The 63,261-nt window shown below is 44.0% G+C and overlaps 4 protein-coding genes across 6 annotated transcripts; all 4 read left to right on the top strand.

The window, feature by feature from the left end:
• Positions 1 to 7,446: 7,446 nt before the first annotated feature.
• Positions 7,447 to 26,170, top strand: LOC148339401 (collagen alpha-1(XVIII) chain-like). The gene is made up of 40 exons (XM_088291460.1): positions 7,447 to 8,338; positions 12,866 to 13,407; positions 14,095 to 14,178; positions 14,248 to 14,307; positions 14,403 to 14,478; positions 15,087 to 15,217; positions 15,299 to 15,316; positions 15,405 to 15,584; positions 15,660 to 15,686; positions 15,771 to 15,833; positions 15,903 to 15,986; positions 16,052 to 16,102; positions 16,878 to 17,009; positions 17,089 to 17,142; positions 17,217 to 17,261; positions 17,597 to 17,728; positions 17,903 to 17,959; positions 18,054 to 18,080; positions 18,167 to 18,265; positions 19,041 to 19,076; positions 19,160 to 19,243; positions 19,346 to 19,381; positions 19,472 to 19,531; positions 19,754 to 19,831; positions 19,920 to 19,955; positions 20,036 to 20,089; positions 20,400 to 20,471; positions 20,550 to 20,609; positions 20,753 to 20,783; positions 20,862 to 20,915; positions 21,003 to 21,037; positions 21,128 to 21,253; positions 21,901 to 22,051; positions 22,129 to 22,196; positions 22,607 to 22,735; positions 22,843 to 22,875; positions 23,209 to 23,613; positions 23,690 to 23,887; positions 24,007 to 24,116; positions 25,273 to 26,170. Exons 1-40 carry the CDS (start codon positions 7,507 to 7,509, stop codon positions 25,484 to 25,486), a joined length of 4,764 nt encoding a protein of 1,587 aa, XP_088147586.1. The 5' UTR covers positions 7,447 to 7,506; the 3' UTR covers positions 25,487 to 26,170.
• Positions 26,171 to 27,477: 1,307 nt separating this feature from the next.
• LOC148339400 (four and a half LIM domains protein 2-like) lies at positions 27,478 to 29,744 on the top strand. Its single transcript, XM_088290307.1, has 5 exons — positions 27,478 to 27,633; positions 27,701 to 27,878; positions 28,631 to 28,800; positions 29,140 to 29,326; positions 29,593 to 29,744. Exons 1-5 carry the CDS (start codon positions 27,478 to 27,480, stop codon positions 29,742 to 29,744), a joined length of 843 nt encoding a protein of 280 aa, XP_088146433.1.
• Positions 29,745 to 31,361: 1,617 nt separating this feature from the next.
• Positions 31,362 to 36,393, top strand: c3h7orf57 (chromosome 3 C7orf57 homolog). Its single transcript, XM_088292045.1, has 8 exons — positions 31,362 to 31,470; positions 32,362 to 32,416; positions 32,505 to 32,678; positions 32,758 to 32,845; positions 33,205 to 33,334; positions 33,603 to 33,667; positions 33,751 to 33,851; positions 34,804 to 36,393. Exons 2-8 carry the CDS (start codon positions 32,374 to 32,376, stop codon positions 34,860 to 34,862), a joined length of 660 nt encoding a protein of 219 aa, XP_088148171.1. The 5' UTR covers positions 31,362 to 31,470; positions 32,362 to 32,373; the 3' UTR covers positions 34,863 to 36,393.
• Positions 36,394 to 37,961: 1,568 nt separating this feature from the next.
• Positions 37,962 to 62,446, top strand: LOC148339398 (plakophilin-4-like). Of its 3 annotated transcripts, none has more exons than XM_088290708.1 (22): positions 37,962 to 38,268; positions 38,995 to 39,207; positions 43,984 to 44,096; positions 44,182 to 44,216; positions 44,538 to 44,645; positions 46,067 to 46,221; positions 47,631 to 48,087; positions 50,903 to 51,073; positions 51,828 to 52,029; positions 53,172 to 53,304; positions 54,300 to 54,513; positions 56,242 to 56,425; positions 57,241 to 57,358; positions 57,692 to 57,886; positions 58,035 to 58,211; positions 58,339 to 58,489; positions 58,978 to 59,170; positions 59,253 to 59,337; positions 59,769 to 59,886; positions 59,956 to 60,087; positions 60,408 to 60,481; positions 61,434 to 62,446. In XM_088290708.1, the coding sequence occupies exons 2-22, from the start codon at positions 39,049 to 39,051 to the stop codon at positions 61,683 to 61,685; spliced, it is 3,426 nt and encodes a 1,141-aa protein (XP_088146834.1). In that variant the 5' UTR covers positions 37,962 to 38,268; positions 38,995 to 39,048; the 3' UTR covers positions 61,686 to 62,446. The 3 variants fall into 3 exon arrangements, with proteins under 3 accessions (XP_088146834.1, XP_088146836.1, XP_088146835.1); XM_088290710.1 differs by having other exon boundaries at positions 37,963 to 38,268; positions 44,538 to 44,639; XM_088290709.1 differs by having other exon boundaries at positions 37,963 to 38,268; positions 58,038 to 58,211.
• The last annotated feature ends 815 nt before the right edge of the window (positions 62,447 to 63,261 follow it).

Raw genomic sequence — 63,261 nt, 5'->3', positions numbered from 1 at the left:
TATCAGATTTAATTTTATTTATGAGGGGGGGGGTTAAAGTAGCATTTTCAAGAAAATCACTTTTCAATCTTAAATTCAGCAAAATGTGATGGTGCCTGCCTTAGTTGAAAATGCGCAAAAAAAGATTCTTATTAGACAACAGCAAGTTGTGCAAAAGTAAAAAAAAAAAAAAAGAAACATTTCACCGTTGGACACGGAATTCAAAATTTAAGAAAGTAAAAAAAAAAAAAAACAGTTCATGGTGTACACTTGCTAATCCTCAAAGCTCTCTCACCTTTTGTGAGGTGTGTCAAGCAAAAGGTTCTGCTTATCAGCCACCCGCTTGCAAAACACAAAGTCGACATTCCTTTGAGTTTGAGTTTGACGAGCAGCGCTGGCAAGTGCACATTTACTTTGAAAAACATCGCAAAGGAAGTTGTCATCCGACTCCACCTTGACACTGGCGTGTCGTTGCTGTGAGCTCAACCTGCATCTGTGGACGCAGGGGTCGTTGCAAAGTTGTCCTCTCTCTCTCTTGTGATTTATTTCTTCCCAGAAAGTGCTCAACAGTCAGCCGGGGATGACCTGGCGTCCTCCCGCAACTTTGTGACAGGGAAAATCCTTTTTCTTTTGTTGTTCTCACTGGGGTGGGGTGGGGGGCTTAAAGTGGCTGCAATAATGTGTGGACGCAGCAGGTGGTTGACCCTGCAGACCTGCTTCAGCATCATCATCATCATCCTGCTATGGAGGCTCCAGAGGATACACGCCCAGTACTCAGGTAACATTCACTTGCATGCACGAGATGACCGAACCTGTGATGAAAACGTGATTTTTTTTTTAACGTTCAAAATAAAAGCAAAATCCTGTCGAGAATGAAGTTATGATTTTTGCTTTTACAATTATCCCGATTACATCATAAGAAATTTTACCGACAAACGGTGATTAAATGCCGAAATTGGGTAGAAATTGGCCTTCTGAAGAGCTTTTCTGCATTAGTTTTAAATTTCACTTTTGGAATTAAACTACTAAAAGAAACTATCGTATAGATTAGTGTGTGTGCGCGCGCGTGCGTGTGAAGAATGTGGATGTACCTTATGTATATATACATGTACAGTACATATGTATTTAATTAATGTGTCTATCTAATTGATCTATCTTGTAGGTATGTGTGTACGCGCGCGCGTGCCCGCGTGTGAAGTATATGCATGTACCGTGCATGTACTGTACATATGTCTTTAATTCATGTGTCTAATTGATCTATCTTGTAGATATGTGTGCGTGTGTGAGCGTGTGAGCGTGTGCGCGTGTTTTTGCCTCCTGAGTGTCTCCAAGCATCCATTTTAACGTTTGAGTCGTGCCTTGTTTGCTTTGTTGAAATGCTATCCAAACAGGATCGTCATCTAATCCAGCACTCATCTGCAATGCTTTGGTACCTGCGCATGTGCGTGCACGCGTGTGCCCACGTGCAAGTTCGTGTGTTCTTGTTCCAGATGTTCTCTGCATCATCACTTAGGATTTCAGTAAAGATCTAATACAGCTGGAAGGTTCAAAGGGACTTTTTGCTGTTTGGGATCTGCGGTTTGCTTCGTTTTTCCCCTCTCGGGGGCTTGTTTATTCCTCGCAGAAGGAATACAGATGCACATGCACACACGCTGACACGCACAGAGTTGGTGTGCATGTTTGGTTTGTCTTTGAAAAGCATTCTGGGACATGTGGGAGCTTGAAGGGCGGCGGTAAATTTGAGGCTAGCGAGGTCAACGTTGGAGGAAATTGTCTGCACTCTTCTGTTGCGCAATCACCAACTTTATTGATACAGTACTTTGCTTTGTGGTACCGGCATCCATCAATTTGCCACCGGCCGGGTTGGCGAGATATGCAGGCATTGTACAGGATTATATTTGAGCAGACAAGAAATTTGCCTCATAAGAAAGCATTTTAGGGCGCATGACATTCTCGCATATGAATTAAATTGTTCTCCAAGATGATAAAAATGCCGCGATCTTGTCTTCTGCCATTTGAGCATGACAGCAAAAGAGCGACAGGAAGCCGAGTGAAAGGGTTGTTTTGTTCTCCATCTTCCATCTCATGCTATCACATCTGCCATCTCAACCGGCTGCTCGCAAGGTGTTCTGTGCGACTTGCCATGTTTTGTTTTCCAGCTGTAGTGCTGGGAAAGATTGTGCTGGCCTCTTTAAAATCTTTCTTACTTGGTGTCCGATCTGTCGACTGGCATGGCGGACAGCAACCGAGGTCCTCCTCCGTTCTGGTCAGTTCTGAGCTGTTCTCCACATCTGGTTCCTACGTTTCATTGCCTCCTCTCCGCTGTGACATCAGACGGTCTTGGGTCATTCTCGCTTGAGGTGTGTCCAGTGAGAGACAACACTGGAGTTTGTTCAATTTGGATGAATTGATGGCTTCTCACTTTTAAAGCGATGATGTTCACCAAGCTTCTTCTTGGTTTGCCAATTCCAATATGATCCACTTGCCTTAGAAAATTCACGAGCAAATGAAAAAGTCGTTTGATATACATTTTATTTTTCATATGGATTCCTTTCAGGCTACAATATAACATTAGAATTAGAATTAGAAATCCCTTTATTGTCATTGTACTCAAGTGTGCAACGAGATTAGAGGGCTCCCCTCTCCAGTGCAATACAACAATAATACAGACAAATATATAAATTAGATAAATAAATAAGAGAGTGCAACGGAATTTAGTACTGAATAGGGTATATAAAAACACATCACAATGCTGTTCTGCAAGGTAGGGGTGTTCTCGTGTGTGTGTGTGTGAGAGTTCAGAATGGAGATGGCTCTCGGAAAGAAACAGTTTCTCAGTCTATTGGTCCTCGATTTGATGCATCTGTAGCGCCTGCCAGAGGGCATCAGGTCGAACAGGTGGGAGTTCGGGTGGGTATTGTCTTTGACGATGTTGAGAGCCCTTCTGAGGCACCGGGCGGTGTAGATGTCCGACAGTGAGGGGAGAGGGCAGCCAATAATCCTTTGCGCTGTTTTGACTGTCCTCTGGAGCCTCACTCTGTCCGCCTCAGTGCAGCCGCCGTACCAGGTGGAGACACAGTACGTCAACAGGCTCTCGATGGACGAGTAGTAGAAGGCTAATCGCACCAAGCCGTCAGTCTCTTTACCTCCTCTCTGTAGGCTGTCTCGTCACCTTCCGAGATCAGACCGACCACTGTCGTGTCGTCAGCAAACTTGACGATGGTGTTGTTGCCGTGGGCCGGGCTGCAGTCGTAGGTGTAGAGGGCGTACAGGAGAGGGCTCAGCATGCATCCTTGAGGGGAACCGGTGCATGCGGGTGGAGGACGTGTAGGGGCCGAGCAACACAGTCTGGGGTCTGTTGGTCAGAAAGTCCTTAATCCAGATGCGTGTGAGGGCAGGGAGGCCGAGAATGTCCAGTTTGGCGACGAGGATGTCTGGGATGATCGTGTTGAATGCCGAGCTGTAGTCCACAAAGAGCATCCTTGCATAGCTCTGCTGTTGTTCCAGGTGGCCCAGCATGATTGACTTTTGTATAATAACACACTGATGTTGTATAAGAAACCCGATATGTGAAGTGTATGAAATAAGACAAAATTGAATTCCTCAGCCATCGACTCAGTCACTGTGTCGGTTATTCAGAGTGTGCGCCCGATCATGAAACGGGGAGGAATGTTAGCGGTTTTGATTTCTGCTGAGCTACCCAACGGCATCCACTTCACGTCTTTGTTGCGGGGAATTCCTGGCACGTGACTCAAGCGAGTCTCACCTCCATGCGAGTTTTGTGTTTGGATGAGCGTTGCTCTTCATTTGAAAATGATAAACTTCACCAGCAGAATTGAATCGAAAATTTCTTTTCATACTCCGACGGGGGTCAGAGGGACCTTGACCGTGTCAGTCATTATGATCTTTAGAGTTTGTGCACTTACTCAACATCCTTTAGGCTACTACATTACAAGCAAGACACAGTTGTTCCGCTCGCGCACCCAAGTTATTCGACTAGTGAGGACATTAACCTGCTTCAGCATTTATTAAAAATGTTTAATGAGAAGGGTACTAGTGTGTGACACTGATGTGTCTTCTAGTTTGGCCTGGTAATTATAGTAGTGCAGCACAGTAGTAGTCCTATTCTCAGCGTAAGAATGGAACCTGTATTGAAAAAAAGTGTCTAGCGACAAATAGTCATTAAGTGTGCCAGTAGTTGTACAAGTGTGCTGAAATTGAATTGTCTTTCCACAGTGAACAAAGTGAACACTAGTACATGTAAATAAGTGATCAAACAGCTTTCAATGGGTCCAGCAACATCTTGACTAACTGGAAGTTACAAACTGAAATGAAAGGAAAGGACACAAGTCGTTTCCTCTCCAGTATTTTGAATGGTTCAATATGAGTTGGCTATTTATAGTTACACGATGTACTGCTGCCCCCTCGTGGCCAACGGGTGTACCGCTGCCGAAGTCATGGCCTTGGTATTTTGCACAAAATTAAACACTGTTTCCATTCTAAAATTGCGTGATAGAGTGTGTCGTATGGACGTCAAGAGAGTAACATTCTAACTTTTGTTTTACAAAGTTGTGAGAAAGGAGGTAAAGACTGAAGGAGTGTGAAACGGGAGAAGAGCAGTCATCTGTGCTAAATTACCAGCAAGGGAGTCTAAATCTATAAAAAAATAAATAAATAAAATAAAATCAACCAGTCACCATGGCAACAGCATTTCTCCAGAGCTGGAGACGCTTGTCTGGGGACTAACAAGTCTGTTTGTAACACACCCAACAAAGACAAAGGCACTAAAACATGTCTGGCACAACTGCAAAACACACCGTGGAATATTTGATTTGATCTGCCTTCATTTTGCTTGTGATTTAGCAGTCGTTTACGAAAGGTCCATATTTGGTACTGGTTGTGTGCAGCGTCACGGATGCAGTGGACCACTGTCTACCTAAAGTGGGCTGTGCGTGTTTGGCCACCGGCTGGGATGAGACTCTCTCGCATGAACATAAAAAGTGCAGATGGTCTTCCGTGAGTTGCCCATGAGGCTTTTCAGAAAGCTGTCTCCACCTTGTAAATATTCTCATGTTTGGGAACATTTTTAGTCATCTTAATTCCCAGCAGAACAGCAGCTACAGTTATCCAACAATTCTTCCAAAAAGTGGCTTAGAGCTGTTAAAAGCCACCTCTAGTTGAAGTTTACCATCAAACGAAATGCGAAACAAAGACAATTATACCTTGTGGATTAAAAGCAAAATGGATAGATTTGCCTTGAGAAGGTCTGCTTCGTTTAATGAGAAAGAACAATTGAAAATGCCATCGATGGGCTAAGCAACTGATATTTGAACACAAATGGTGGAGCATGACATGCAGACGAACAATTTAACAGTACTCGCAAGTATTTATTCTTTGCTGAAAGCAACTAAAACAGTTCTAATGCATTTTAGTGAGGCGTTGTGAATGTCTCCGTCTGTATTATACTGCCCCCATGTGGCCAAGATGCACACATGTTACTGCTTTTATTTTTTATTCTGTATTCTATTTAACTGTGTTAACACTACATATTATACAAAATAAATATTTTCGGGCGCTATTTTCCTTATTAAAAATGCATTACAAAACAATGCCCGTTCATTTCAATGGGGCTAGATGATTCCGGATATGAGTGTTTTGAATTTTGAGTGATGTCATGGAAGCACTTAAACTCGTATTTTAAAACGGCACTGGATTTATATTCCCTCTGGAGTTAAATGTACAGCTGCAGGATGTGAAAGTCTGCTGGAATTCACCTTATGTGGCTGGATATGCAAGTGAGTCCTTGAAATGAGCAGCCCAGGTGGCTTCGTAACTCGGCGCAGGTCACAGAAGTGCAGACGCTCGCTCGCTCGCGTTCTCGTTCATCAAACGGGATTTTTACGACGCACAGATTAGCAAAATGTCTCCCAACGTGATGTGGCGTGGGAGACATGAGGGCTGGAATGTGGAACAGCTGGATGTCCTAACTTGGCAGATGGGGCGGCCTGATGGGGGCTCTGTGTAAGATGGGGGAGGGAGGGGGGGGCGAGGGGGTTCCCTTTTTGCATCCTTCCCTTATCGGCCCTCTGTGAGAACCTGGAAATGGAGACCGTTCGGGGGATTTTCTGCAATGAGGTAACAGGTTTGCGAGGGAGTGGATTATGAGAACATCCCATCGGACTTCCGCCCCTTGTTCCCACCCCCAACCCCCATCCACCCAGTCCAGTGCGCACACACACACGCACACACACACGCACGCACAAAAACTCCCTCGCCATCCCTCCCCCTTTCAGCTTCACGTTCTCATCTTTCATCAGTCATCAACTCTCATGTCCTCACATTTGTTACTCGACACCCAAAAATGTCTTTTTTTTTCTTTTTTCTTTTTTACTATTCACCCCACTTTCTTGACATTCTACTCCTTCCACATTACTCAACTGGTTCAAACCATTAAAACGTTTGGATAGTATGTCTATTCACAAAATTCCGGACACCTTCCGAAAATTCACACTTTTCACATAAATTCCTAATTTCCACAATGCAAAAACACGTTCAAGTGTATGAAACGTTTAGTGAAAAGATCCACTTTTTCCAATTCCAAATTGTTCCGCTCATTTCAAGCATTTGAGGAGTTTTACACTTTCCAACAATTTGCACGTTGCAGAAATTCTTCTTTTTACAGTAAAAGTCTACAAATTTCATCATACAATTCTCACATTTGAAGGATATCGTGGCATACAACATTCACCGCACATTTCCACATTTCTTGAATGATTTTTAGCATTCCAAATACAAATAATTCTGCTCATTCAGATCATCCCCTATTCAAAAAATTCCCACTTCACAAAATATTTTTTTTCACAGTAAAATTGTACAAAATTCACAATAATATTCCCAAATGTAAATGAGATTGTAGCTTGCCGTATTTATATATATTACATATTTCTGCATTTTCTAACCGATTCAAAACATTACACCTTCAAACAAAAAATTCTGCATATTGTGGACATATTTGGGACTATTCCCCAAATTCCACTAATTAAAAAATTGAATTAATAAATTAAGACATATTTTACACATGACTGGAGTCGAGCGAAATCCTCGCACCTCCAAAGTCATCATATTTCAAGAGACGCCAAACGGGAATTTTTTTTCAAACCATTCATTCATTTGTGTTCCGCGTCAGCTCTTCACGCCTTCATAAATTGCATTCGCTCGTTAAGTGACTGATTAGTCCACGTCCATTTTTGAATGTGTGCAAATTGTCATCGCTCCACAAAGATGAAGAGGAGGAGTTTTATGGTGTCGGGGAAGATGTGAGTGACCATGGTCAAAGCCAACCTCCTCACGTGCGTCCCCCTCTATCCATGTTTAGAGCTTTTTTGGGAGGGGGGTGTGCCCTTCCAGTGGGAAGATCTGCGAGCTGGAGCACTTTTTACATCTTTGTTCTGGACCAACGTGACTTAAACGGCGCAAGTAGACCAGAACAGCACGCTCGGACCTTGGACCGGTGAGGCGGCGAGCACAATGTTGCGGCTCCTGCTCCTGGCTTTGTGCGTTGGAGGCTTGCAGGCCTGGTTCTGGCGCGTCGACCCGCAGTCCACCACAGTGGTCCCGACAAGTGCCGCAGCAACAACCGCCGGCGCAAAGAAGGTGGACGAGGAGGATGAGGATTTGTCAGGGGTTGGAGAAGAAATCATCAATGTGGCCACGGGAATCCGTAATTTGGTCAAGGCGTGGGATGTGACCACCAGTCCCGGGACTACTCAAGACTCCCCAAAGGCGGACGGCGCTGAGTCCAACATGACGGGTAATGACGGCTTGAGAAGCAGGGGAGGGGAGGAAGGGTCTGGAATTTGGGAAAGTGATGCATCTGGATCGGGATCGGGGTCCAGGCAAGATCTTGGTTCTGGTGTCGAACCCGTCGCCCTTCCAAATAACTTAACCGATGTGAACAACGGTACTGCAGAGACCGGTTCTGATCCACTTTGTTTCCCCGTGCCGCCCGGCTGGCCCATGTGCTCCAGAAAACACCAACAGTCACAGTTCACCTTGCCCAATTTTTTCAACCACACGTCTGTGGAGCAGGTGGGGGCGGCCCTGCACAAGTGGGCCAGGATGACCCGGGCGGGCTGTCATCAGCGCATGGAGTGGTTCCTGTGCCTCCTGCTGCTGCCCAGGTGCCCCTCGCCCACCTCGGCGCCCTTGCGTCTGCCCTGCCGCAGCTTTTGCCACCAAGTGCAGGACAGCTGCTGGGCGTCGTTGGACCGTGCGCAGCTTCCGGTGGAGTGTGGCCTCCTGCCTGTCGGGGCGCAGGAGCCTGGGCGTCCCGCGTGCGTGACTGTTAGTTACTCGGAAGGTAACCTTGACCGGCGTCCTGCGTGCTGCTTCGTCACTGCAGTGCTTGAGCGCACATTGTTGCTTGTTGGGCTTCAAACGCAACTTTGCATGTTTTTTAGCCGCTCTGATGATGCAACGGCCGAACTTTTTCGCATCTTGATGTTGCCACCAGGCCACCTTTGTTGGCTCTCCCTGGTGATGATGTCTGCTTTTATTGCTCCCAATTTTACATCACGGCAGCAGACTGAATTTCTTTGCAAGCAAAATAATTTAAGGTACTCTCAAAACTCAACGATTGGGGTAAATATCTAGATCAGGGGTGGGCAAACTTTTTGATTGGCGGGCCACGATGGCTTCTAAAATTTGACAGAAGGGCCGGACTAGGAGCAGATGGATGGTGTGTTTTGGTAACCTCACCTCATCGGAGAGAAAAAATACATTTAATTTGAAATGAAAGTGAACAAAAGCATTCTTTGCGAAACCACAGTATTTAGAAAACATTAACAAGGTTTCTTCTTTTTTTTCGTTCGGCGGGCCGGATTAACACGTTTAACGGGCCACATGTGGCCCCCTGGCCGTAGTTTGCCCACGCCTGATCTAGATGAACCTAAAATATGCTCTCACCTTTACAGGTGAAGTGAATTTGACCTTTTGTGTGTGTGTCTAACTGTTCAGTGTTTCAATATTTTTCTTTAACATCCTGTTCCTTAAAAAGTTTTATATTTAGATTTAGATTGAATCCGTTTTTTGTCTTTCTGCAACTTTTCCAGTCTTTCCCTATTCTCTTGCAACCTTCTGATGATATTATTCTGTGGTACTCTAAACTCAGCGGCCACTTCCCGTTTGAAACTTCGCAATGGTGAGGTGCTGTTGATCAATTTCTTTGCAGTTGTCTTGGTCTCAAAGTCAAAATGGGAACTGCACCATGAAGAGAACAAACAGTTCAGAGATCAAAAAGTAGTTTTGAAATTTGCCGTTCAGCTCCTTATTAGGGAACAGCAAGTTGTACAAAAATAATTGAAACGTTGAACAGTTTTAGAATTTTTGCAGTCTAACGCTTTTTTTTTTTTTTTTTTTTGTGAGTAGCGTGTGTTTTGCTTTGCTGGCTGACTCATAAACACAGCTTTGTGTTGTTGCGTAAAAGCCTCCCCGCTGTTGCATGCAGTCGTCACAGTTTCATGTTCCCCTTTGCAAGTTTGCATTTGTGAAAATGTGCTTTGAACTCAAGTTGTCCTTTTGAGGAACACATTTTGGGTTTCCACAAGAACTGCACGTCAAACGTTGCTTCATCATCAAGTCGCGTAATTGCAACAAAATTTAAGGTTTGGACTTTTTGGCCTTTGGGAGCTCGTAATTGATGAGCATTTTTCCGTTTGTAACGTCATTTTGATTCTCCATTTTTTTTATCATTGTCTGGGTGCTTCTAGACGAGCAGGATTTCGTCATAGTCTCTCGGGTGAACGGGAACAATCGGGGCATCTGTGACAGAAAGGGTGGCAGCGGGTGGCATTTCTGATGACATTTGTGGGTGGGAAAATGTGTCCTGCGCGTGGGCGGGAGAGTGACAGCGTCATGGCCTGAAACAAGGGACCTTTGTGATTGGCCCGAGACGAGGCCTCCTGAAAGATCACGGCCAGTTGCCCACCCTGCCAAACCAGTGACTCGTCTTGTCGTAATTAAAGTAGAAGAAGAAGAAGCGCAGTTAGTGAGAGTGTGAAAGAGATATTTATGCCGCTGGGAAATCACCCTCGTCGCACAGTGAGCAGATTGCAAAAATATGCACAAAGTCACATACATTTGACCTTTTAGGCCTTTCCATTGTTTCCAAGTCTTGACGATCGAGGAGTACGAATCAACTTGTTCAAATAGTCTCCGGCAAGTGTGTCTGAACTCACTGATCCTCCATCGGTCGCTTTTAATTGGCGCTCAAGTTATCCAAACATGGATGAGCATCTGATGGGTATCACAGCTGCATCTGCTTGGTGGACAATCCCCTCAAGACGTGCCAAATCCACTTGGTTCGGTCCCTCGAGACATGTTAATGCGGGCCAGCCTGTGTAACACAATATTAGATCGTCATGGATTGCCGTTATTTGGTTCATTTGCAAATTTGGGCATCAAGCTGATACTGAAGTTTTGCGTGGGGGTGTGTGTGTGTGGGGGGGGGGGTGGGGGTGTGTGTGTGTGTGTGTGTGGGTGGTGGTATCCTAAAACATTTCTCGGACTTCATTTCCTTTGCCCTGCTGAAACGCATTAGTTCCACAGTCAGCCATATTGGATCGTGCGCTCTTCAGGTCCCCTGCGGTCTGCTTTCCCATGCGCATCTGACAAGCATTTCCTTCCTCCGCCTCCATCTGCCCGTCCATCCATCTCCCTGCGCTGCTGCCAGTTGTTCCACAGGCGCTGAATTACTAAAACATGGTCCTCGTGTAATCTGCAGGAACATGAGGTCACTTTGTTTGCTGGGAAATATACACCATGTTGTTGTTTCGGGGCAACAAGCCAGCGGGGAACATCTGGGTGCGATGGTTTCCCATTTGTGCATGTCATACCAGCTTCCATCTGGCGTATGAGGAGCCCTATTCAAGTAGTAACACCAGAGGTACTGTACTGTGTACTGAAGTCAAAGTTCAGGAAAAAAAACAGAGTAGACTACAACAACAACTCAGCACAAAGAGGCGCTAGACTTGCTAGCTTAGCGGCTAAATGGCTTCCGGACGCCACAGACCAGCAGCGGGTTCAAACAATACGTCACGGCCTGGCTTGATGTTGTGTTGGTGTGTACGTCCACATGGCCGAGACACTAAAAGAAAATTTATTTATTTATTAAACACGGCAGGACAGTTTATTTAGCCTGTGGTTCGCACTGCATGGCCGACATTTCAGCACATGCTAATGCTAGTTATGCTACATATACGCACAATGCTTTATGTTTCAACATTCGGTAGCCTGGATAACTCCCAAAACACATAAAGAACGGGAATCTAACTAACGACACCAAATTGTTCTGTAAATTGTAACATTTTCCAAGTACATCGCCGTTTCACTAACGGCCAAAAAAAGGTATTTTAAAATGAAATACTCAAGTCAAGGTCAGATACCTGAAAAATGTACTTACTCTCAGCACAGTAACTTACCAGTGAGTAACTGAGTTTCCCTTTGCATAAAGTCCCGCCGGACGATTTTGCAAACCCGACAAAGATGTTAGAAAAGTGTGTAATGGTGCTTCAAGTGGTCTTGTGTTGCGCAATACGGCGCAGGCATGCAGGTCCCTGATGCCTCCGAGGCAAACAGTGGCCTGGACCACTTCCAGATGTGCATGGACGTTAAACTTTTCAGCACCCTTAAATGCAAGCTGTTGAAGCGCTCGCCAAACGTTCATTCATTCAAATCATTTCGGACGGCAGCTGCGGGAGCTGTGTCGGCACCACAGGAACCCGAAGCGGGAAAGCAGGTGCTGCCCATTGGGAGCACTGAGAAGACCACCCTGCATGACTTGTTCCTCGTCCACTTGGTCAATCGTCTGCTGCAGACGCGTTCCAGGATCAGCGCTTTTTTGAGCGCCATTCTGCCAGTCTGCAGTTGGTTGGACTTCACTCATGAAAATGTTTTTTTCTTCTGTGAGTTATTCAGTAGATTCCCCCTGTGGAGAACACATGATGCTCTTACATCACTTGGAAACAGCTGACCTCTGTGACCCCCACAAAATTCACTTTTCAATTTCTCTCATGAATCTGCCACAAAGGCGCGACCCAATCTAACACCCCCCCCCTCCCGCTTCCCAAACCATCCTCCCTTGTGAGTGTTTGGTTTGTTGGCCTCAAGACAGTTTTGCTCTATGGGAACTATATCGGCTTTTTTTCCGGTAATCTGGCCCACTCATTTTGGACCACACATTTGTTTTTTGTTGCGTAATTGTGCAGTCAAGAAATAAATGGACAAAAATTCAGTCAGGGTGTTTTTTTTTTTTTTTAAATATTTTTTTTGTGTGTGTGTGTGTGTGTGTGTGTGCGCTCTGTAGTTGAGTGGCAACCAGTCCAGCGTTTAAAATGGATGGATGGATTTGACACGCCCCCCCCCCCCCAAAAAAAAAGAATTATCGAAAGATATTGGATTTTTATTTATTTATTTTTTAAATTTGACTGCGTATGCTGAAACACCTCGGAATATTAACAGTGGCAGCACAGAGCATCCCTCGAGTGAACGAAATTGAACACAATCAATGACGTCATTAATTGATTGGCAAATTACGACATTAGTACTGATTGCCGATTTTGCACAATTTCTGCCGATCCGATCCAGCTGAACAAATCTGTGTAAAATCCAGTTTATGGTTCAAATGATTTTCTGCCAAAATGAAAAGAAAAAAGTAGCCTGACCATTGGTGTGGTGGGCCACGGAAAATGATTTGACCGTCCAGAAGAAGCTCCCGGGATTTGACTTGAACATCAGTGCAATCTGATGACACGGTGCCGTAAAAAAAAAAGTTTGTGGGAATGACGGCGTTGCAAGCTTTTAACTTTGTCCATATCCTCCTTCCCTGCAGAGCAGAGCACTTTGTCTCTGCTGCAGCTCATCGGAGATCCGCCACCCAATGAGATCGATCGGGTCACGGGGCCCGGCGGCGCCCCGGCCTTCGTCTTCACCTCTGCGGTCGTGTCGGGCCAGCCGGCTCTGGCCCACGTGCCCACTCCCTTCTACCGCCGCTTCTCCCTCCTCTTCCACATCAAGCCGTCCACGTCGGCCGCCTCCGTCCTCTTCTCCATCACCGACGGGCCCCAGAAGATCATGTATGTGGCCGTCAAGCTCAGCGCCGTGCAGGCGGGTCGCCAGTGGGTGCAGTTTTTCTACAACGAGCCTGATTCGGAAGTGCCGTACGTGGCGGCGAGCTTCGCCGTGCCGAGCCTGGTGGACAAATGGACCCGTTTCTCGCTGTCGATCTTTGATGACCAGGTGACCTTCTACCAGGACTGTGAGGCGGTGCCGCGGATGATGGATTTTGAGCTCTCCCCGGACCCCCTGGACCTTGACACAGGGGCCGGGATCTTTGTTGGTCAGGCCGGTGGGGCCGACCCGGACAAGTTTGTGGTTAGTAAGCCACGTTTTGCATGTTCATGGAGTGTGTGCTGGACCTGCAAAAGGCTGAATGATATCTTTCATCTTGTGATTCTTCAATAGCTCAATGTATGATGGAGGAAAAAATTGCACTCTGGACCAACAACAACAACAACAAAAAAAATCTCAAATTAGTTCCAGCTATATTTATGGGTTCAATTTTACAATGGTTATGATTTAGTTCAAACCTTGATTTTTTTATTATCTCATTCAAAAATCTTACAAGTCAAATTTTTGTTACACCCCCAAGAAATGAAGAAGAAAATATTTCACCCCCCCAACTAACGAGTTCAATATTATCATTTCCTTCTGAAATTGTTGCCAGTTAATTGCAGAGGAGCTATTACTCAATGCGTACTCCATGACAATGAACGCGTCACTGCCACCTACTGTGGCAGATGTGCAATTACACTTTATTCTAGTACTGCCAAAGAAAAACAAAAAGATGTTCCTTGAGTTTGCACGTGCCCCCCCCCCGCTTTTGAGAAGAGTTTATCATCATTGAGCTTTTTTTTCCCCCCTTGTAACATATTTTTTTTCCTTTCATTGATTTATTTATTTTTTTTACCTCTGACCTCCGTTCTTCTTCCTCCTTCCAATCCTCATGGCATTCTTTCTTCTACCTTTAGCTGACAATTCACTCCACTCTTTTGTCTTTAGGGTGAAATTGCTGAGCTGACTTTGGTGGGAAACGCTCAGGCAGCCGAGCGCTTGTGTGACGACGTCGACGACGACTCAGATGTTGTGAGTATTCCTAGCGTTCCCCTTCCCTCCCCAGGTGAGATGTGACGTCTGAACCTGCTTGTCTCGCAGGCCTCTGGCGACTTTGGCAGCGGTGACGGCAGCAGAAGGCAGACTGGAGGCAAAGTGAAGGTCAGCCGGCCTGCTGGTCAACAATATCGTTTTGAAATCTTTGTTATTTGATGCGCAGAACGAGTGGTTTTGATTGCGTCATATTCTACCACCAGACCACTCCTGCATCCTTCAGGCCAGTGCCCGAGCCCCCACTAATTGCCTCGAAAGGAAGCAGACTCAAAGAAACAGGTCATTTAAGATTGGTTGTTGTTTACAATATTGCAAACCAGATGAATGGTTAAATGGCTCCCCCTGTTGGCAATGTTGAACTACTACAAATGTTTTAGTCAAGGGAAGTTGTGAGAAGAATTGCTCAGTTCTAAAAGAAAATTATTTTACATGGTTACCGACAAGTTAATAAAAAGTCTTGATCATATAACACAACTTGGGGATTCATTCAAATAAAGTAACTCTCTCTCGCTCATCCTGATACTTTACCTCATAGATAGAGATATTTGATTCATCATATAAAATCGAATTGTCATAGCAGCAATATCAACACAATATACATTTGTATTAATAATATAGAAACGACCATTGTACGTAAATAAAACAAAAAACAAAAAAAAACAAGAGCAGCACTAATGAGAAGTTCAAAGACATTTAGGGCAAAAAAGTGAAGCAAGAAAGTAAATCCCGAAAGATATAAAACAGCAGATTAAAATGGTAAATAAAAAAAACTGGTCTGATTACTTTGGTAACTTTTCTTGAGATAAAATCTGTGCAAAGCTGGAAGTAAAAAATGATTGCCAGAGTAGAGAATGTGAGGCTGTTGCATAATATCACTCATCTTTCAGATTTAAGTGGAGCCAAAGGAGAGAAAGGTGAGAGAGGCGAGAAAGGCACCCGAGGAGATCGAGGCCATGCGGGGCCGAAGGGAGACCCTGGTTCAGGCTTCTCCTCACAAGCCGGAGGTGGCGGACAAAAGGTAGAATGTCACAGTGTGTCTCGTTAGGCTCTTAAGAACATTTCCGTAATTATAACCGCATCAAATTATGTGTCTTTTTAGGGAGAAAAGGGAGATAAGGTCTGTGAACGTTGCCCAATTTTCACACATAATTTTTTTTTTAAAATGGAAGTTTCAGAAAAGCAGCATTTGTACTCCTCATCACTAGGGTAGTACAACGTTTGGAAGTAAAGGAGAACGTGGCGCTCAAGGCCTCCCAGGCCCACCCGGAGCTGCCGCTGAGGTAGTCCGCGTTGGGGATGGGGCTTTAATGCCGCATGTGGCCGGACCCCCTGGATCTCCGGGCCGAGATGGATTGCCTGGCCCACCGGGACCCGACGGAGAACCTGTGAGAGAAGTTCAGAAATGTGATGAATTTTATTACTTCCAGAATGCAACTTATTCATTTTAAACGATGTTCCAGGGGGACCCAGGAGAGGACGGAAAAACTGTAAGGGTGTTCCATCGACATCTTCATAAACACAGTGGCAAAGTAATTTTTAATTGTGTTTCATCATGCGTCTTTTTTTTTCAGGGTCCTCCAGGGCCGCCAGGTTTCCCAGGAACGCCCGGACTTCCTGGTGCTCAAGGGGAAAAGGTTCAGATCCCTTTGAATTGGCGATGAACTTTTATTTTATCCAACAACATTGACTTTTTTTAACTTCAGGGTGAGCGTGGCGAAGGACAACCTGGACTCAGAGGTCCCCCAGGTCTTCCAGGACCTCCTGGACCGGGATCTGCAAATCATCCGGTATGCCACACGCACATTTTGCCATCACAATGAAGTTGCTGTGTCTTGATTGTGTTCTTCCACAGACATTTGTTGACATGGAGGGGTCCGGATTGCCAGAATGGGAGAAGATGCGGGTATGCTGAGGCATTGTACTACTCAGGCTACACTCACACCAGCCAGATTGTACCATGCTTGACATGACACCTTCCGGTTCTTTTGCCTTACGTAACTGCTCAGTTGGAAGAGGTGCGCCTGCAAGTGGAGAGCAGTCGAGGCCTTCAAGGCGTTCTCTCCTGGCCTAACATAATCAAGAAATCATGAACATATTCTTCACAATGATGTCATATATAGGCAGATTTCATAAAACCAGTAGCACGCACTATTCGTCGGAGGCCTTCAGATACAATCGTGCGAGCGTCTGTTCTGTGTCTCAAGGGGGCTTTTACCGTTAATAGACAGTTGCTAGACAGCCAATCAGATCACGACTTGATGACAGTAAAGCCTTCTCGCTGGCCTTACGTTGAAGGTGATGAACGCATCTTGTGATTGGATACTCACTCGTGAGGGGGCGGCGCAAAGCGGAATTCACACACCCGAAAGTCGTAACTGGCGAACGTTCGAAAATCTAAAATATATTCTTGCTTTTTTAAACCACAATGGCCGAAGGACGGAATTTAATTGCAGATACGCTTGCGAGGCCATTTTCAAGACTGACCTTATTCACGGCCCGCCACTGGGGGCCTGGCTATGTCATGATTGGCCATACACAACGCAGTTACGGGGGGTGAGGTGACCTTGTCGAAGCAGAGTACAGAAAAATAAATAAATAACTGGACCAGTGTGAGTGCAGCCCAAATCATCGGAAACGGAAGAATTTTCAAATTGATCATCTTATTGTTTCTTTTTCAGGGTCCTCCAGGCCCCCCAGGTCCTCCGGGCCTACCTGGGGTGCCTGGTACATCAGTTGCACTTGGATCCAATGGTCCAGTTGCCTTTGGACCTCCCGGACCACCTGGAAGGCACGGAGTCCCGGGTCTACCGGTGTGTATCCACCTTGGAATCAATTGTGGTTATCACGCCAAGGTTTTTGCATCTGTTTGAATCCCGCGTGCTGTTCCAGGGTTCTCCTGGACTGCGTGGTCTACCGGGTCTACCTGGACTCAGAGGAGAGAAGGTTAGATTGAAAAACGCAAGCATGTGGGCAATTTCAGGTTCGTAATCTCAACATCTTGCAAATGATCTCCAAAGGGCGACTGCGGTGAGCTCAACTCTCTCGGAGGAGCTGGAGAGAAGGTGAGTGATGGAAATGTGCAGACTTTTTCCACGGATCTTAGAATGTCTCGGCATCATCGGCAGGTTGCAACAGAAATACAGAGAGAGTGGAACACACACTGAAACTCCACTCGACTCAGCTCAACTTAATTTATCCAGCACTTTAAAAACAGACGCTGATGCATACAAAGTGCCGTACATAAAGTCAAAGCTTCTTGTTATAGAATAAAAAGTTGAGCAAAAAGGATGGAAACACTGAACCGGTGGACATATGCATTCAAAAGTTGAGAGAAGTTTGCCGAATATGCCCAACTTTTTATGCGTTGCAGGACACGAGTAACGCGTGTTTCCTTCAGGGTTCTCGCGGTGACGCGGGACTGCCAGGATTACCGGGACAGACTGGACTAGCAGGACTTCCAGGTCCCATGGGCCCACCTGGACCTCCAGGACAACCAGGACCACCTGGACCGTCAAACCGCTTCGGCTTTGTGAGTATCGGGTCAACATTTTTACTTTTTGTCTGTGAACTGCAGAAACCTGACAATAATCAGAAATACGGTGGCGCGACGTCATGCAATTTGATTTTAGTAACACAAGTATGATGTGTGGAGTAAATTTAGGAGTGCATTCCAAAAGGTCATTGAATTCCTCCACATGTACAGGCTGACCGAGAAGGCTTTGAGACAAATGGAGGCTCACCAGGACTCCCCGGACCGCAGGTATTGATTGGATCATGCCCCAACTCAACTTCCAGTCGCCTCACTCAAAAACACGCCATCACTAAACGTTTCTTGTGTCATATTCTTTTTCCAGGGTCCTCCAGGTATTGCAGGTCTGCCGGTAAGCCGTTTGCTCATCTCTCGTGATGCTCAACTCAATTAGAAAGCAGACATGTACTTAACAAGTTCAATTGTCTGGCGTTTTAGGGCAGAGCAGGTTTACCCGGAACCAATGGCGACAAAGGAGCAGAGGGGCCAATTGGTCCACCTGGAATTCCAGGTCTGGATGGTTTTCCCGGACACTTGGTAGGCTGGCTGATGAATTCGATTTTTTGTGCATCTTTAGTATACATGAGTAGAAATCAGTGGTGGGAAGTCAAGGCCTTGAAGGCCTTCTTTGCTGGCCTAACATAATCAAGAAATCATGATCATATTATATCCTAGTGTTGAATTTTTTGGGTAGAGTTTTTATCGAATCAGAATTCAGATAGCTCGTGTTGCCAGGCAGATTTCATGATACAAGTAGCACGCACTATTCGTCCGAGGCCTTCAGATACAATCGTGCGGCGTCTCTTCTGTCTCTCAAGGTTGTTTTTACAGTTGATAGACAGTCACGGTAGCCAATCAGATCACGAGTAGTTCTCGCTGGCCTCACGGTGAAAGTGATGAACGCGTCTTGTGATTGGATACTCACTTGTGAGGGGGCAGCGTCATGCGCAATCAACATACCTTGAAAGTCGTAACTGGCTACCGTTCGAAAATCTTAGATATATTCTCGCTTTTTTTAAATAACAATAGCCGAAGGAGGGAAAAGTGTGGATTTAATTGCAGATACACTTGCGAGGACATTTTCAGGTTGGACTTTTCAAGAGAACCTATGTCATCCAACACTGACTGAGTACTGTCTAAGTGTGTTTCTGTATTTTATTTGAGCAATCGTGGTGTGATAAATGACGGTAATATGAGGGGATTTATTCAAGTCGGACTAAGTAGAACTTCACTGAAGGCCTACGTATGGAATGCACGGCTCGCCACTGGTAAAAATACACTAAATCATTGAGTTTTCATTGTTTCAATTCAGGGGCCGAAGGGGGATAGAGGAGAGAAGGGCGAACAAGTAAGTCATCCAAGCTATACCGTACTTGGCACCAAATTCAAAAGAAGCGCATAGCGATATAAATTTTTGGGTTGACATCACAGGGTCTGCCAGGCCGTGACGGAGGACAACCTGGACCCCCGGGGCCTCCAGGACCTCCAGGACGGATTATTTATCCCACTGGTGATGTGAGTCAGAAGTCCGTGTGTAATATTTTGGCAACACACCATCCCACCTAACCCGATAGTCAACGAGCGTTCGCGCCTTTTTCCTTTCTGTCTTTCTGCCAGACGGGAGCAGGAACTCCGGGCCAAGCTGGATTTCCTGTGAGTTCACCTGCAATCGGAGAAAACTTTATCGGACGTAAGGAAACAGAGATAAGTCCGAATGATTTTTTGTGACTTGATTTATTTTAGGGGCCTGTTGGACCAAAGGGGGAAAAAGGCGACACGGGCCTTCCGGGGTTTGCCCCGAAGGTAAGATAATGCACCCTGAATTCAAAGGTAGGCGATATGTGGTCTTCGGGAACAATTTCAGGGTCAACTTAAAGTCAACTGAAAAAGTTCAGAGACAGCAAATTTAGCGCACCTGCAAACGTTTTATTGCATGTTCCGTTAATCCTGCAATTTTCCTTGAAAGCCAATTTTCCAAACTTTTTGTGATTTGTGTCCATATAAAAATGCATGTGGTTTGTTCAGGGTGAAAAAGGAGAACCCGGTGTCATCATGGGTCCAGATGGGCGACCGCTGTACCTGGGCGGCCTGATGGGGAAACCAGTAAGGATGACCTCACATTTTGTCGTCTTCTTTTACATTCAATACCAAATTATTATTCTGTTATTATATTTGTGTGATCTGTTCGCAGGGAGATATCGGACCCCCCGGCCCAGTTGGTCCTCCGGTATGTATCCATATTGTCTGTGTAGATAATTACGTTATGCCTTTGTATTCTTTTGAGGGTCACAAACTTTTTCTCTGCAGGGTTCTTATGGCCCTTCGGGTCAAAAAGGAGAAATTGGACTTCCAGGTAGACCAGTGAGTAGTTATTCTTTTTTTAATTATTATTTTTAATCATCATCAAATTACAGTATCCAAGCAAAGTGAGCACGGCCTTCATATTCTTGTGAATCTTTTATAATTATTTTTTTTTATATAACTATTGTTTAATATTATTTTTGTTATATTGAGTCAGTGTACATGTGTGAGCGTGTACATTTACTGTCCTCTGGAATTCACAATGACACAAAGCTATCAATGTCTAAACTGTTGGCAACAAAAGTGAGTACACCTTTTGGTCGATACTGTTCATCCCATCTGCTTATGTGGAATGTGTTTTGCGTTGTAGGGTCGACCGGGACTAAACGGCATCCAAGGACCAAAAGGAGAGCCAGGCGGTGGTTCTGGATCCACCTACATTGTGAGTAGATTCTCACAAGGTGATTGTGGAGAACTCGAACCTCGTCAACTAAAGTAACCACTCCACATTTTGATGCAGGGACCCCCGGGACCACCCGGTCCACCGGGTCTACCTGGAACTCCAGGAAGTTATATCAGAGTAAGTTAAGATGAAAATGCTGAAGTAGGAGCATCCTTGGAGACCCTCAAAGTCATCCATCATAGTCTTGGTTTCATGAAATGTGATGAGACGGGAATGAAAAGATAACGATCCGTCTAAATGCTGTTGCGTTGTCTCTCTAGGGATTTGACGACTATCGCGGGAATTATGAACGTGAGTGCACAGCACTTTAAGACGTGGTCTGAATTGACGGTTTGTCTTCATTTCAAGTCCCCGATCTTTGTGTTGTAGTTACTAAAGGAGATAAAGGTGACCCTGGGACTCCGGGATCACCCGGCCAACCAGGTAACGTTGCTCGCACCGGACGGACTTGAAACGTGCTCTTGTTGTGTTTCCACCGAGTGTAAAATGAACATCTTGCTTGTGATTCAGGATTCGAGTCAAACTTTGACATTTACGCCTTTAAGGTAAACGTCCTCGGTTGAATGTGCGACAACAGCAAAATGCTTTGACGGCCAGCATTAACGCTGGAAATGTCGCAATGATTCTGTGTCTAGAATGAGTTGAAGGGTGAAACGGGAAACCCGGGTTTGAAAGGAGAGAAAGGAGAACCGGGCGGTGGATATTACGACCCACGATATGGAGGAAGCGGCGTAGGCACACCGGGAGTCCCTGGACCTCCGGTAATATTTATTCAGTCTTAAATTGGTACAAAGCTTACGTATAATTCAGTTGTTCAAAGAAGCAAAATATTTTAGATCATCAGATCAGTAAGGAAACAAAAAATGAACTCAGTATTCAAAATTAGCCAACACATATAACAGCCGCCCACAACAAATATATCCGTTCGAGATGGATTTCCTACGGTGGCCGAGAAAGGTCAGAACAATCGCACGATGGAAGTGCCCAAAACTTTTCAAATGATTTATTTGTGATGTTCCTGTGGTTTGTCCGCATGTGCGACGGGTTCAGCATGTACGAGAGGCGAATGAGACGTTGCTCATCTGGAGTTGATGTTAAGATAAAACAATCGTGTGGACGTAAAGTTTACGTTACAATTGTTAAGGTTTTTTATTCCAGCTTATCGTCATTTCCTTTCCTGCGGGAGTTTTGGTCACTTCCGCTATGTTGTGGCTTTTGCAACTGTCGTGACCTTTCTCGGCCACCGTACTTTCCTGACGCGCTACAATGAAATCAAATAGTGCTTTAACAAATGTTTAGTAATTTTTTAATAATATTTTTAATAAGGATTAGCATTTCTGAAATTGGCCTTGATCGTTTCAATGGCACAAAAAAGTGTAACTTCACAATTTTGCCTCGCTGCCATCAGGGCCCCAGAGGGGAATCCATTCAAGGCCCGCCGGGTCCTCAAGGGCCACCTGGTCCACCAGGAAGAGGCTACGATGGCCGCCCTGGACCACCAGGGCCACCTGGACCCCCTGGTGTGCCCTCGTTCCCTGGACCTCACAGAGGCACACACAGTAAGTTGGCGAACAATCATCGCAATTTCGATATATCAGTCGTATGGACATCATTTGGCCCTTTGCCTCTTGAATAGCAACGATCAGCGTTCCTGGACCACCTGGGCCACCTGGAGCACCTGGAATACCTGGACACTCTTCCAGGGTGAGAAAATCTTAAAATGAACTCAAGAAAGATTTTTCAGAGACTCCAAATTCCTCGGACCACCTTTTGTATTGGTCACTGATGGTGTAGGGCACCAATTTCTTGCTGTTACGCCCCCCCTAGCAAGATGAAAACAATTCGCACCCCCCCACGACTGACTCTCTGCCGCAACTATAAATTATAGCATTTTCGCTGCAAACCAAACCAACACCGTCGAGTTAATACTCGCTGCGCACAAAGGGCTAGGAGAGCGGCACTGCCAACTACTGGAGAGGATGTGCAATTACACTTTATTGTAGTACGGCGGAAAAAAAGCATGTCACAGGGTAACACTGTGCCTAACTTCCATGCCCACATTTAGATTTCAGGCAATACGTTGATGATTTATTTTTGTATTTTTGGACACATAGGTGACAGTGTTGCAGTCCTACGACATCATGACAGCCACTGCTCGAAGACAACCTGAGGGCTCTTTGGTCTACATCATAGACCGCACAGACCTTTACCTTCGAGTCAGAGACGGGGTTCGGCAAGTCCAGGTAAGAAGTTGCTTCTCTTCTCTTCTTAGAAAAAAAAAACAGAAGCAGCTTCTTGTTTTTTTTTCAGTTTTTTTTTTAATAAACTTGTTACCTTTAACCTTTTTCAGCTTGGGGGCTATATTCCGTTACCAAGTGAGAATGTGAGTGTCCTGCATGTTTTTCCCAAAGTTTCTATTTCCCAAATGTACAATTTTACCGTGACGTCACTGGGATTTCCGGGAGGCAAAAAATCCAGTTGCACCACAAGTAAAAAGAAAAAAGCCATCGATGTCATTGAACCAAGACAGAGCCATTTAGAAAACTGGATAACTGACGATTTTGGTCATGTCATTCAAGTAAAAAAAAAGTGCTTGGAAGGGAGCTGGAACATTGGCAGTAATTTACGTTTTAATCAGTGAGTTGGTTCAAAAACGAACATGGTGGAACTTTAGACAGATAATAGCTTCTAAATATTCGCTTCACACTATTTGCAGGCTAATGAGGTTGCAGCAGTGGAGCCCCCCCCAGTCGTTCCGTACCCCCCGCGAAGCCACTCCAACAACACCCACGACCAAGCGGAGACGCCCAGCCAGCCTGAGTCACATCACTCAAGTCAGCTGTACCCTCCTTACCAAACAAACCCTGACGGCAGAGGACAAAACCTTCCTGACGGCAGATACCATCCTGACACTCGACATACAGCTCAGCCAAATCCACGCTACCCAGCACCAACAGACCCCAGATACCCCAGTTACACCGAGCGGGTCAATAGCCAAGACGGTCGTTATGGAGTCTATCCGGGTCACGAACACCCACCGTACTACGCTGTGACCCCTCAGCGAAGGCCCCCCCCACCTGTGGTCCAGAATCCCGTCCACCATCACTCATCTGGTCCAGGGGTAAGACAAGCGGTCACGTGCATGTGCTCTTATTGTATTGTACGGCGCGGAACAACAAGTTCTGGACTTTCTCCAGCTCCACCTGATCGCCTTGAACCAGCCCCAGACCGGATCTATGCGGGGCATCCGGGGAGTCGACTTCCTGTGCTTCACCCAGGCTCAAAGCATCGGAATGAAGGGAACATTCCGGGCCTTCTTGTCCTCAAAACTCCAAGATCTCCACAGCATTGTCCGCAAAGCTGACAGAGAACATATGCCAATCGTCAATTTGAAGGTACATAAAAATACTAACAAGTTGCGCATATTCAATGACAACTGTACTGCTGCTTTGCATATTTCAGTGTATATTAAAAGTTGTCCTCCCCCCAAAAAATGATTATTTTCTCTCATCAGGATGAGGTTTTGTTTGACAACTGGGATGCGATTTTTAACGGTGGCACTATCAAGGACAACGTCCCTATCTACTCTTTTGATGGCAAAGATGTTCTCCGCGACAGTACTTGGTACGTCAAGTCAACAATCTCATGCATGTTGTTAGCATTAACTCATTCACTACCAGACAAGTAAAAAAAAAAAAAAAAGAAACGGACATTTGACGTCTTAATCCATCAATGGCGTTAAATAAGTTAATAGGCAGAGCTGGGCACTTGACCCTTTTTTTGCGGGTAAATCCCATGCCCTCCGGCCACTATCTCGGTACGATTCCTGCCTTGATCCTCTGGCCTTATTCATAAAAATTGTCGGCGCCCGACCCCGCTTCCCACAAAAAAAAGCGTCCGTGCACGACGCCGCGGCTTGAGAGATGCTAATGGCAAAGGTTTATTTAAACATTATTCGTTCATTTACAATTTAAATCCGTTTACGTTATTATGGGCTCAATATGGTCTTATTTGTCTTCTTCTTTCTTCTTCTTCATGAATGTGCTCTAATGCAAGTAAGTAGACACTGTTAGTGGGTTACGTGACGTCAGAATAAGGAAATACAGGCATGCTTGAACGCATTCTGCTGTCTCACGCCTCTTCACACACAAACAGTTGGTAGTGGCGCTGAAGACGCGTTCAGAGGCAATTTTTGTCATCTGCCCAATTCGCTGAGTAGATTCATCACACGCACGAGGGACGATTCAATTCAACCTCCAGCCTTTGTTAATGGAACCCTTTTTTTTTTTTTAAATTGTCACTCGCTGACCCCCGTCCCACAAATGGGCAACCAGCTCGGGCCAGACCGATTCTTCCCCTGGGACAAACTGCCCAGCTCTGTTGAATAAGGTTACTGACAATTAATCAGCTGTCCATGCAAGTCTAAAACCGCTCACAGGGAAGATGAAGTGGAATTACTCTTCCAAAATGACTTAGGGGGGAGGAGCACGGCACACGGAGTAATCATCACTGGAACTGACACGAGACAAGAACCATGCACACCTTCGGACATTTTAATATTCAGAGAACCTGAAATACAGGTCATCCTTTCGGGGGGGATTTCATGACATGTATTTGTGTGAACAATTCTTTTTGCATGTTATAATGCTGATGCAATATACGTCTTTCACCCCATTTCGGCTTTAGTTGAGCCCGAATGACATCACCTGCTAACACCGACGTGAATGTTTGCTAAAATGACATCTCAAGCAGTCAAGTGTGTGTTGTTTGGTTTTGGCAGGCCCGAGAAGATGATGTGGCACGGCTCCGTCAGCAACGGTCAGCGTCAGGTTGACGCTTTCTGTGAGTCGTGGCGCATGAGTAGTCACGTCCTAACCGGCAAGGCGTCGCCGCTGCAGAGCGGCAGTTTGCTGCAGCAGACTGCCAGCAGCTGTTCCAGCTCCTACGTGGTGCTGTGCGTGGAGAACAGCTATATCGGCCACGGCAGGCGATAAACGCACACGTGGGATGGAGAGAAACCTGCTTGGGACTAGAAATGGTCTTTGATTGTTTCCTTGCAAATACAGGATTTTTTTTTTTTTTACAATGCAAGTACATCAGATGGTACTCAACAAGTTGATTGTGAATGTGAAACAACAGTTTCAAGATGTTCAATGGAGAAAACTTAAATGGAGCCTACGGCTCTGGAAAAAAAGAAAGGAAACACTGCAAAACTATTATTTATAGGTACTGTATATGTTAGAGTAGAATGATTTTTTTTTTAATTCCATAAACTACTGACAACATAACTCAGAAATTTCAAATAGTCATTCAGAACGTTTATTTGCAGAAAATGTTAAAAAAGGCTCAGTATTTTTATTGGCCTCATTTTCATTCTTTTTTTTTCCAGAGCCGTAACGCAAGGAATTGGGAGAACAATTAAGTAACAGAACAGGAAAAGCAATATGTATGACTCAGCGGTTGAGAAAATCAGTGTATACTGTACGTAAGATGAGGGCAATTTTTTTTTTTTATAAGAGTGCCTTTTCTTATTTTACTTTTGACTTTTTTTACAAAAAAAATCCCAAATGTATCCGTCTATGGTTTGTACATTAGCCAGGTTGATGATAATGATGACGATGACGATGACACATGAAAGCTGTGGATCTCAATTGGGAGCAGTAAATTCACTGCAGTTAGCGACTTTGTAGTCTTTGTATCACACACGCACGCGCACATGCAATAACTGCTCATTTTCATATCAGACAATCTACGACCCAACTTTTGTAATATTTTGTTAACAATTCTCACTGTGCCGTATCGAGTGTGATGCCTGGCTTTCAAAAGTGAGGACAGTAGGGAAGCTGTCAAAAAAAAAAGTGCATGGCAGGGGAATTGACTGCTCGTGACAAATATTTCTTAATATGCGACTTATCAAACGGAATTCTTGGTGCCATTATATCATTATAGCCCAATTCGACAGAAAATGTGAATACAATTATTGTGAGTATTCGCTTGAACTTTCATGCTTCTGACAAAACACTTGATTTGAATTAAAATATGTTTATCAACCACTGGCCCGGCGGCCCCCGACGCTTATAAAAGCAAAGCAGCACTCGGCTTTGAGTTGGCGAAAGAAGACCTTCCTCCAACTGCAGGCTGCCGACAGGTATGACCTCTTCTTTGCGTTTCACTGCTTTGCTTTACACTGGACTGGTGCAAGGGATGAACACATCTTTATAGAAGTAGGGTAGTAGGTAGAAAGTGGAGTGTTAGAGATAAAATGACCTCATGTAGATCTATATGTGCCCTTAAAAATGATTTTATATTCATGCCGAAAGGGAAGAAAACGTACATCTAAAAGCAGCGTATTGATTGTTCCAACCATACATCTCTGATCTGCTCTTATCCATTTGTAAGTCACACTGTATTAGTATAATAGTATTGTAACGTTGTGGAGTAAATCAGGACAATGTATCCAGCAACAAATTCCTCTTTTATTAAGCCCAAAACGGCTGCTGTTAGCCGAGACAACAACATAACATTCACTCTACTTGCTCTCCCGCTGCCTTCAGAGTCTTCCCGGAAAAGAGGAAACCACAGAACCCTTGAACTATTTACAAAGTCGCTATACTATATTCATGGACAATGCTCTATCTCAGTGGTCCCCAACCAGCGGGACGTTAACGGGCCACTTCGGAGAGGGCCGCACAACAAAAAAAAAAAACTTGCCGTTGACGCATGTCAAGATGCTAATTGCCTTAGCCGGTTTATGCTAATATTAAACTCAAAAGCTAGCGAAATGAGTCACAGTAGCGCATACGAAGCCAGCTCGTCGCACAGATCGGCGAGCCCCCAACCCCACCCAAACAATTGGAAAATGATCCATATGGTAGACAGAATTGTAAATTTGCCGTTCGGCTAAACAAGCCAATTAATGAACAATGACAATACAAATACCGCTTTGCTTCACTTGTAACCACGTTTGACCAACATTTCGACGTAGATGGCTGAAGTTCGCAATTGCAGCGAGTGCAAAGAGTCCCTTTTTGGGCAAAAGTTCATCCTGAAGGCGGAAATCCCGCATTGCATCAAATGCTACGAGACGTTGTGGTGCACCAACTGCGTCGCGTGCCATCAGCTCATTGGCAGCAACAGCAAGGTAAGATTTGCGGTCGCTCGATACCTGCCCATCACCCACGGCTTTTCGCCTTTCGCCTCTCTGTCAGGATGTGTCATTCAAGGGCCTCCACTGGCATGGGGAATGTTTCCTGTGCATCCGGTGCAGCCAATCTCTGGTGGATCAGGCTTTCGCCACCACCAAGGATGACGATATCATGTGCTCCAACTGCTACAGCAGCGAGTTCGCGGCAAAGTGCCACGAGTGCTCGAGGATTATCATGCCAGGTGAGAGAGGCCTTCTTGCTCTTTTTGAAGCATCCGTCAACCAAAAACAAAATGTTTGCATATTGATATTCCCTTCGGGTAGTTTTAGCAACAATCAACGGACCCACAAAATAGTTGATAAAAAAAAAGCATAATATGACAAAATCAGAAAGAAAAGTGACTTCATCGCCTCCTCAAGAAATTCATAAAAATTGGTGACATTGGTTGGATTCAATGTTCTTTTTTTAAAATTGTTGTTTCGCTGCATGGAAAAATAGCTTTTTTTTTTTTTGTTTTCAATATATCGTGCAGCGGCCACCAAAAGTTTTGAAACTACGAGCTTCAGTAATTCTTGGGTATTGATTAATGCGAAATGCTACGAGTTTGAAACACCTGTCTGAAATAATAAATGTGCTCAAGTTACTTATAATAATGTTGTTATTATTATGAATTAATTTATATGAAGACATTTCTCACGTTAATGAGTTCTCAAGATAATGAGGACGGTGTTTCCCAACCTTTATTGAGCCAAGGCTCATATTTCACATCGGAAAAAAAACAAATCTCACGGCGCACCACTCAGCAAAGCGATTCACAAAAAGGACATAAAAAGGTTCGTTTTGGTGTCATCTTTCATCTAGTGGAAGATCATTTGATTATTTTCAGTGAAATTCTGTCCAATAGAAAATATGTGCCTTGGCTCAATAAAAGTTGTGTAGTTTGAATTTGAAGCCATTTCTACGCAGTATGTGTCACACACTTTTTCTTCAAAGGCTCGAAGAAGATGGAGCATAAGGGCGTCAGTTGGCATGAGAGTTGCTTCATTTGCAAAAACTGCCAGCAGCCCATCGGCACCAGGACGTTCATCCAGAAGGAGGCCAACAACTACTGTCTGCGATGCTATGAGAATCTTTTTGCTCAGCAATGCGTCCACTGTAAGAAGGTACGAGACGGACGCACGCTCACACTTATGCTCTCCATACGAGCAAACTTCTGAAATTTTATCGCTTGGGTGATGAGGATTTTATTTATTTATTCATTCATTGCAGCCGCATTTCGGTGCCCATTTTATTCTGAATGATTATGTTTTTTTTGCAGAATTCAGTGCAAAGTTCCTTTATTAAAAACACATATTAAAAAATATGTTGGTTTTTGGGCCAAATGAACAACGTTTCCACTGTATATCAAATATTGTTGTCCTTTCTATTTTGTTTAAAATCCTTGAAAATGTTGCGCGCTTCAAGAGCTGAATGAATTAATGAATGAAGTCCTTCTTTTTCAGCCGATCACGACTGGAGGAGTGAACTACCACGACCAGCCTTGGCATAAAGAATGCTTTGTTTGCAACGGATGCAAGCAGCAGCTGGCAGGGCAACGTTTCACTTCTCGGGATGATTTAGCCTACTGCTTCGATTGTTTCTGCAACTTGTTTGCAAAGAAGTGCGCTTACTGCACCACCCCAATCAGCGGTGAATGAGCCCCTTTCATTTGAACGCCAAACAAAGAATCATAATAAGGACTTTTTTATGTTGAGAAATACGATTTGATTGTCCAGAAATGATGAGTCCAACGGTGCTTTTAATGGATTGATCGTGTTTAACTGACATGTGACGACCGTTTGCATGCTTCCCTTTTGATGGTCGCTAATATGGAATTACAAGTGATTGCATTATTCTGATCAGGAGATGATGAAGTCCTTGATCGCGCCTGATCACAAATGCGCTTTTTTTTGCAGGTCTCGGGGGCAGCAAGTATATCTCGTTCCAGGAGCGCCAATGGCACAACGATTGCTTCAACTGCAAGAGGTGCTCCGTGTCCCTGGTGGGCCGAGGTTTCCTCACGTTCAACGATGACGTCTTCTGCCCTGACTGTGGCAAAGACATCTGACCGAGCGCTTGTGACACCAACGCATGGCAAATTCTTTGCTTCGGTTTTCGTGTCGGCTTTTGTTTTCTCGCACATTAAGGCTTGATCAATTGTTCTGCATGCACCCACAATAGACCTATTAATAAGAAATGCGTTTGTCACAAATTAGGTTTTAGATCATAATTTGTCGGTTTATATATGTACTTTGAAATAACTTAGATATGAACTATAGTGGTTTGTCGATTCTTGTAGCGGCATATTTATCACAATAAATATAGACTAGTGCAAAGACAACCATGTGTCATTATTCATGAAAATATTTCTGCTCGTCATAGAAAAAAAAACATGTTAACTCTTTTACTGCCATTGACGGCTAAAGACATCAATGGCAGTAAATCAGACATATTTTACAGTTGTGCCCCAGTTTGGAAGCAGTGAGATAATTAACACGGTAAACGCATAACCGAAAGCTGTAGAAGCCAGACTGAGATGTTTGAACATGTGCGGAGGAGGGACACTGGATATATTGGTAGCAAGATGCCGGCAATTGAGCCACCTTGCACGTATGAGGCAGTGAGAAGATTTATGAATGTGGTGAGGGAAGAAAACTGCTGTTCCAGCAGATGCAGCAAATAGGTACGGAAGCGGATAATTCGATCATCCTGAACAGGGTTAAGCACGCCCAAAGGCTAAGCACAATGATGTTACAATGTTCCGTGCAAACAATATGCGCCAGGATACTTCCTACGGAAAAGATTTGACTAACTCAGCCGACCAGACTTGAAAATGATGATGAAAATGTGTTAGGGGAATGCACTGCCTGAAATTCCCCAAACGTATTTTTAGTAATTATAATTTTCATAAAAAAATTGTAATTATAATACAATAGTTTGTATTTCCAAGTTTTTATTGACCCGTTACACACGAAATATAATTAAAATTAATTTAAAAAATGTACGTGTTTGTCCATTTTAATCAGATATGGCTATATGTGTCACTATTACTGAATGTATTTTTGACACCGATTTAAAAATGGTCTTTTTGAGATATTACAAAAGTTTGCGCAGTTCGAATTTTACCGTAGGTTGTAATTAATAGCTCTGACCTTTCTGAAAAACACATCACCTGTTGCTGAACCAAAACCTTATTTCATAAATATTACTGAATATATTCTATTTATGTGTCACGTGTCATCACCTACACCGCCGATCCTATACACTTAGAACAGGATCGCAGGAGGGTGCCGGAGCCTATCCGAGCTGACTTTGGGCGAAAGGTGGGCCAGTCCCCAGCTAGTCGCAAGTCACCATAATCATAATCATAATCATAATATCATTATTATTAGTAGTAGTAGTAGTTATACTAGCATAAAAACCTGATGTGATCGAGAAAAACAAGGGAAGATTCGGAATCAACGCAAAATTAATCGACAATTGTAAAGTCGTGTTGACCAGTGTTATTGATCATTCGAGTATTTTGTCTGAAGACAAATGTGTGTGCGTGTGTAGGGGGGTGATATTACGTCTGCTTTTATTTTGTGATATCGTGAATGATGTGTCTCTCGTGATCAATTTCCAAAGACATTTGTGTGAAAGCCAATTTAAATCGCGAATAACCAAACGAACAGCTCGCTTACTGCAATAGGCGATCTTTGACCAGTAACGGAAGTGGTCGCTGTAGTGAAAGGAAGTGACTTCTGCTCGTATTCGCTCGCCCCTTTTCTTTGCAGAATAACAAGCAGCAGACGGTAAATTTCTCCAACAGTGCATCTGCATCACAGCAAATTTTATCAAACGATAATGCAATACATACACATATAAATATATTGCAAGCACTGACTGATTGAGTCGTTTGTGCGCTGTCGGGCTTGCTGGTAGGCGGCTAAACGCATTAGCAATGCATTGTTTCACATAGCACTCTATTCGTGTATTTAAAATATGTTGCCGGCGCTGCTACTGCTAAACTGTGCAATCGTTAGCATTGGTGGCGCTTTTCGTTTGAGTGCCGTTTTCACAGAGATGTTTGATCATTTCACCCGGTCATAATGAAATTAGATGAGCCGAAAGTCATATCACCAGCATTATGTCATTACACGTTAGTACATTACACTATTGGTTTTATTTTTGCTCTATTTTTTTTGGGTGAGGGGGGGCTTTAGTTTTGCGTTTTTTCACCAGTCACATATTTCGTAAGCTTTCTTTATTTATAAATCTATTTATCAATTGCATTATTGATGAATGTCTTCTTGGTTGGGAGGTTTGGTAAACCGCCAACAGGGGGCGGCCGTTGCTCTACCATTACGTAATATAAAACTCTATTAAACTCCACATCCGGCCGAATTTGATGTCAAGTGAGTCGTACCAGTAAATTCATATTAATGATATTAACTATAAAGTGGTTGACTTGCCATTGCACAAATGCATTTGGAAAATCTTTTTTTTGTGAGAGTTCCACCAATTACCAATCATTAAAACGAATAAGAAAGTGGGAGATGAACTGAGTACCATAGTAAGCTGATCAGGTCTGGCCCGCAGGCATATATGTTTGACACTTCTTGCACATGTATGTTTTCGTTGTTTTTTTTTGTTGTTTTTTTGGCAAAAGGCATTAAATTATGTAATGCTTCCTTGTTTTTCAGATTAATTCCACAATGAGTGCTGTTGTGCCCAACCATCGAAGGACCAAGCCTGGAGGTAATGATACAAATGTTTACATTTTCCAGCTGATCGCTGACATTTATGGCTCTGTTTGGCTCAAATCGAGATTGTCACTCCATTGCAGGCATCAAGCCAGGAGCGGGATCCACTGGTGTGACTGGCCCAACGTCTCAAATTCCCGGTCTGTCCCAGACTGCTGCTGAAAGCACAACAGTCGAAAGGATCAGCGGACGGCGGGTCGGCATCTTTGAATCCGACTCGGACTACGTGAAACTTGCAAAGCAAGGCGGGCATAAAGGTCATCACAATTCGGTGACTGTGAATGTGCCACTCACTGTGATGGGATGTTTTGAAATAGGATTATTTGTGTGCCGTAGGCCTGTTGAGCCATGACACCGACGTGGATGACAAGCCCAAGTCAGCCTACAATCCCAACATCTGGTTTTCAGGTGATGACTCAAACAGGTAAATGAAAAGAAACGTCTTGGCACAGGGAACTTCTTGCTTCATCTCAACCCCGGGGGGAACAAAACAAAAGTGCAATTTAACTAGAGACAAATGTTATCTATGTTCTGCTGCACAAAGCAAGCATGTCGAATTACTCATCTTCAAGTATTTACTTTTTTTTTTTTGTGCAATATATAAAAATTGTTTGCGTCATTACATCACAGTGCCACGCATTGGTTAGCTGCGGACAAAAGATTAAAAAAAAACTTTTGACCTATTGCGGGCCGACAGTTTCAGCTGCTCTGCACATTGATGAAATTTCCACGCCGCGGAATGCAATGTGCGGCTCGTTTGTCACGGTGATTTTGTATTTACAGCGGCAGCAAAGCAACGTCTCCCAACAGCCAGGCGAAGGGCGGCAGGCAGCCTTTGCTTGCACCGTTTGGCACTGATAACAGTTCTTCCTGGGAAAGAGAGACTGATATATTTACTCATGATAAAGAGAAGGTGAAGACTTCAAAAGAGTCGCCATGTTTTATTTATTTTTTTATTCGCCTCTCTCTCCTGTTGCCTGCCGTTTTTTTTTTTTAAAGGTTTTTTGAGTTTGCTCCATCATCATTGTGTCATCACAGGCTGTTTCCCATTTATTTTTCATCTGTAGTCAGTCACTTCATCATTCGTGGTACGCCGCCACACTTTTATTTTTTTTCCTCCCCCATCATGCGTGTCAGTGAAACGGTTCCATGATAAGCCGGCTCGCCTTTTCATCCTGCAGACATCTCCTGATGGGACCGCCGCTCAGTTGGAGGGGCTATCCGTGAGCAACATGTACAAGAGAACGTGAGTACATCCCACCACAAGCCGGATGGCCATGACAGGATGAAGGTTTCACTAAAGTTTCCCTTTCTCTGTGGTCGGCGCAGTTCTCACAGCAAGCAAACGGCCCCCGTCAGCATGTCCAAGTTGCTGAGTCACGGCTACGTGGAGGACAAAAAGAAGTCTGCCAATGACGACGATGCCTCAAGTATGACACACGTACATCGAGACATTTTGGGCTCCCAAAAAGCCCGGGGGGTACAAAATTGAGTGGGCTGTCCCAACAGACTGCACATGATGTTAGTGGGCGTGTTGCACGTAAATGATTACGATTTCTATCTTTTACAAACATCCCAAATAGTGGGCGCTAAATTTACATGTAAATTCTTTCTAATGGATCGCGCGTGCTGTTAGCAGCAGATGTAAAAAAAATAAATAAATAAAAAACCGGCGAGGACTCCTATAATTAACTCATTTACTGCCATTGACGGCTAAAGACGTCAAAGATCCTTTTTTTTTTTTAACTCAGCTTGTAGTGCATGAGTTAAAAGATGATTTTGCGCTTCACTTTGCTCTGATTTGGGAGAGCGTCCATGAGTGAAAAATTGAATTTGAAGTGAAGAAATTGGAAGTGTTAGTGGAAGAGGCAAACAAACATGTTAGTGACTTCCACAAAGAAATCTATTGTTTCATTCACAACAGTTAGATGAAAGCCGTGTTTTGTTCAATTTATTTTGTCTCAAGTGTATGGGAATGGGATGGCTTGTGGCTATCCTGTGAGACATTGCCCTGAAAACTTTAAAATGGCAGCAAAATTGCTCTGGGGGGGCCGTCACCATTTTCCACAGTGTGCGGAAATGATCCAGACGCAAGCGAAAGTTTTGTGAGTCTTGTGACTGGCTCCAGGTCAGCCGTCCGCTCATTCACAAGCTCCAAAATTGCATCGCTTAATAGATCAGCGGTCGTGATTTTTTTGGCTTTTCAGAAAAAAAGTTCCCTTCATCGTCTCTTTTCGTTTACGCCTTCCACTTGCCCAAGCAAGTTTTTGCTCCTGCAAACCTTCCGTAAATCGGGTTCATTATTTGTGCTTGTCAGTGCAGGCATAATTTCCCTGAATTGATTTTTATTTTTGGGGGGGGTGGGCGGGCGTTGTTTTGCAGGTGTGACCTCGGAGCAAACTAGCACCGTTGCAACGGAGGATGTGGACGACCTTGATTAGTGCGACCAGTCGCTCTTCTCACGTTGACTTCCTCTTCTCGTCCATCCACTGACTGTTTGTGCTCTTGTTTTTTTTTTTTTTTTTGCAGACGGATGAGCCCTTCCGTTGATTTGCTTTGGTTCGGATAACGCGTTTAATTGAGTAGCTGTGATGATGTCGTTTTTTAATTTTTATTTTTTTTGTAACGCAATTCCTCGATTTGACAGGTGACCTGCGAGCTGCGTGGGAAAACGAAACGTTTGGTTCTCTTAAAACGTTTCCATGTTCAAAGCGCGCTTTTGAAGCTGCTCAGTTTGCCGGCCTAATTGTGTGACGATCGAGCGAGTCCTTTTTTGATGTGTTGTGCTAATTTATTTGCGTTCAAGTGAAGTAAAATGAAATCTGTGTGTTTGAGCTGCAGGTGCGAGCTGACTTACAAAAGTGATGTTTAGATTCCAGTTCTGCAAAATATTTCTTTAATTCTGTATTCACCCGATGTCTCATGTTCTGTCTGGAAGCGGAATAAAAATGAGTCACATTGCAATTACCGTGCCAAATGTTCAATGGCGACATTGTGTTGCTGGCTTACTGATATTTTGCAGACCAACAAGCTAAACATGCCGCGAAGAGACCTGTAAGCACAAGTGAGTCGTGAAAATACTAACCAAATAAATGGACTTTGCAGTTTGGATGCTCTCACTGAAAAGTAGTGATAGACCGATATGCTTTTTTTTTTTCAGGGCCGATTCCGATTATTAGAACTTATGGAGGCCGATAACTGATATTTCAAGCCGATATTTATTGGTTGAAAAAAGGGAATTGGTGTCAACATTTTGAAACAGGCAGCTTACTGCTGATTGTCTGCTACCCACTACACAAGTAGCCAATCAGATGGTGCTGTGGGTGGGCCAATCTGCTTCTGCAGGCAGGGCCACCAGCACAGCAGAGATAGAACTGTGCTGCAGTGAGCAAAAATAAACCCATCTTTTAATTCATCTGCCTTGAAAGTTATTAAAAAGGCCGATGCTGATTATCAAAAAAATGCCAAATATCGTTCCCAGTAATCGACCCGGCGATGATCGGTCTATCACTACTGAAAAGCCAATTAGACAACATACAAATATCCTTCGACATTCTCAAAGCATTGCTAGATTTCTCACTTGAGACACTTTTGCTGCTTTTAATTCTTTCTGCATCAATGTAGAAACCTGACAGTGATGAGAAAATCCAAGACACGTCATGTTCAAATCACAGACTTTTTGAAGACAGACAGGAACGCAACTCATTTCTAAGAAGTGTCAAGTTATTCAAAGCTGCAGCTGTATAATGCCGACGTGCCGCGGGTTTCACGAGAATAGTCAAGTTTTGCCACTTTCGATATTCTCTTTGAAGCACAGGTCTACGTTTATTTATTGCTCGTGTAATTATTTGCCAGTTGAACTGTTAACAAGTTAGCGCCAACCAACGTGGGAACACACAAACACACAGAGTGACTCACCGACATGTAATTCCTCACACACATTTTATTTCAATAAATGGACATGTGCATGTACTGCTTTTGTCTTTTATTTCTCCAACGTTATCAGAGTGTTCGTCAAATTTTGTGTCCCTCATTTTACAAAATTTTCAATATTACCACTTAAAGCATTGTTAATGGAAAAAATGCTAAATTTGATGTGTATTTTTTTTAGTTGCAAATCACAACAAGGGAACCTTTCGAATGGAGTTGGTGACTACAGAAAATACATTTTAAAAAATTGATACATCTTTGTTCAAATGACATTTTTTGGGGTGAGATAGATGAAAGTTAGATCAAAATAATTTCCAAACACCCTTAATGTGAGCTATTACCTGAACTACTCAATTGGCCAACAACTAAAATAATGTGTCTGTGCAGAACTGACCAATCCTAAACTCATTTGAAATGGTAGTCAGCATTGCCTCTAATCAGCCACACATACATTTGGGAGTTCTAGTAGGCGTTTCCTTTTTTCTTCCTAGCAGAAGACTGAGGGTTTTTTGTTGTTGTTGCTAACTCCGCCTACTGTATTTGGAATTGTTCCTAATTCCACCTACCTTGACTAAGGCCGCAGTTCCTGCTGAAGAAAATCAACCCCAAAACCTTCCACACGCATGCCTTGCTGGAGGTATGGTGTTCTTTTTTTTACAATGATCAATGTTGTGTTAGCATAAAAAATTTTACCTCTTTGGAATTATTGCTCAAACGTTCAATCACGGTTTTAAAATGTTGAAAAAAAAAACAATTGAAATTGCCCAAATTCATTTTGGAGTTTTTGAGCACACTGCTATTACCTTTAAAATGCATCATTTTTGTTGCATTTAATTGTCGTCGTTAAGAGTTAGCTTACATTTTTCTAGCTATGAAACATTTCATGTGGTTGGAGGAAGCACCACTGAGAGAAGCTAACTGTTGTGTGCTCATGTAAATATTAATCTGAGGTTGGACTGACAAGCTAACTGACTGGAGGCCAATTCACCAAATGCCGAAAACAGAAAGGAGCAAAGAGGAATCCATACCGATATTATACGTATTCACAAACATCACTTTCGGTTTGTGTCATGCCGTGCATTGCATTTCATATAAAAGTCAAAGGTCCATTTTTGGTATTTTTAGGACTCAGTCAGTGGTTCTGAAAAAATGCATTCTGTCAATGAGTATGTCGGTGCTGCTATATCAAAATGAGTTGTTTAGAATGTTTTTTTTTTGTTTTTTTTAATAAAATCGATTCCTTGACGATTTCTATCACAAAATGTTTTATGCAGTTTTTCAGAAAAGTGGCAATAAAATTGCGTCCAAACTGACCCTACAAAACTGCCACATTTATCTTGCCCCCCCATGGTGCCGCAGCCCCGCAAAATCTTTAATTCTAGAATCGCCCCAGTCATTATGTTTTACTCATTTTAAGACTTGCCATTCACACAAATGTCTCGTTGTCGTGATTATTTTGTTCATCTTGTGGACTTCACATCGTGCGCACGTGTCCTCTGCAGGCGCGAATCGACGCTCGATCGACCCCTCGGATCAGAAAACAGTCCATCGCCGCATGGTGACGTCACGCCGTTGATCGGTAACACTGGCTCGGCGGTTGGTGGGCGGGCGGCAGATTTCCGCGCGGACGCCACCAGAGGTTGAAGTGCATATATCATTATTCATTATTAAAACCCGTGCACGCACGCGCAGAGTCACGCTCTGTTTGAAACGTACAACAAGGCACAATTGCAGCTTGCGTCCGAGTGGATACTTGTTTTATTTATTTATTTTTTTCATTAATTAATTAAATTTTTTTGGGTTGCCGTTTTGGAAATGTAGCCGCTGTCGCGGCTGTGGAGGATGAGAAGGAGGATGGATGCCTAAGTGGACGGAGCGTGCCAGGTGTGGCCTGCTTCCAACAGCAACATCTGGCCGGTGAGTCTCACCGACAGGCAGACTGTTCGGCGTGTGCGTGTGCGAAGGAGCGCGGGTCGGCCCGGGGAGGGGAGGAAAGGCAGCGAAGGAAAGCAAGCGAGCAGGCTGGCGAGCGGGCAGCGAGGGAGGGAGGCTCCGTTTCACTGCAGCTGCCTTCCTCGCGTCGGCTCCGGCGAGTCGGTGGCGACCTCGTCCTTGCTTCGCCGGAGGACGGTTCACGATGCAAAATGCCCTCTGTGCAGTGTGCGTGCACTGCTGCACATGCAGTCGTTGCAAATGTGTAGATGTCACGCTTTTCATCTTGTCTTATTGACAAAAACAGCTCGGGGGAGGGGGGGAGAAATATAAGCGACCGCAGCTAAATTAAACAATAGAACGATAAGCGGACTTACCTGCTTTATGTCTCAGAATTATATAAATCGCTCACAAAAAGAAAAAGAAACATTTCAGTTTATATGCATGAAGATTTGTTGGCAGTGCATTTGTTTGCATAAACGGATCATTTTGCTTTTTCGCATGTGATCACATGTGCCATTGACAATATAAACCTGCACGGATGCAAAGGATTATGAATTTGGACATTACATGAGGTTCAGTAGTCAGTCACCACATTTTTTCCCCCCTCAAACCGGTCCAAATGAATCCCTGCAGGATTATGACAGTCGCTAAATCACAAAAACGCTCTCTACCCAGTGTAAATTCAAAGACGTTCTTTTGGTCTCACAGGCGCCACCTCAGCAGCAACCCAACTCTGGACTCGGCAGCCTCAAGGTAGCCGAGATGGACGAAGTGGACTCGCAAGGAGAAGGGCCGATGGCGGTCAGAGATGGACCGAGCGGTCGCAGCAAATCGTCCGAACCCGGAGGCAACTCCAACATCAACGCCGCCGCCGCCGCCGCCACGACCACGACCAACCTGCTGGCTTCGGTCAAAGAACAGGTGAGATGGCAACAACCTCGCCGTGTTTGTGTGCACGTCCACACTACCTGCTTGCATCATCGTCTTCATCTCACCTGAAGAGCCACTTCATATTTACGGTGCAAATCCTAAACACATTTTCAGGTTCTGATGATTTGAAATCCATATTTTGATACAACCTTCCATGCAGAGTTTGAACACGCGGACTGCATGTGCTGTGTTTTGCAAAATCTTCTCACTGTAATGTGAAGAAGCAAACTTATCGGCTCATTTGCTGAATTTGTTGGCATTTATTGTGCTTCAGCGTGATACTCAGCCTGCTGTGTTAAAAGTAGCACGGATGCTCAGCTACTCCACAGAATGCCGGCAGATGTTCGAAATTTAGGTGTGATGTTGACCCAAATCTGTTTCTGTTTGGGATGACATTTTTGGGTTGTCTAATGTATCATACACAATATTTGTCATTAGTACCTCGAGGATCCCAAGCATGGCGGCTATTTCTCATCACGTTTTTCATCACTTCTTTGGAGGTACAGCCAAACGTCCCGCTAAGAGAGTTAAATCAATGCCATAATGTCGCCATCATTCTCCCCGAAGTCAATATTGCACTCCGCTCAGATAAACTCGAATAAAAGAAAATACACAGAGGCGTTATCAGATGGCCCGACATCAGCAAGCAGATGTAGGCCAGATCTGGAGAGATCAATGCGCGGTCACAATGTAAAAATAAGAATCGTGATGCTTCAACAACACAACGTGCACACTCGGCAAAACTTCTTGACGGCGTTCAATAGAGCGACTGCAGGGTCACATCAGCGCGCCAGATCTTTGACCTTGCTTGAACTGAGCCGGACGATCGGGACGGACGTCGCACTGAAAATGACAGCTTCCTGCTGACTCAAGGTCACTCAAGACCTCGTCAGACTGTTGAGTTTGTCAAGGTGTATTGTCACCGCAAGTTACTTGGCGACGGAGGTCGCATGTGCAAGTCACAAATCTCAAGTCTTAACTTTCAAGTTTCAAGTGAGTGTCAACTTAATGTGGCAAAAATCAATGGTGCCTTTTCTGTTGCCGGTCCTTCCCAATGGAATGACCTTCCATTGAATGTTAGGCAAGCCCCGCCCCCTCACTCTCCACTTTTAAAACCTTTTTGAAGACGCGTTTTTATTCTTTAGCTTTCGACTCAACATGAGAGAGTTCTCCTGTTCTTCTGGTATCTATTGTAAATGTGTTTTAATTTTTGTTCTAATTACCCTCTAATTTAATGACACCAAAAGGAAAGCGCTTTGTAACAGCTCCAGCTGTTGTGAAATGCGCTATAAAAATAAAGTTGAAGTATTGTACGAAAATCAAGATGCGCCGTTAATACGCTGAGCGCGCTCATGTGTGAAAACAAATAACATTGCTGATATTATCAACATTTTACACGTTTTCGGTCCTGTTAGCTGTATCGTGTAGTGAATAAAACACTTCTTAAATTGCCTGATATTTTTTTTTTGTTCAAAGTTGTGTACACGCCACTTTAACGCGGTTAACGCTAGACTTTTGTGAAAAGTCTACTTGATCACCCAAGCACTTAATTGCGGTGTTTTGTGATTTCATGCCAAACTTAGGTTAGCTTAGCAATTAGCATGGCTTCTCTGTCTTACATTGTCATCGTTTCATGACAACCGAAAAATGTCACTTATTTTCCGCCATGGAGGCGATGATTGCTGACGTTGAAGCAACTCTTGAACGTGTTTACCTGCGCTAGTAGAAACTCGTTGCTAGCTAGCGTAAGTAGCACCGAGCTTGTCTCAAACTTCAACTATGGGTGAAAGAAGGCATGAATCATCCTGGTCAGCGAAGCTTTTTGGCACCGTCTGGCCGGTTGATTTTCAGTTTTGCTATTCGGTGTGTTTTGATGAGGTGCAAAATGCCAATTTTTGTCTCACAAATTGCGATCCAAAATTGTTTATTTGAGCCTTGAAAAAGCAAACAAACAGCATGATAGTCACAGGCATTTAGATAAACGCCATACAAAATGTATACACTTGTTTATTATCTGTTGGTGAAATATAGTTGCCTGGCTAACGGAGAATTCAAATTGAACAGTAAACATTCTCCACCTCATGAAAACGTTGTGTCATGTGACTCCAGTCGCCAACCTCTGCCTAGCGCATCCACTCACTGCCTTTTCCCAGCTCTCCAAATGCCTTTTGGCCATGTTCAGAGAGGCGTGCCTGTTGCGTTCCATCAAAGGTGGGCGTTTTTGAAAATCAAAAGTGTTTGAGAGCATGAATGGGTCATGTTTGTGGGTAGACACAGCGGAGGGATAGCAAAGCGAAAAACAGGATGTGTTGCATTTTTCTCCATCAAAGTCAACGTGGGCGACGCAGCTGCTTTTCCTCTTGTGATTTCTCGCATTACAGGAAATTTATGATGAACACGAGCATGCAAACAATACAAATAGTGACTCGTATGTGTCCAGGCTTGAAGAATTAAAAAGTAAGCGTGGCTCAAGACCTCGAGAGTGAATTCCTTTCTTACCTGAAGAAGAACAGAATATTTAGAACAAAGCAAAATTCACTGTGTGGCAAAAGTACTCTTGTAATTATGTAAAAGATACACGAAAAAAAACAAGTAAAAGTAGAAGTTCTGATTTGACTCTTGTACTTAAATACAAGAGTAACAATGAATTTTACCATTAATTGTATTCTATACTACCTTTGTTAACTGCTAACAAAAGAAAATGCTGTTCAAACATTAGCTAGCATTGGTTCGATTTTTATGCTAGCAAAACAATGTCTTCCCAAAACTTAGCTAACATCTTGACCTGACCAACAACAACAAACAAATGAAAAAAATATGAATATTCAACTTAAGTACTGTAACAAAGTTTATGTACTTTAGTTGTTTGTACATTTATTTTGCTTGATTTCAAAACAATACAAGAAGGGAATATAGCTGAGAGCGTATGTACAGGATTGCGCTCCTTTCAGAAAATCAGATCAAATATGACATTTTTTGACGACCAGAGCGAGTGAAAAGACTAATTCAAATAAAATGTAGACCAAACATAAATGCAAAAGTGATATTTCATTACAAAGACAGTGAAGGGGACAAAAAAGTTAAACGCGAAAACTTGGGAGAAGCGTCACTGTAGTTTCAGTGAAAGGCTGAGTCGGAAGAAATTGATCTAAAACATATATCCTAGTCATTCCAAAGTTCAGCGCCTCCAAATGTTATATTGATTGCAAGATGTCCGACAAAACACTAAATGAAAAGTGTGACCATGCCGAGTTGGATCCAAATGAAAGTCAGATGAAAAGGCCAAGAAACTTTGATCTTCCTGACGTCCTTTTGCTTCAACAAGCGTGACAATTATTATTATTTGAATGGACGGGGGAGGCATAGCTCAGAGATCATTTCCCGACCCAGAGTTTGAGCGTTTGATCCCCAGCCCTCGTGACCGTGTCGACGTTTCCTTGAACAAGGTACAGAAACCCCCAGTTGCATCATTCGGTGGTGAAGGAGAGAAAAAAAAAGTCAGTGTGAAGGATAGAATTGCCCAAAATATTCTGAGTGAGTGGGAACTAAGAGGATTAGTTCAACCCTCAGTTGACTAAATAATTATTTAATGTGTCCCACCACTTTCTTCCTTATCGTTTCCTTTGTATATTCGACAAAAACATTAGCGCTTATGCTGACCATTAACAAATTGAATGATTGGATTAGAGTTATGCTTGTCCGTTGGTGTCCACCCCCCCCCCCCCATCTGAGCAACTATTGGATCATGAAATACTCTATTGATCAGACATATCAGTTGATTTTGATTAGCAACTAAATTAATTTTCAATGAAATTGTGTTTTTCAAAAAGTCACTCGCCACCAGCTACCACTTAAAAAAGTGCAAGCAACTTTTGGAACCGAGTTCTGCAACGGCCGCGCGACAATCCGACATGAGCAAGGTTGCCTTCGTCACATGAGCAGCTGACCCAAATACGACGGCGCTTTTATCCTGAGATGAGAACTGGATTTAAGTGTCTTTTTGTACTTTGCAGTGCATGAACATCAGGTGGTTACATAATTATGACGTGAACCTCCAGAATTATTTTGGTGTCATCAGTTATTCAAACTCTGATTCATTTGATTGAATTCATTTTAAGTGCTCGATTTGCGTCATTCTTGTGGTCGCTTTAGTCCAAATAGGAACCAAGGGTAGAATGCTTGAATTTTACTCAACGAAATATGGCAGATGGGACTGCTTGGTGCTTGTCTCCTTCGCAATGTCAAGTTGCCATTGAGCATGGCACAGAACCCCCACGCCACCAAATTGGGGCGCATTGACACTTGCCTCTCCTTGCTCGCATGTCTTCATTGGTGTAAAGCTGTGCTTCTCAAATAGTGGGGTGGGCTCCAATGCGGGGGGGGGGGCACATGTGACCCTGGGGGACATGCTTTTTTTCCAACGCCATACTAATAAAGTGTAATTGCACATCCAGTCCAGTAGTTGGCAGTGTCGCTCTCCTAACTCTACGGTGTACAATTTATTGTAGTGGGGGTTGGGGGGGGCGCAAATTATTTTCTTCTTGTTTTGGGGGGGCATAATAGAATAGTTGAGAAACATTAGTGTAAAGGTTGTTTGACAAGTGAATTGAAATATTTGAACCTACTGTGTGTGTGCGCATTGGAAATGAACTATATGGAAATATTTAGGAAATAAAGAAGAAAGGAAATAATAGGCATCAAGTGGCTGTGAAGATGGACGCTTCCAATGCAGGGGTCGCTGTCACAGTTGTGGATGTGTGCCCACAGGAGCTGCAGTTTGAGCGACTGACACGGGAGTTGGAGGAAGAGCGTCAGATTGTGGCCAGCCAGCTGGAGAGGTGCATGCTGGGAGCTGAGTCGCCAGTGGCAGACAGCAGCAGGTACGCATTTCTTTTTTCCTCCAAAGTGACTCAGGTCCAGTGGAACCTCTAAAAGTGTTTTTCACTTTCTGTCTTCCTGCTCAAGCTCGTCTGAGAAGTCATTTGCCTGGAGATCTGCAGGTATGAATTCTCTCTTTCTGTGTTCCACATTTATCGCAGCATTTTTTATAAAAGCTATGCTGTAACCAACTGAGCTCCGCAGTTTTAGATACTTCTGTCACATAACGATTCTTCCGTTGAGAAACAATCAAAGCTGCAAAGCTCAAAACCTCCTGCTGCACATCCATTTCTCAGTCAAGCAGCACAACTGTAAAATATTTCAAACGAGCTTTTCCATTCGTCAGATTTGCACAATTCAGACGATGACATGGACTTTTTCCCGAGAAATGACACCGAAATGTTCCCGTCTTTTTGACCTGCAACGATTGCACGCTTTCGCAGGAGGCGACTCGCAAGGCCTGGCAACGGCGTGTCAAGGTCGTCGCGTGGAGGCAGAGGAGGGACTGTACCCGCCCGAAGCGGACCGCGCATCCCTGCATGACAGTGAGGGTCCGTCGCTTGCGCACACGCGGTCACGCTAGCCGTGAAATCCGAACCCTGAAATGGGAACTGCAACCGAGTCCCTTCGGTGTGACGTGTCATCAGAGAGCAAATTTGGCTGCATTGTCGGCGGACAAGCGACGTGGGATAGCCGCTTCGACGCCACTTTGATTGCATGCTCAAAAATACGATTGAGGCCATACGAGCAATTTACAAAAAGTTGTATGAATTCTAAAATTCTTAGCAAAGGTGCTTCATTGCGACCTTTAACCCACTTTAAGCGAAGGTTGCCCCTTGCCAACTTTTGTGAACACAAACATGATACGATATGACATTTCATCCAAAATCATTTATGGCTACATTATTTAAAGCAACAGGCCACCCAAAAAGTTTTGCGCTTGCAATTTATGCCAACAAAACTTGCAGATGCGCAAAAAGTGGTGTCAAGTTTATCAAACAGTGCTGTCTTTTTGTATTTTCGGAAAAAAAAAAAAAAAAAGGACCTTTTGATCTCGCCTTGACTCGATGTCATTTTCCACAAAGATTAAGGAAAGGATGTCTAAAGATCAGGAGATTTGACTTTTCGAGAAGGCACCCAAGTGGAATGAAAGCAAGTAGCTTTGCTCCTTGGGTAAAATGGATGAAGCTCGCCACGAGAGATTCCTGTCAAATTAGCAGATGCGCAAAAGTTAGCTAATTGGATTGTGGAATGGTGCAAGAGATTGCTTTGAATGTAAACAAACAACTGAGCAAATCTTTAGTGAGGAGGATTGCGCTATTTGGTGAGGAAAGATGGACTTTAAAAGAGTTGAGCTCGCTGGAGGACTTTGAGACGTTGCTATGGCGCTGCAGAACGCAGGCCACAGACAAGGAAAACGAGCCCGATCGATAAGATCGGGATGTGAACATCTGGAATCTGGCAAGAGAATGCCGACATTTTTTTTTTTTTGGAGGAATCGGGCCAAACAGCAGCAGCGGTGTTTGAACACCTCCGGTTGTACATTTTGGGAGAGCCTTTGAACGGCCCTCTAAAAAGGCATTAAACAGATCTTTCCATTCTTTCATCGCATTTCAGCATCATGGGACCGTCACAAGTTGATAAGTCATCATACGACATCTGAGTGAGGCTTTGATAGTGCATTTGCTCTCATTTTTTTCTCCTTCCTCCGTCTGAAAATCAAAACATCCCCCGCAAGCTTATTCTTCCTTTTGCTTGAGTCGAAAGTAGGCCAGCCACGAAGCGTCGTGCACGGTGCCACATTGTTACCGTAGAAGCATCGTGGCTTAATGCAGATGTCCATGTGGCGTCGTTTCCATTCACAGCTCCTTTTTACAAGTTGAAAGCCAAGTGAGATCAAATGCTCACGACTCAAAACACACTTGACTGCTGACTGATGCTGTCTGAGCGACGTTTCCTGGTCTCCTCGCAGGCTCGGGGGGCCACTCGGCTCACATGACGTCCTATTCCGACAGCGGCTATCAGGACAGCAGCGTCAGTTACTACAGCAACCAGAACGTTGTGCGTTCCGAGCCCCGTGCTTCCCTCTCGAGAAGCCCGCGAGCGGAGGGTCAAGCGTCCGTGCAGGTTGGTTCGGTCTGACAGCTATCGAGGCTTTGTTCGATTTTAGTTGCCCTCCATTTTCTGTGTGGCCTTTTTTGGCCTTTCAAACCGGCATAGTGGTGCTTTGAGACAAGAGGTTAATTTGTTTCATGACCAAGCTCGTATCTCAAATCACATTTCCCTATTGAAATGAATGGAGATGTAATTAATCCGTTCCAGCTCCACCAAAAATATTTTCTCAAGAAAAAAAAACAAACATATAAAACCATCCAGTAATACAAGTTGCTCTCCACATAACGTGACACACAAAATACGACTGTACATTCACCCTTGCTTGTTCTGTTCTTCTTCTGTGGTGCTTATTGGCAAACGAGCTGAACGGTTCGAACATTTCCACCACAAGATGATATTGTCTTTCCACTGCAGGAAATTCAATATAAATTGATGGTGGCCAAATGTTTGCTAGCATCTCAAGACAAATAATCAGCCATGCTAGGGACAGCTTGTATCTCAAATAACTCCTAAGTCAAGGCACTCGTATCTCAAGGCACCACGACAGTAATTCGTTTCTTTTACTGCGAAAAGTTATGAACTGGCTTCGGTTTTTATGATTGGTATAAACCGTCCAATAATGACGACATTTAACCCTCTCAAATTCCAGTTTGTTTGCAGAAAAAGCTCAGTTAGGAAAGCAATCAATGCCATGTTTTTTTTCTGATGATGGAAACCATACCAACTTTCAGCAGCCAACAGAGAGCTTCCACATATTAAATTAAAATGTAATTCTTCTTCATGACAGTCTCCACTTCTTAAAATCAAATTTAAATAATTAGTTTTCTCGGTTTTAATGTAGTAACGTAGCCACTAAATGCCCCGTTTGGAAACTTAGCATAATACATGACAGTGTTCCTTTTCCAAAAAAACATTAAAAACAAACATGTTGTCTCTGGAACGAAAACCATTTTATACAAATTGTATGATTCAATCCAAATGAGGTTTCAAAATGGCTACGGCAGAGAATTTGACGCAGTCACCACACCAGGGGTGGGCAACTCCGGTCCTGGAGGCCCGCTGTCCTGCCTCATTTAGATGTCTCCCTCCTCCAACACACATGATTCAAAAGGTCACATCACAAGCCTCATCATTTGAATCTGGTGTGTTGGAGCGGCGAGACATCTAAAACAAACACGGCAGTGGCCCTCGAGGGCAGGAGTTGCCCAACCTTGCACGATATTACGAAGAACAAAAATCGCTGAAGTCAGTAATGACAAAAATAAACATAAATCTTGGAAACTTTCATTAACCTAGGTGAAAAGGTTAAAAAAAACAATCATTAAAAAGGGAAGCGAGATGGACACAAATGATCAGCATGGAGCCAAAGTGTAAATATAGTTTGAAAATGCGAATCCCGTTTTTTGTCTTTCTCCTCACAGCCGTCTGGCCGAATGCTGCGTCGGATGGCATCGCTCCCTTCGAGGAGCCAGTCTCCCGGCTGCGCCACCGCCGGCACGGTCTCACCGTCTCGCATATCATTGCGGACATCCCAGGGCAGCACCTATGACTCACCCATCCTCTCCGAGCCCAAACCGCTGGCGACCGTCTTCCCCGGAACTAGCATGCCACCCTCCTGCCCGTCACCTTCCTCCCCAGGCGATGGCACGCCGGGCCTTGGCGGCAGAGGAGCAGGCGGCGGTGGCGCCCGTCTGGGATCCACTCTCTCCCTCATCGAGGGGAGGGCTTTGCTGGGCTCGCCCCTGCGCTCTGGCATGACGGCGGTACCGCAGCATTACGGCTCCACGCTGCCCAGACAGAGCCAGTCCCTGGCCTACGGCGCTGACCCGTATGGCCTGTTCCAGAGGAGCGCCCTGCCCCGCCCCGACAGCCTCATAGGTGAGTCACATTCTGGAAAAAATGTTATCCCACCAGTGTTGTTTTTGGCAGGCATTTTAGATTTGCCATTTGGACGAAAATGCCCATTAGTTTTTATTCGATTTAGCCATTCCTATTCGTGATAGTTTTAGTCTAGTTTTACTCGATGAAAAATCAAAAAGGTTTTAGTCGGTTTTAGTCGACGCAAACACAAAAAGTTTTTGTAAATTTATTAGACCAAAACTCAAAAAGGTTCTAGTCCATTTTAGTTCAAAATAGGGAAACAAGGTTTCCACCCAATTGCAAAGACTTGCTGATGGACTATTAAGGATTATGCGTTAGAAACAGATAAAAGTAGTAACAGTGGAATCAATGCTCATTACTCCAAAATAAGCCGAGGACCAAAACGTTTTATTTGGCAACTCTTGTGGCTTTATTTCACTTAAAGCAACATAAAATAAAAACGTTTTACCAACATATACTTGTAGTAGACTTGTTCGATATTACAGTAGCACAAGTCCAAACTCTATCAAACATACGTCCAGTTTGCGGTTATCAGAGCGAAGTAGCCTTGCGAGTGTCACTGTCGCCGTGGTCCGTCAAAGAAAAGCGTGTCAGTGTGTGAGTTCGTGTTTCGTGGTGACAGTGCGTGTGCGCGGCACATGCGCCCTGCGTGCAGTCCTGGTAGTGGGCGTGCCCAAACGAAGGATAGCATTTTTTTAAAGACAGATTACATGTGCATTTGGAAGGGATGTCAAAATTTTTGAACGTCTGACGACCACACGCGAACTATTTCGTCACGTCGACGTCTCGTCATAAAAAAGAGGGGCGTTAACGAAATATTTTCGTCATCGTCATTGTTGACGAGAACAACACTGTATCCCAGGAAATGTAAATTTAAAGACCCAACGCTGTTGCAGTCATTATAGAGCTATTAACGCTTTCATTATTAATAATTAATTAACTATTAATGAATTCGGCTGTTATTGTCCCCATTGTTCTCTTTTGGCGCCAGTTGCTCTCTCCCTCTTACCCCAAATTGCCGAGACAGACGTTCGGCACCCATAAATGATTTCACAGTGCCAGGAGGCTTTTTAATGCAAATACAATCTGTTTCTGATGATAACAAAAGTTGCTCTGCTTCAGCATACACCTTCTGTTGTTTGAGATTGTAGCGCTGCCGATGCTGCCACAACATCCATTTACTCTTTGGTCACGTGACTAAGCCTCTCCCACTGACCCACATAGCGAGGTCTCTATCACAAAGCCATCTAGTGATTATCATCTGGCCGCAGCCAGACCCTTTCGACGGCCATCGGCATCTGCTTTATGCTTGCTTTTCAACGGAGGCGCTCTTTCTTTTTTCTTGTTGACAGTGTGGCTGTCGGGGACGAGCACACATGCACCCCTGCACCCTTTGTGCGCGTTTGTTGTACTTGAGCATGCGAAAAGAGTAGAACGATGCAAGTGAGTGTGTGCATGTTTGAGAGGCAGTGAACTACGATGAAATGCCTCCTATTCTCCTATTAAGTGGCCTAACACGTCACGGAAATTCTTATTCCCAGTTGTCTATGACATCCAGAATAATCCCAGATTACAGACGGAAGATGAGCAACGGACGGACGGATGCACATACTGTACTTAAAATGTTATTGCTACGCGCTGGTACAAAAGATTAGGTAACAGGATGGTGTGCTGCCAAAAACAATATTTTTCACATTATTCTCTGGAGCACATGTTGAAAAAAAATCTTCACTCACTATCCAAACATTTTGGAACACTGTGGCTACTTGCTTTAGTTTTTTTGGAGCGAGACTGAAGTCATTGATGTGTGACATCAAAAGTAAACTTTATTTTTAGAGCACTTGAGAAAAAACACAGCCAAATGAAGTTCTGTACACAAATGAAAAAAAACAAACAACAAAACTCACAAACAAACAAATGTACTTAAAACAATCTAATCAAATAAAAATGGCATTTTTTAGGGAAGACGAACACAGTGGGTGTGCCAAAAAGTGATACCATTACAGAACTTTGAACTCCATTTTTCAAGGAGACCAACTGTGTAGCTCCTTGTTTTAGGCGCCATAAAACCCAGAAAGAGTGCCAGAAAGTGCAAAAGCTACACTTGTACTCCTCTTTTTGTACTTTTGACAACTGAAATGAAAGACATGTAACCCTATTGAAGTCGGATGCCAAAAAGTGCTCCACCACCTTTGCTACTCCTCACAACTATTGACTGAGGAATTTCAAACAAATTGACTGCAGTGAACCAAAGTCGGTACAGCCGTTGAGGCAAATCATCGAGAAACATTTTGTGCCATTTGTTGATTGAATAATTAACGTAAGTGAGCACACGATCTGGGCAACAAAAATGCAACGTTTGAAAAACACGAGCGCTCAAACAAAAGGTGCTATCTTCTAACTTGTGTATCCGATCCTGATGTAAACTTCTAGAAATTCAACCTGAGAAGTTGATCTCTTGTCTCATTCACATATTTTGATGTCAACTTTAAATGTTTTAAATCGACATAAAAAAAAAATCAGGAATTGCCCTCTCTGTTCGAATACTTTTGGGGGGGAGCGTCCGTCCATATGATGATGCAAATGATGCTGCAGACATTGAAAGTGAACCGCTAACTAATCTGAAAAAAAAACAAACAAAAAAACCTTTGCCAGACTGCAAGATAGAAATGAATAAGTTCAACAACAGTTGGGCTCATTTGGTGTCGAGAAGGCTTCCGGAATTTCTAACATTCCCCTCCTGAGGACTTTTTGTGCGCTGTGCCGCTTGTGTGCAAAGTTAACAAGTTTGTCCTTGCGCGTGCATTCGCAGGCCTTCACAGCTCCTATGCCGCCCAGTCAGGCCAGATCGACCCGGAACTGAGGGCAGCGTTGTCTCCGGATTGTCACATGACGCCAGTTTTCGATGACCACGCCTTCCACAGCCCCTTGTATCACAGCCCCTCCCAAGAACTGCAGGGCTCTCTCTACGGCACAGGCGCAGGTACTGCCACGCTACCAATCTCCAAAGTTAAAAGGTTGCTCGGTGTCTCATTTGTTACGATTAAAAAAAAAAAAAAAAGAATAATGAAATAAAAAAAAAAAAAAAAAAAGAATCCTTGCCTTCCAATGTCCAATTGTGACATCATCACGTCCTTGATGAGAGGAGCTGAAATGATGAAAAACCAAATTAGAAAAAATGTCATTTTAGATTTACACTCGCTTTTAGATTGAGATAGAGTGTTATCAAACGTGTCAAGTATCTTAAATGCTGCGATATTACATTACATGTAGCTTTAGCTTTAACAGTTAACTCTTGCAGAAATGCTGAAGAGGGTCTTGGAAAAAAAAAACATGCTGACGCAAACCAGATTGAATATTTCTGCTTAATTCTTCTGTGAAGACTTTTAACTGGTTTATATTATCATTTTAAAATATTTTTCCCAAGAAAAGAGTGATGGGGGTAATTCCGATTTGCACACACACACACACACACATATGCACCCCCCCCACACACGCACACACACACACACACAATTCCTTGTCCCAAAAGTCAGACCTGAATTATTCTTGTCCATATATTCTGAAAGCGGAATCTTGCTAGTCTTTTGCCACAAGCTTTTTTAAAGAAACTGTCAGGTGACTTGATGTGTGTTGGTGTGACTTTGTTTTTACAAATTCACACAAGATACATTTGTGAGTAATTTCGAGCTCAGCTTTCTTCTAAGTCCGTTTGATTTTTTTTTTTTTTTTTTCAGGTGTCGGGACCCTCCGCCGGACCACAAGCCATTGCAGCACTCTGCCATACCAAAGAAGCAGCTACGGGCTCAACAACGCGACTGTGTACGTCGACTCCTTCAGGGTCCCCGGCGAGCCGGTCTACTCGCATCAGCACTCGGAGCTGCTGGAGCGGATGGTCACCCGCACGCCATCCATTGAGAGCATCCACAAAGACCCCAGGTGCACATGACCAAAAAAAACAAAAGCAAGTGGTCACACTTTAGAGGGTTGCGTGCCACACAAGCACAAGACAGAATTCTGGCTTCTGGGAATTTTGAGCTGATTGGGTTCTTTTAACCCAGGGCTTCTCAAATAGTGAGGCGGGGACACCTGGGGGGGCGCGGTGCGATGCTGAGGGGGGCGCGTGTGACCCTGTGGAACATGCCTTTTTTTTTTATACCGTACTGCAATTAAGTGTAATTACACCTCCACTCCAGTAGTTGGCAGTGGCGCTCTCCTTGTTCATTGTGCACAGCGAGTATTAACTCTACAGTGAAAATGCTGTTATTTATAGTTCTGGTGAAAGACTGAGAGGTGGTGGTGGGGAGGGGCGAATTGTTTTCTTCTTTGTGTGTGTGTGTGGGGGGGGGGGGAACATGAAATACTGTTTTAACACAAGATTTGGTTCTCAGCAGACGGGTTCAAAAATTTGATTTGGCAGGCTGAAGATTTGAGTGGTGGCTGGCTGTCTTAGCTCATTTCGGACATTTGGACTGGGCGTCAAATTGCATTCGGGGGGGGGGGCTGGCCCACTGAAAGCTTTCTTCTTCTGGCTTTCAACAGAGGCGGCCATTTTTTAATCTGCTCCCTCCCCGCCTAATCTCCCCAATTTGCCAACTTCTCAAACCGAGCCTTTCGCTGCATTCCCTTCAAAATCTAAAAATCACGGGAGCGATCGACTGACCAAATTTTCTCGCCGAAAGATTTGTGGCTGTCTACACGATGGACTCCTGGGAGAAGTGGAGGACCGTCTGCAACATGGCGATTCTTTCCGTCGCGGATGTTGAAGATGCCTCTCCAGTGCACTTTTGCTTCTCCGAGGTCGTCTCCACGGCAACGTGTTTACATCATCGGTCATCAGTCTGCACAGATGAAATGATCACCACGGCCTTATGCATACATGACCCTCACATTACAAACATTTGTAACTTTTTCCAAATCTCACGCAATAAACTTTGATGAGTTCCGAGCAAGCTCACGGAAACAAATTAAACTCATCGGTCATGGTAGCGCGGTATTAATGAAAAGACTTCATTTAGCAGGTGTGGAACCAAGATAAAGAGGACCGCAATTAATCCTTTTTCTCTTTTCGCCTGCGCAAGGGAGTTTGCGTGGCGAGATCCCGAGCTGCCAGAGGTCATCCACATGCTGCAGCACCATTTCCCGTCCGTGCAGGCCAATGCCGCCGCTTATCTGCAGCACTTGTGTTTTGGAGACAACAGGGTCAAAGTGGAGGTGAGGCAGCGGGCACGTTTTACTTTTGAATTTTACACGCGATTGGATCGCTTTGAGCTGCGTTGTTTTTAGCCTGTTTGCATGTTCTTGCACTTTTCTCTTTTTCTCTAAGCAAACCTGAAAGGAATAATAAAAAAATACTAATGGTTCAAATCTGCAGATGGAGTGGCGCATGCATCATGACATGCTAATCTGTCTTCCCAAAAGAACATTCCCTGCTTCAGCTTTTTTTACTTTTGTGAGATGCTGGCAGCGTAGCGGAGCCAAAGCACCATCTGCTCCAACTAAAATTTAGAAAACCTCGATGCCAAATGTTTTCCGAGCTCTGATAGTCTTCCCTTTCATCCCATTCCTGTGCAATAAATAACTGCAGCGCAGTTGCCTTGCGTGATGCGACACTCCATTCGGTTTGGTTCGTTGAATGATGATGTCTGATGAGTCCTTGGTTGTCATCTGGGAACCCGACGCTTTGCATCACGTCAGAGATGTTTTCAGACTTGATTGAATGCAGTTGTTCTGTTTTGAGCCTTTTTTTTTCCATTTGATCCCTCACAATTTCACATCTGCTGTGCTCAGCAATCTGAGTTAACAATCATGGAGGGAGTTATTTTAAGTTAATTTAGTTTGAATCTCAATTTATGTTTTGGATCAAATCCGGATTTTTTTTCTGTCAAAATGCAAGCTGCGCAAGAGCCACGCACAATGACAGCTAAGCTAACGTTATATTTCACCATAGAACGGCCTATGCTAACGTCACAGTTTAGCTAACCGTTAGCTAGTCAAACAACAACTAAGCTTCGTTCCTTTGTGGAGATAATAAAGTGATAGAAATGTCAGAGAGAAGTTTTGGCATCAAATTGTGATTGTGTTGGTACAGCTAACCAAAACAAGGACAGACACTGAGCACGATGTTATGAATCGACTCAGTGCCGAAGCATTGACGGGCATCGGATGCGCGTTATCCACAGCGACAGTGATCCTTGGTCTTTCCACAGGTGTGTCATCTCGGAGGGATCCAGCACCTGGTGGATCTGCTGGACAACAAGGCTTGTGAAGTGCAGAAGAGTGCCTGCGGGGCTTTGAGGAACCTCGTGTATGGGAAAGCCACAGACAACAACAAGGTGGCGCTGAGGAACTGCGGCGGCGTGCCGGCACTCTTGCGGCTCCTCAGGAAGACAACGGACAATGAAGTTCGGGAGCTGGTGACTGGTATGTCAGGACCATCGATGGCTTTATCGTGACAACGTTTGGAAAATGTTTGACTGCTCTAGATTTTACAACAAAATTTGTAACAAAATGCTTTACGTATGGTGTAATATAAATTAGCGTGAAATTAGAACACTAATTAAAACACCAGCTACCAGAAGAACAGCAGAACAGCGACGGTCTCATGTGGAATCGAAAGCTAAAGAATAAAAATGTGACTTCAAACGAGTTTTAATTCGCGCAACCCAAACCAAAACATCAAAACGTGTAAATAATTCTGCAAACAAAAAAGTAAATCGTACATTTTAACAAATTAACTTAAAATGAGCTTGGAATTTTACGTTGTTGCTCAACCTGATATTTCTCATCATAAATCCCTTCTCAGGGATGATGCAGACTGAGTGAACAGTGGTCCAATGTCCAGACTGGCAGTGCCGCAATCAGAATCAGAATCAAAATCAAAATCAGAAATCCCTTTATTGTCATTGTACTCAAGTGTGCAACGAGATTAGAGAGCTCCCCTCTCCAGTGCAATACAACAATAATAAAATATATAAATTAGATAAATAAGAGAATAGTTCCATCAGCTGTTTTGTGGGTGGCGAGAGTGCCTGCTGTGTTTTGACGGCGTGCATTTAAGGATAGATGCAAGATCATGTGCTGCTGTAACAGGATGCTAGTGACAGCTCTGCAGCCACGTCGCACGTACGCTTGGTTTGATACCAAGAGACACCAGATGGTTGTGACTCTCCAAGTGATTCTCAACACTTATTTAAAAACACCGGAAAACTCATCGGCATGTTTTTAGCTCATGTAGAAAGTCAGCCGTAGCTTCTGGTCACAACTTGATCATACCAAAGTTTGACTCGGGATGCAGATTAGAAAAGCGCCCTTCTGCATGTGGTTTCTATGTTCTCACTTGGCCTTCCTTCGAGTTGGAAAATATCACGGAAGATGTACGTAGCAAGCCAGGAGAAAAGAGTGTGTGAAAGGCAGAGAATTTCACATTTTGGGCTCATTTCACACTTTAAAAAATATGATAACGTGCAAAGCTACGGAAAGAAGACCTGTTTTACACAATGTACGTGGCTAACATTGTTAGCTAATTTAATATTTTTCGTTACAACAAATTGTAATCCCTCCACATGTAGTCACGTCTAAGCACAGGTGCACTTTCAATGGCTTTAATGAATACACGGTAACACGATAAACATGTAATAAGCACTTTTAATATTCCCTTTATTAGTCCCACAATGGGGAAATTCGAGATTCGAACCCAGGCCTCCTGGGGAGACTGGGTCCTGAACGCGGCGCCTTAGACCACTCGGCCATCCTGGCAGCCTGTGAATAGCGGCACGGACATACAGAAAACTGACTTTCGCCTGGTGGTGGTCAGCCAAAATAACAGCCCAGCAGCTCACCTGCGCAAACAACAATCAACTCAACTCTCTCATTTGCTGACTCCCATGTCACTTAGCAGTGCAGAAAAAGTGTCAGACATTCAAAATAACTGAGACTGAGCATAAATAGCGACCCCAAGTGGACAAAAAAAAACCGCACCTCCTTTTCATATTTTGTGTTGGTATTAAGCTTTCAAAACATATAAATAATAAAATAAATATAGCAGCTGCAAATACTGATGGACTACTGGACGGCAGATGAAAATTGCCAGAAGCTAACTTTGTGTTGCGACTTGGTGCTGCGTGATTCAAATTGACTTGACGTGTGCAGGGGTCCTGTGGAACCTGTCGTCCTGCGACGCAGTGAAGATGACCATCATTCGCGACGCCCTGACCACACTGACCAACACGGTGGTCATCCCTCACTCAGGCTGGAGTAGCCTGTCACACCGTGAACAACACAAGATCAAGTTTCAATCCTCCCTGCTTTTGCGAAACACCACCGGCTGTCTGAGGTGAGACACGCCACATAAGTCCGGTGATTCTCAACCACTGTTTTGTTTTTTTTAATCTCATTTTAAAATCTCCACATTGAGCAAACAAAACAAAATTTGATTTTTAATGTTGCCATCGGAGGACATCCTCCTCTTCTGTGACGATATCCGGGCAGTTTGGACGCCCCCTTGTGGCGGGGGTTGCTCATTGCAGCTCACAGCGTGATGAAAAATAGTCACGTTCAGAAGATTAAAAAATAAAATAATTCAGTGAAAGTCATTGCGGGGAAAAAAATGCCAATTTCATGTGATTGTGCCTTTTTCGTTTCCTGTACGCTTTTCTGACCTGTGAAAAAAATGTCGGAACACGGTTTCATAATGTGCTATACGAATAAAGCTATTGGTGAAATTGTTAAAGCTTGACACAATAAAAACGAAATGGTGTAAAGCGGCGGCACGGCAATGACTGGTTAGCACGATGGCCTCGCATTACAGAGCTGCTGGGTTCGATTCCCGGCTCCGGCCTTCCTGTGTGGAATTTGCATGTTCTCCCCGTGCCTGCGTGGCTTTTCTCCGGGTACTCCGATTTCCTCCCACATACCAAAAACATGCATGGCAGGTTGACTGGACACTCTAAATTGCCCTTAAGTATGAGTGTGAGCGTGGATGGTTGCACCCATGATCCTCTTGAGGAGAAGCGGCTCAGAAAATGGATGGATGTTCTTAAGAGGGAAAAATCCCAAAAAAAGGGATGACGTAAATGGAGCTGCTGTTACAGGTTGTCGACTCTCAGCGTTTCTGATTCTTTTGTGTGTGTGTGTGTGTGTGTGTGTCAGGAACTTGAGCTCGGCAGGGGAGGAGGCGAGGGGTCAGCTGCGCTGCTGTGAGGGTCTGGTAGACTCACTGCTTCACATCCTGAAAGCCTGCGTCAATACCTCCGACTATGACAGCAAGGTTTTGCAAACACTCACGCACACGACTCCGAAAGCTCAAAATATATGAACGCGTAAAGAAAGACTTGAACTAATGCTGCTTCACCATGACGCAACGCATAATTTCGGGTGGCAAACATCAGAGAGGGGTTTTAAAACACACTTAGCGTTCCCAACTTGGGTTTAATCACTCTGACAATCCAACCAAACTTTTCAAAGGGTGTCTAGTGAGCTTCTCTGTTCAACAACTTTCGACATCCACCCCATTTATCCTCCCCACCAACGGATTCCACTGACCTGACAGGCACTTCTTACTCACAACCGTGAAATGATCTTTTCATTGAATCTTTTTCAGATTGTGGAAAACAGCGTGTGCACACTGAGGAACCTCTCCTACCGTCTGGAGGTGGAGATGCCGTCCTCTCGTCTCCTCGGCAACCAGGAGCTGGACACCCTCTTGGGCTTCTCTACCACGGCCAAGGAGTTAGACTACATCTGCTGGGGGAAGAGGAGGCGTGGTAGGAAGAGGACCGACTGGCCAGATGAAAAAGTAACAAAATAACTGCTCTTGAAAAAAAGAAAAAGTCAGGAATCATTTCCTAACATTCTTTTTTTTTTTTTTTTTTGGAACTGATTGGATGACTTGGAGGGACACCAATAAGTAAATGTTGTGGTTGTTGTTGTGCGTGTGTTCTGAGCAGTGGGACGGCATCGGGCCCATTCCGGGCTTTTCTCAGACTCTGAGGGGTGCCGAGCTGCTGTGGCATCCAACCGTGGTCAAACCGTACCTCAACTTGCTGGCCGAGAGCTCAAATGCTGCCACGCTGGAAGGGGCAGCCGGCTCGCTGCAAAATCTGTCTGCAGGAAACTGGAAGGTCTCCTGTTGCTATGGCAACGCAATCGTGGCTTTTTCTTTTTTGAACACATACTGTACTCTGTGCGCAACTGGAGCAAGAAACCCGTTTTGTGATTCATGTCCTTGGTCTCGTTGCGTATGTCCAGTTCTCAGCCTACATCCGAGCAGCGGTGCGCAAGGAGAAAGGTTTGCCCATCCTGGTGGAGCTGCTGAGGATGGACAACGACCGCGTGGTCTGCTCGGTCGCCACCGCCCTCCGCAACATGGCGCTCGACGGACGCAACAAGGAGCTGATAGGTATCATTTTATTGCTTTTTATCATCCGAAACGTCTTTCCCTGTATCGTTTAAACGCCTGCCACTTCAACTGCAAGAGAAGACGAGGCTTAATTTAACTCATTGACTGCCATTGACGGCTAAAGACGTCAAACATCCATTTTTTTTTTTTTTTTTACTCGGCTTGTAGTGGCGCGCGACAAAGGATTTTTGAACATCACTTTTGATGAACCAACTCGCGAAATGGGCAAACGAGAAAAATTGCCTCTGAACGCATCGAAAGCGTCACTGCCGAATTTTTGTGTTTGAAGAGACGTGAGACAGCAGCGTGCGTTCAATTTTTAGGAATGTGGCCAGAGGGTCCGAGATCGCAGCCAGAGGGCAAGGGACTGACCGTCAAAAAAGGGTCAAGTGCCCAGCTGTGTTTGATACATTATCGCACACCTTTGTGTGTTTGTTATGCAAGAAGAGCGACAACGTAATCGCGTACGTAACGAGTGACTCTTTCAGGCAAGTACGCCATGCGGGATCTGATCAACCGGTTGCCTGGCGGGAATCCATCGGTGCTGTCGGATGACACGGTGGCGTCCGTCTGCTGCACCCTGCACGAGGTCACCAGCCGCAACATGGAGAATGCCAAAGCTCTGGCCGACAGCGGCGGCATCGAGAAGCTGGTGGACATCAGCAAAGGACGCGGCAAAGGGTGCGATGTGGCAGGAGAGCGAGAGAATGACGTGGAACAAAACAAAGATGATGTTTGATGTGTGTGTGTTATCCTGTTGCAGGTACTCGATGAAGGTGATGAAGGCAGCTGCTCAAGTGTTGAACACACTTTGGCAGTACCGAGAGCTGAGGAGTCTCTACAAACAGGTCAGAGGCTTGAGTGGAAAGCAAATTCGGGTAAGGGTTAACGCAGTGGTGGGTGGTCCAGGCCTTCAAGGCCTTCTCTGCTGGCCGAACATAATCAAGAAAACATGATCATATTTTTCACATTGATGTCATATTATATCCTAGTGTTGAAACTTTAGGTGAGAGTTTTTATCCAATCAGAATTTAGCAAGCTCCTGTTGCCAGGCAGATTTCATGATACAAGTAGCATGCACTATTTGCCCGAGGCCTTCGGATACAATCGTGTGGGAGTCTGTTCTGTGGCCTACGTGTGAAGTACACGGCCCGCCACTGGAATAACATGACCGAATTTGCTTGACAGTCATTTCGTCGGGACATGACTTGCTTGGTTGCGATAAGTGCCAAAAATCTAACTTTCCACTCTTTGAAATGTGGCCCGCCCGTGTACGCAGGACGGATGGAACTACACTCACTTTGTCACACCGGTCTCCACTTTGGAGCGAGACCGCTACCGCTCGCAGCCGACGCTCCCCACCAGCCCCATTCGCATGTCGCCCGTCATCCAATCAGGTGCGAGAACCGTCTCGGTTTGGCTTCCAGGAGCGCAACCGTGTTTGCATGTGTTCTATTCGTCCTCAGGCGGGAGCGCGACATCCTCGCCAGCGATGCTGGGCATCAGGAGGCACAGCTCAAACTACCCGAGAGCGCAGTCATCTATGCAACTCGACACCTACTACGGCGATAACGGTTTACACAAACACCAGTACACAGGTTGGTGTCAATTTGGGAGTCCTCATTTTTTGAATAAGAAATAATTTCACCCTGGAATTTAAAAAAATCGTTTGGAGGTTTAACCAACATCCTGGAGCAGATTGTGTTCGACCTCGAGGGGATCTTTCACTGTGATGGGGTGCTAAAAAAGAAAAAAAACAACCCCGTTGTTTACTCGCGTTCTGAAAATGTTTTTTGGAAATGATTTTACTTTTATTTTCTTTACTGTATCACATTTTTTTTAAATTGTGTTTCTTTTTGCAAAGCACTGAGTGTGTTTCACGGGAGCTCGTATCAAGTTTGTATTTGTGATTATTCAGGGTCTGAGAAGAAAAACGCATATTTCATTGGCACATACAGCTCACAGTCTGGAGATGAGCTAAGAAGGGCGCAGGTAAGGAAAGAGTCAACAATTCGTATTAAAGACTTTTACAGAGGGCGTTTAAACTCCATTTTGTCTTTACAAAACTTACTAAAACTATAATTGTGGAGAATTTTTTTTTTTCGTACGGCCGTTTCCCAGAAGAATAGAAAGTCGAACAGTCATCGGGGAGTTGTCCTCTTCATGTTTGTCGTACGGAAGCGACATAATCAAGCAGCAGCCAATAAAAAAGAGCCACCAAATGACGTCACTCTTTGGAGAAGCGTTTGTGTTTGATCCTTGTTTTGAATGGTTCACCTGCTTTTGACATTTAAACTCAGCCAAAACGCAATGCTAAGTAAAAAGTAAAAAGTGCTTTTCTTTTTTTTTGCTTCTTACATGAAAAAAATGTAAAAAAATCAAATAAAAATACACTGTACACCCGTTTAACAGGAATTCAACCCACAAATAAACTTTAGATGTTGGCAACTTGACGAGCAAGGTATCCTAGCTTTATTATAAATTAGGGCGCATGCATGCCTGCATCAAACTTTAGAAGCAGTATGAACGACACGTTTGTAATTCAAAGTCTGTGGACTGTTGAAATTCTGCCCTGTTTGATCCAAATGTTTTGAAATAATATTTCGGGTGAATTTTTACTGCAAAATACTTACCATGGTCTATTTTTTTTAAAATCTTGAACACGCGTAAAACACGTTCTTTAAAAATTAAAACTAATACTAAAACTATAATTAAGTGTTTTTGAAAAAAACGAAAACTAACAAAAAACTAACAAACCTAATTAAAACTAACTAAATTCAAAAAGAAATTAAAACTAAGTATAATTTCCATACTATAATAAGCCTTCCCCTTTGCTTGCCCTTTTCTTGAACATTTGAGACGTGTAAAATAACTCCTGTTATTTATCAGGTCAATGGAAAATCGAACTGATGAGCGCTTGCCCCCCCCCCCCCCTCCCCCACAGCACCCGGAGCCATTCTACGATGAACCCGACAGGAATAACTACAACAGACTGTACCTGTCATCCCCGCAAGATTTCGGAGTGGAGCAGTTCGAGGACGACGCGGTCCACCTGACCCCGTCCTCTCCTGACGGCTACAGCGGCCAGCCCCTCCAATTCAAAAGCAACACCAACTATGTGGACTTCTACTCCACCACACGGAGGCCTTCCAACATGGCCAACAAGTTCAGCGGCTCCCCCGACTCCTGGGTGTAAAAAAAAAAAAACAACGTTTGCCCGTGAAGGGCGCACGAGACTGCTGGCCTGCAAAATGTTAAACCACGTGTTCCTTAGACTAGTCCTCAAATGTGAACCAAAACGGCAGCAGTTTGCTGGGGAGCGTTCAAAGTGAAGGCGTCAGTCAGCGGCCAACGTCCAATAAGCTCGTTTCTCTGACGTCGTTATTCGAGTCCAAAGAGCTGAGTGGAAGGAGCTCTTAGAAAGTCTCGCCTGACTTTGTGTTTGTCCAACGCAATCTTTTTCTCTGCGGTGCAAATGTGCAGTCTGTTGGCTTCATAACGTGAATCTTGGAATTTGAGAGAGCGTGCAGCCGCAGCGCGCGACACGGACCACGACAAATTTAATTGAAAAGTCATCCCAAAACTTCGACGGGAATAAACTCAGCGGTGAGGAGAGAAAGAGAAAACTCATCGCTTTCATGTCTGTTGACCAAAAGTGCAGTAGTTATATCTTCAAGTACGTGGAAAAAAATATATCTATTTGTACAAATACAACGTTGGAACCGTCATGTTGAATTGTTGTAAAACTTTATATGTGACCATGTGAGAAAGACTTTTATATTATTTATGAATTATTTATTATTTACCTGTGACCTGACCAAGCTAAAAAAAAAAAAGCTGTCTGTTCTGTCCAAAACCGCTGATGAGGATTATGTGCAATGTTACAAATGGAAATAGAATATATGAGTAGTGAAAAAAGATGTGGAAAAAAAAGATCTAATAAAAAGTTGGAAATGATGCAGCTTGTTGTTTTATACCGAGTGAGAAGCTACGATGCTCCAGCAAAACTCACATTTTCATAATCAGTCCACTCCTCATCATTTGGTCGTCATGGTGATGGCAGCTCAAGTCCTCCAGTTAGTTTTGGAACACATTTTGATGTATCTTAAATTAATGAGGAGGATTTTACTGATCGCAAATGACATGTAGTCTTCAATAATCATCTCAACTTAAAAAACTTTACACGAATGGACAACATCTTTCAAAGCAAAGTTCCAGAATCGGGTTCGAGGTCCAAGAGAAATTTCTTTTCTGAGAATCTTTGAAAGAGGAGCTTGAGGACACAAAGCAGAGAAACTGAACGTTTGATTCTCAAGATATGTCAAAGAGCCCGTTGCACTGGGAAAAAATATTTGTGTTTTGTATTTTGCTTCAAACCATTCAGTGGATCTCATTGAGAAACGTATGATATGAAAAGTGAAATATATAACCAGCATTCATTTTGTCCAAATTAAAATTGCATTTTTGTCATTCATTTATCTTTCAATAAGTGTACGATCCGTTTAAAAAACTTGCTCAATTTGCCAGCAGCGCATTTTTATTGGTCTTTTTTTTTTTTTCGTTTTTTTTTATTGGTACGACAGCACCTTCTAACGCTTTTCAACAGGATTGCTTGTAGCATTTCTACTATGGAAGAGTGAACGTGCCAAAATTAAATCAATGAATACACCATGAAATGTGGAACTAAAATTGTCATTAATCCCTTGTTTCATTCACATTAAATATGGAATTAAATAAATCATCATATTATCCCCCTCCCCACATATAATCAT

Source organism: Idiotropiscis lumnitzeri, chromosome 3, assembly GCF_059441095.1.
Source record: "Idiotropiscis lumnitzeri isolate Australia: NSW breed Sydney's pygmy pipehorse chromosome 3, RoL_Ilum_1.0, whole genome shotgun sequence".
Lineage (NCBI taxonomy): Eukaryota > Metazoa > Chordata > Actinopteri > Syngnathiformes > Syngnathidae > Idiotropiscis > Idiotropiscis lumnitzeri.
Note: the sequence above shows the minus strand (reverse complement) of the source record. Positions and strands in the feature narration are given on the sequence as shown.

Coding starts and splice junctions, on each gene's coding strand:
- LOC148339401 (XM_088291460.1), top strand. CDS start 7,507: ATGTTGCGGCTCCTGCTCCTGGCTTTGTGCGTTGGAGGCTTGCAGGCC. Junction 14,179..14,247: donor TCGACGACGACTCAGATGTT/GTGAGTATTCCT, acceptor CTTGTCTCGCAG/GCCTCTGGCGACTTTGGCAG. Junction 20,610..20,752: donor CTCCAGGAAGTTATATCAGA/GTAAGTTAAGAT, acceptor TTGTCTCTCTAG/GGATTTGACGACTATCGCGG.
- LOC148339400 (XM_088290307.1), top strand. CDS start 27,478: ATGGCTGAAGTTCGCAATTGCAGCGAGTGCAAAGAGTCCCTTTTTGGG. Junction 27,634..27,700: donor TCATTGGCAGCAACAGCAAG/GTAAGATTTGCG, acceptor CCTCTCTGTCAG/GATGTGTCATTCAAGGGCCT. Junction 27,879..28,630: donor CTCGAGGATTATCATGCCAG/GTGAGAGAGGCC, acceptor TTTTCTTCAAAG/GCTCGAAGAAGATGGAGCAT.
- c3h7orf57 (XM_088292045.1), top strand. CDS start 32,374: ATGAGTGCTGTTGTGCCCAACCATCGAAGGACCAAGCCTGGAG. Junction 33,335..33,602: donor TTACTCATGATAAAGAGAAG/GTGAAGACTTCA, acceptor TTCATCCTGCAG/ACATCTCCTGATGGGACCGC. Junction 33,852..34,803: donor CAATGACGACGATGCCTCAA/GTATGACACACG, acceptor GTTGTTTTGCAG/GTGTGACCTCGGAGCAAACT.
- LOC148339398 (XM_088290708.1), top strand. CDS start 39,049: ATGGACGAAGTGGACTCGCAAGGAGAAGGGCCGATGGCGGTCAGAGAT. Junction 39,208..43,983: donor TGGCTTCGGTCAAAGAACAG/GTGAGATGGCAA, acceptor GTGTGCCCACAG/GAGCTGCAGTTTGAGCGACT. Junction 60,088..60,407: donor ACACAAACACCAGTACACAG/GTTGGTGTCAAT, acceptor GTGATTATTCAG/GGTCTGAGAAGAAAAACGCA.